Source organism: Vigna unguiculata, chromosome 2, assembly GCF_037176805.1.
Source record: "Vigna unguiculata cultivar grain cowpea cultivar isolate G323 ecotype 2 chromosome 2, ASM3717680v1, whole genome shotgun sequence".
Classification (NCBI taxonomy): domain Eukaryota; kingdom Viridiplantae; phylum Streptophyta; class Magnoliopsida; order Fabales; family Fabaceae; genus Vigna; species Vigna unguiculata.
In genome coordinates, this window is record NC_140793.1 from 31,320,991 (window position 1) to 31,391,863 (window position 70,873).

Sequence of the window (70,873 nt, forward strand, 5' to 3'; positions counted from 1 at the left end):
AAAATTGTATTAATGATCATTAGTTCATATCTCGATTAATATCACAATTTATTATAATTTTTTGTAAAATTCAATCTCCATTAACTATCCTTAATTATTGCCTTATCACATCGGTTAACAGGACAAAAATAAATAAATTGTTTTAAGTATTGAACAATAATTAATGTTTTCATGAAAGAAACAATAATTAGGAAGTGAGTGATGAGAGGAGAGAGAGAGAGAGAGAGAAGTAATGGCATGAGAGTAATATCCGTCTGAATTGAGGGAAGACAGAATAAACCAGCGTGGTGCATTAGGTGAACCCAGTATGGCCATCTCAATAAATGATTGTTTTTGAGCCCTAAATTTTCACTTTTCACTATCCTTCTCTCTTTCTTTTCTTCTCTTCTCTTCCCTTCTCAATCTCTCTCTCTCTCTTCACAAAACAAGTTTCTCCTTGACTCTAACATTTTTACCTTTCTTTCTCCCTCTTTTTCACCAACTGCAATAAAACATCTCTAGCTGAATCAGTGGTGAAGGGTGGTTTTTGGGATCATGGAATGGATGATAGAGGTGTGTGTTGTGATTGGCATGTTGTTGATGAGTTGGTGGATTCTACTATATGGCAAGAATGATGAGAAGACGGTGGGAAAAGGCAAAGTCCCAAAAGGAAACTCTGGTTGGCCTTTACTCGGAGAGACCCTTGATTTCATAGCTTCTGGTTACTCTTCAACCCCTCTCACCTTCTTCGAAAAACGCAAGTCTTTGTAAGCTTCTATCTCCACCTTTTCATTTTTTCCATTTCCATCCTTTTCATTCTCCACGACACCACTGACATGCATGTCTATCTAATATGCTCTCAAAATTCCAATGCTTTTTTCTTCTTCCGTGCATGTCTATCTAACATGCATCCTCATTCATTTCTCAATTTTCGAAACTCAATGTTCTTTCCGATGTTTGTTATTCTGTACACACACACACACCCCCACACCAAGTAACCAAGAAAATTAATCATGGTATCCACCGGAACCATATCATCTTCCTCTCTAGTAGTCTATTCCTTGTGAAGGCCCAATTTTTTAAGATGTCTAAGGTCCTTTACGATGTTCGCATGTGTTTGTTTGTGACAATTTTGTCCTCCTGGCCCACATGTTAGTTAAGAACTATTATAGTTCAAGTTGATGTTCGCTGATGGAGTATTCTTTGCCTTAATTAACATTTTCGATTTAAGTTGATTCACACAATTTTCTCCCCTAATCCATATGGATATACAGCGACCATAAAATGTTTACTTTTTTGGCCTTTTGTTTTAAAAGGTATCAAATAATTTCTTACTATTTTCTCTCAATTTCTCATTCGATATTCGAATCTATTTGGTTTTGAGAATATTTTCAAAATATTTGCTTTAAAAAAATATAAATAAGTGCGAGATTTTGGGGAGGTGTTTTTCTCATTTTAAAAAACAAATATACTCCCAAAAATTAGCGTTTTTTTAGGAGGGCAAATGATCTTTCTCTTTTTTACGATTTTTATTCCTCATTTTTCAGTTTCTTTTTAAATTGAACAACCTTTTTGTTACAGAAAATAAATACTTTCATCTTAATAATATAATAGATAAATGTCAAGTGTTAAATTATTATTTTTTAAATAATATAAAAATATTTAGTCATATTAAGGCTTTTGATAAATTTTATTTTTTTTTGTCTTAGTAAATTCGGTTATCAAAACATCCATTTATGTATGAATATATAGTTAAGTTTTGAGCAACTGTATCTCCTTTTTAAATTTGATTTAGTTTGCAGTTTTGAGTTTTAAAAAGATAACTTGTGATGTTTTTCATTGGCACCCTGTTGTAAATGAACAAACTAGCGATACCTGGACTAAGCTTTGAGTTTTTACTGATAAATGTATCTATATTTAGCTTTGTTCGTTACGACCCAGAGGCGAAGGAATAAGAGAGGATGGAAAACAGTGTATATTGAGACCACTATTTTCTTTGGAAAAATCACGAAACTAATTAAGGAACGAAATAGGATTTGGTTTCCTTTAAAATCAGAAAATGTGTCAGTAAAAAAGATAATATCTTTGTCGTGTTTGTATATTTTCTCTAGTATAACAAGTTTCCAGGAAGAGAAAAACACACTGCGTTCAAATTTTGACACGTTTTTTAGTCATTTTGTGTGTGTCTTTCTCGTACTATAGAAATTATCGCTAATAATGGAGAGGATACACACACTGATGTTTTTTTATGTAAATTTAACTGCTTCAAGTCACTGGAGAAAGTTTGACTTTTAGAAGAAGGAAATTGAAGATAGTGCTCCATGTTTATGCTACCTTGTAAAAATTCAACTGGATTAGTGTTATCAATGCACCCCCGTGATCTAATAATAAATGTGCACCATATTGTGGTCCTGCTTGCCCTCACATAGTCTCGTTCTTAAGAGAGAAGGGCACACATTTTGGAAGAAGAAAAGAGCAGAAAAAGCCTGTTTCTGCAGTAACTACAATAGCTATATAGTAGATTGCCTCTTGAACCGTGTGGAAGGGAATGTGATATATTTTGATCCTTGCCTCCCACTGTATCTATGAGCACCAACTATACATACACATTCTTAGCCTTCCCTTAATAAATACTGCTATAAAACTCAGAAAAAAAGCAACAAGGTGTTTGTGTTATATGCTCAATTTCTATTGTGTGTGTAGGTACGGGAATGTGTTCAAGACATGCATTTTGGGGAGCAATGTCATAATATCGACTGACCCGGACGTGAACAAGGTGGTTCTGCAGAACCACCAAGCCAACTTCGTCCCTGCTTATCCAAAATCAATTAGAGAATTGATGGGAGAACAATCCATACTCAAAATGAACGGGACCATGCATAAGAAAGTGCACACACTCATTGCAGGGTTCCTCCGATCCCCACAACTAAAAGCTCGAATCACCAGAGACATTGAACACACTGTCAAACAATGCTTGGCATCTTGGACTTCCCACCAACCAATATACGTTCAAGATCAAGTCAAAAAGGTTTCTTCTTTTTCATTATTTGCTCTAGCTCTTCTTTCTTTCCCTAACCCCTTAACACTTTCTCTAACCTGAACCTTTTCTTTTGTGCGTGTATGCCAGATTACATTTCCTGTTTTGGTCAAAGTTCTGATGAGCGTTGGTCCTGGTGAAGAATTGGACTTCCTGTATAGAGAGTTTGCAGAATTCATCAAAGGCTTGATTTGCTTACCCCTCAAATTTCCCGGAACAAGACTATATAAATCCTTGAAGGTCCCATAAACTTTGCCTAACTATATTATTTCTGTTATTGTTCTATGTTTATAGAATAAATAATATATATACATGACGGCTCAAAAGCTTTTTATACCGCGTTTTTAAACTATCATAACGTTGTAATATTTAAAGGAAATACGTCTTATCTGTAATGTATATAATAAAAAAATTATAATAAAGTTATAGTTTTGTTATTATGTAGTCATGTGTGTGAACTGTGCAGTCGAAAGATAGGATGGTGAAGATGGTGAGGAAGATAGTAGAGGAGAGGAAGAAGGTAATGATAGATAATGATGCAGATGACGAAGGTGATGCAGTGAATGATGTATTGGACGCACTATTACGAGATAAGGGTGATTCCAGCTCAAGTGCACGCTTGAGTCCAGAAATGATTAGTCAAAACATCATAGAGATGATGATACCGGGGGAAGAAACGCTTCCTACAGCTATGACCATGGCCCTCAAGTTCCTCAGTGACTCTCCTCTCGCTCTATCTAAACTTCAGGTTCGTTCAAAATCAATAACATGCTACGTAAATAAAATTTTACTATGATGTTGTAGTAAGACAAAGCTGCGGTACTATGATAAAATGAATAAAACGGAAACAGTTGGTAGTTGCGACTGAAGATTGGTGTGGACCAGGATTTTCTTACCAACTGGTTAAACCAAAAAATAAATTCCACAAAGGTAAAACAATTTGTTAAATTTCATCCAGATAGTATGTTACATTGAGTTTTTTTTTTTTTTTTTTTTTGGTTTTGTGAGGGTTGGAGAGAAAATAGCGTTATGCCCTAGAACGGTTTTTGACTTGTCTAAGGAGTCGCTTTCCGAATCAGCACTCTAAAAACTCACACGAGGGAGTGTGGGCCTCACGTCGTGTGTGAGAGTGGTTCCTGGCCGTACGATGTGTTGTTGATGTGATTTTAACTCAACGGCTGAAAAAATAGGTCCACGAATTGAATTTCTGCCGCCAAAGGACCCATCTACTTCTGTCACATTAACACAGAAACTGCTGCTGCTGCAGCAGCTTTTCTTAACGAAAAAACTTAAAAGTGATTGATACATTGTACTTAGTTTCTTAAATGAAATATGAAATATAGTTTCTAAAGTAATTATTCTGAAGTCAACAATCATATCATGCATTCAATGATGCTATACAAAATTTACACTGTTCATCCATTTTAATTAAATTCATTAATACGTATTCTCTCTTGACTTTTATGACGACATGTGTGATCCCTGTTGAGTACTCATGCCCCAGCGTTGGCAAATGCCACATAAACTATAGTACTTGTACTTCATTCATTTTTTTTATCTTTCTTTTTGTCAACTTATATTTCCCTTAAGTTTTTATACCTTTCTTTGTGAGTTCATAAGCCGGTATTTTTTGAATTTGGATTTTGTACTGAATTTATTTTATTGTTTTTATGTTGTATATTTAAAATATATTGATGGATATTGATTTTGATATTTTAAAATATATTAAATTTATTTTTAAAGTGTTAATATTAATGTGCAGCAGAAAACAATAATATAAAAGTTAAGTAGAAAATTTGAACTCGAAATTAAAATATTTTCATATTTCACGAGGTTTCAACAGTGAATTCTGAAGTTATTGGCTAATGTTCGAAAGGAAGTTTTATATTTTGGTTAAGCTGATTTTAACAGGAGGAGAACATGGAACTGAAGAGGCTAAAGACTAATTGCTCAGAAGATTATGCATGGACTGATTACATGTCACTGCCATTTACTCAGAATGTGAGTCTCTAACGTTTAGCTACCACATGCAAAAATCAGATGATAATAACACATAATAATTTTTCCTAGTATATGACATTTTCGTTCATTGTTTTGTCTTTCATTTCCTTTCTTAAAGGTTATCAGTGAAACTCTCAGAATGGCCAATATCGTCAATGGCATTTGGAGGAAATCGGTCAATGACATAGAAATTAAAGGTGGGTTATTTACAAGAGGAAAATAGTATTGTATATAGAGAAATTAAATTCTAATGCATGCAGTTTCGTCATTCTGCATATCCAGGGTACCTGATTCCGAAGCACTGGTGTGTCATGGCATCTCTTACCTCGGTTCACATGGACGAGAAGAACTATGAAAACCCTTTTAAATTCGATCCATGCAGATGGGAGGTGAACTTCTAAGTTCTAAAGCCATATCTCACCATGTTTATTAAGGAATATTTAGTTCATAATTACATCACTTTTTCTAATGCTCAATTTGGTTGCAGAAAATTGGAGCTGTGGCTGGTTGCAACAGCTTTGCCCCATTTGGCGGTGGAAATAGACTATGTCCTGGATTAGAACTCTCGAGGCTCGAACTCTCTATTTTCCTTCACCATCTTGTTACTACTTACAGGTCAGAAAAATATGACATATGTATAAATTGTTTAATTGATAATCGATTATTTTAGTGAGTTATTGATGAGTAAATTATTGGTTTAAATTACCATGCAGGTGGGTGGCTGAGAGGGATGAAATCATATACTTTCCAACTGTGAAGATGAAGAAGAAGCTCCCAATTAGCGTGCAAGCCATTAGCACTTGATCAAGAAAATGGAGAGAGACGTATAACTAGTTTACTGTGCTTGGTTATGTTAACCTATAGGGTAAAATATTGAGATTAAAGTGCTGTATCCATCACAGAAGGAGTAGAATGAATAAAATTAAGTGGCTTTCAAATAATACTTATCTTAAATGAGACTCAAATACTGTTTCCCAGAATGATAGATATGTAATTAACATAAACGAAAGTGAAGAGAAGAGACGAAGATGGTGGGCTTGAAGAAAATGGGATAATGCATTATTGTGTTAGCTGTTAGCTGTTAGCTGTTAGCTGTTATGTCACATCTGTTATGAGAGGAGAAAGGTACCTGAATTGATTTTGGAAAAGAGAAATTTATGTGAGAATGCAAGGGTTGTGTTGTGGTGGGTTTGTTCTCCATGTGGGTTTTTCGGTGCATTTGGTCCCATGCCATTGACACTACCTCGTGCTGCACCACCCCCTGTTACTATCTCATCAATTGGTGGAGTCCTAGTACAACTCTAGTACCAGCAACATCATTCTGCAATCACCATCCATCAACATCACACTATCAACATTACACTCTTCTTAACTACAATTATTGCACACATAATTAGGTTTAGACTTTACATTTTATCACGTCATGCATGCCAAATTAAGTTATAGTTCGCAGCCGTGAAAGGAATGTACGAGTCAACTCTTGCACAAGTGTGGAGGTGGGGTTCAAGGAGTTTACAGAAACCCACCTGAACATTTATTAATTCACTTGCCAAAATTTTTCATTGCTGATTCAATATGGTAGTATAGTGGCATCCATGCCACTTGCACTTCCTCCTCATTCCAATGGTTTTCACAAAATCCCGTTGTACCAATCAACCTTTTTTATTCTCATCATTGTTCCTGAATACTAAACTTAACGCTATATATAGTAAACCAAATTTAACAAAAGTTAGAGAATTCGAGTATAATCAGAAATCACAGAAATCAAAATATTTAAGAAGAAGTAAAGATTATAATTTCTGAAATACTGACATTATTTTAAAACTTAATGTTATTGTATCACCGTACCGACAATACTACTGATAAGTATCACTATTTAGATATTAAGCAGAATAAATTAACATATATACATAGTATTTGAAACTCCCAAAGTGGCTAAAAATAAAATATTTATTTACAAGTGATGTTCAAAACGAAATATTTACAAGAAAGAGAGTATATGAAAATCATATATATATATATATATATATATATATATATATATATTTTGGTGTAATTAATATCATCTGTTGATCTATAACATATAATCATAATATGTGGACAAATCACAGACAAAAAACAAAATAAGATAAGCTAATGTAATTATAACAATCAAAATCTATCATATTTTAATATAATTCATTCTATTAAAAAAATCCTCAAATATCAAATCTTTTCGTTAATGTCTACAAAACATTTTTCACATTGGACCAATACATATTCTTGACATTGGACTCTTCTTACGAAAGACACATATATCTAATTAGTAGATTGAGAAATTGTGCACATGTATTTTGAACACGATTATATTTTTGGCAATCCTACTAGGGTACCACTCACCCAAATCGGGACCTTTATCCTTAACACCATGATCAGGTGAATTAACTGTAACTCGTTATAATGTTACTCTTTCATACCAATTTTGTTATAAGAATTTCTATCAATTCTCACACCTAGATATCTTTTCTTTATAAGAGTATAGGATACTAAAAATCATAATAATCTCTTTAAAGAATCAACATTCATTACATCTAACTCAAGATCAGTATAATATTTTCTCCTTAAAAATTACTACACTGTCAACATTCATACAACCAAACATAGCATATCAAACTCATCAATTATTATCAATAAATTAACATGCAAGCTTAATTAAAATAATTTAAAAAATAAACAAGTATATATAGGGATGTAAATGAAATCCTTACTTCACTTTATAACTTAAGTGAAATCCTTACTTCAGTCAGACCTCAACCGAAAGTGTTCTAGAACACAAAGTAATCTTACATCACTTATAACTTAAGACCAAAAGTAAAAAGTTCATGTTACCTTTTTTTATGTCTCTTACAACAAAAATTACTTATTTCTTAAGATGTCACATCTCTCACTTTACTAGTTTGTCACAAAATTGAAAAGGTGACAAATTAAGAATAATAAATTATCAAAAAGTAAAAATAAATTATATAAAGGAACACACACAAAAATATACAAAACATTTATTAAAAACAAGAATATAATTTATTTTTTCAATTTTTATATTTCTTACTAAAATATTGTTTAATGTTCCTTGAATAACGCTCAACGCTCGGGTTGTTATTAAATTCTAAATTCAACTGATAAAACATATGTCTCAAATTATATGACATCGTGCTTTTATCATTCTTCATTTCGTTATGTGCTGCTTCTTCATTTTCCATTCCTATTATTACAAAGTTTTGAAATGTTTTTCAAACAGTTTGTAATAGTTTCCATCCATGCCACCCCCTAAGAATTCTTCACACTTCATCATCCTTCATTCGTCTTTGTAAGTTGTGCAATTATTGAAGATGGAAGTAAGTGCAGAGAGACGTGGCTATGCAGGGTGCAGGTTGGGGTTCTAAAAGAAGTCATTCAGGTCACAAAAACATTTCTCCTTTTTCTTGTGGACCAGTGCAGGAAGGAAGGGACAAGCATCTATTCCATGAAGGGAGGGAGGTGATCCAGGCTACGCACGAGGAAAGATAACATCATTACATTTATTAGATTTTATGGGTTGCAGGAAGAAATGTCTACGCTGTCAATAGATTATACTGGGTCCGATAGACTGACCTAAAATGTCTACCAAATCTTATGTCAAACAAAAAAAGGTAACCTAAATTGGAAAAACAATTTTATCTCATGAACTATATGAGTTTAGGTTGATCCAAACCCTACTTGTAGGCTTATGGATTAATTTGTTTAATAAATTTTTAATATCAAATAAAAGTATTACAAAAAACTATTTTATTAATATATATATATATATATATTATAATTTATATGTAAAATTATTATATATGACAATAATTATTATCAACCTAAACATGACTAGACCTAAAAATTGGGATGACTATAGGTTGAGTTTATACAAATTTGTTAAGTGATTTTAGTTTTGACAATGAATTATATTTTGCACATATTCTTCTAATCTCTTTCGGACAGAGAATATGTGCATTGGTTGAATACTAGAATGAATAATACTTGATTTTTTAAATTAAGTACAGGATGAGATGAGTATATAAGTGTTCCTTGCATTCTCATCCCAACACCTATCTCCATTTAGTTATGAAACGTTTAATTTATTATGGAATCTAAAAGATTTATGATATCTTTTCTTTTTATAATTATTTAATTTTTATCTAATTTTTATTTCATATCCTTATAAAAATGTGTATCTTTTTTATATTAAATATCTAAGAATATCATATTCTAGAGTGAAAACATGCAAGAAGCCAAGGAATCTTTGGCAAAGATTTGTTGATTGTGTATTGATGTGTGTGAAGAGCCCAAAGCTTGTTTTATTAATAGATATACAAACGTTGTAATCCAGTTTTTAATACATTAAGGTACACGTTCATAAGATTACCAGATCAAACGAAAAGTGCATTTTAGATTTAAAGCTAAGATTTCGACCGAGCCCCCAGCACCATACTAATCCAAATTTTCTTCATTAGCAACAAATAAACCAAACAGAAATATCTTAACCACATTAAATCAAATATTCTTGTCAAAGAAAGAAGACAGTAAAATAGATTATAAGATGCACTCAAAAAAAGTTTATTTGGAATCAAATATTTAAACCACAAACTACCATGCTCATTTTCTATCATGATGCTAAAGCTACAACAGCATTCTTAAACACCAGAAGTTAGTTTCAACTTGTGCTCTTTCAATTGAATTCCATTTAGAAACAAGCACTGCCCTTGCTCACTTCCAAGTACTGCACTATAAGTTTAATTTGCAGCTTCTGGCCTTCGCCAATGCACCCATGAGGATACATCTTTCGAATACATTTATATTGAGGAGTATCACCTGAAGGCATATAAAGAGCTGATTTCGGTCCTTCAATGTTATGATGCTGCTTTATTGTAAAACCAATCTTGACCAATCAAACCAGATTTAATGGTTAGAGTTAACGCTTCTACCTTCTCATATTCTTTCTGGCTCCCTCGTGCCTGATTTTTCTCTCAAAAATATTATCAAATGAAGAAGGCTTGCATTCTAGTAAAAAAAAAAAGAAACAATGATAATGTTATACACAGTCGTTGATAAACATAACGCCAGGGTGCACTACTATTCATCGGCATCATCAAACCTATCTTCCCTCTTCAGATGACCATGGTTTGAAAAATAAATGCCAGCTTGATTGAACAAAGAGAGCAAATGCAGAAGCTCCTCGATAGAAAGTTTTGCAGGCCTTTTATCTTCAAACTCTCCGGTTCTAAGCACCCCAATAATCTTTTCCTTGAACGAGGTAAAGCCTACTTCATCTTCAGCATCATCACCCTTGTGGGAAGAAGCTTTATCGTTTTCATTAGAGATTTTGAGCAACTCAAAGACTTTCCTTTTATTCTTAAAAGTTGCCCCCAGTGTCTTGTAACGGTTATTAAAACAGTTCGATGTGAAAGCCCTCCACTCACGGAGATCCACATTGGGAACCTGAGGCTTAGGGCGGATTATGACCACAGAAGAGTCAACTTTGGGGGAAGGGAGAAAGTCCCTCTTGCTTACATTCATCACAAGCTCCACATCAGCCAGAAGCTTCACATTCACCGACAGCCGGCTAAACTCAGAGTCACCAGGATTTGCCACCAACCTTTGAGCGAACTCTTTCTGAAGAAGAAGCGTGGCACTCCGAAACGGCGTCGCCCCATACACCAGTTTCATCACGAGAGGGGAAGATATCTGATAAGGAATGTTGGCCACAACAAGGTCAAACCGCGGAAACAGGGCTTTCACTGCATCTTTTTTTATAACCTGCAAAACCAAAACCCACGTGTGACGCTTTCTTCCTTAAGTTTCTACTTTTGGCTCAGGCATTTCATCAAACAGGTGAGGTGTGAGGTATGGTATGAGTAAGTCAACAATTACCCTGAGCTTATCATTGAGACCTTGTCGAAGAGCGCGCTTCACGAGAACCTGGACCATGCGGTGGTCAATTTCGAATGCTACTACCTTGTGAGCAGCTTCAAGAAGCTTGATGGTGAGGTTGCCGGTGCCAGGTCCGATTTCGAGGACAGTGTCGGTTGGATTTATGGCGGATTTGCGAACGATGGTATCAAGAATTCTAGGGTTGATGAGAATGTGTTGACCTTTGCTCTTGTGAAAATGTAAACGCCCTTCGCCATCACCATCTCCATCTCCATCTCCATGCACTTGCCGCACTGCTCGTAACCTCCTAGAAATGAACCTAGCTACGGGTACCACCCTCGTCAACATGCTTCGTTCATTCCCAAACATCGACGTAGAATACAAACCTACTTTGCTCCTTTCTTACATTGGCCCATCAAAACCCAAATCTTGCAGTTTCTGCCTGCAACTCCATAAATTCCCCGCTGCATTTCATATAATAAAATTCTTTTTTTTTTTTCGCCTTTCTGAATTGTATAGTGTAGAATTAATTTTCAGAAGTAAAAAATGATTTTAATATGTGTAATTCAGAAACTAAAAATATTTTAAAATGGTAAAATTCCACACTTTTTTTTTCTTAAAAAAATTGAATTATATAATTTGAAAGCTAAATTTAACATTTTGATTGTCTAATATGTAAATTAAATGACTTTCAAATTGTGCAATTCAATAATTTTTTTCTTAACCCTTTTCTATTTTTGGAAGTCATTTCTTACTCTCAAAAAGTCATGAGTGTTTTTTGGATTGTACAAATTATGAGTAAAATGACTTTTTGGATTACACACACAATCTCAAAAGAAAAAAAGGTGGATGTTTTTATATGAGGTGCAACTAGGAATCTAGGAGGCGCAGAAAAGAATTGTCCTAAAATCAATGGATCCAAAGCCCAAGTATATTTCCTTGTCTTTGGATTTAGGGTAGACGACTTCTTCCTTGTATTTCTTCCTATGTTCTCGTATAAAAAAATTTCAGACTGTTTTCTTTAGATCGTAAAATCTGAAAGTTAAAAATGACTTTTCAATCTAGAAACTAAAAATTCAGTAATTTTTGAACATTCTTCAACTTTTAGAAGTTATTTTTCACTAATTGTATAATTTAAAAATTATTTTTAATCCTCAAATGGTGTAATAAAAAAACCAAAAACAACTTTGAAATTCCAGAATCCAAAAAAGAAAGTATTTTTATTTGGTGTTTTAAATATGACTCTTATACTTTTAAACCTTATTTAATTTAATAAAATAAAATTGTAGGTCAAACTGAAATGTGGGACCTGATTTGATAGTAATTATGATTTCCCAGTCCTTTCTATGGTCAAAGGGCCATTCATGAAAAGCTTGGAAATGTGATTTCTGAATGTTTACCATACATCATTGCGTACGCGTATTGTGGGACATGGAACAACATTGGAGTCATCTTCTTGTCTTTGGCATCATACCAAGCTTTCTGCTTCTCTATTTATACGAATGATTGAAACAAACTCTGGCTAATGTGCTGTTCTGCTATCAAAAATGAAGAAACTAAACCAAGCATCATTGTTTCAAGCTCTCAGTCCCTTTTATGAATGGGTACTTCATTTTGGCATTTTGAGTCCAAAATGATTGGGTCTTACTTTGGTTCGGCTGAGAAAAACATTTGTATCGTCTCATACTTGTGTAATCCTTTTCTATGACACACAATAACAACGTGATTTTGGTGTTCTCTGTTTCACAGCTCGGTGGACTGCCAAAATGATGTGATTCAAAATTTTTATGTAATTTTTTTTAAGGAAAATGATATTTTAACCCACTTTTTTTGACCCACTTTTAACCCACCACTTCAATCACCATTAGATCATCTTTTTTTTTTATTCTTTTTGGTGATGTGATGTATGATCTAATGGTGATTGAAGTGGTGGGTTAAAAGTGGGTCAAAAAAAGTAGGTTAAAGTATCATTGTCTTTTTTTAATTATGATTTTCTATATCATTGATGATAAGCTTTTCTTTTTATTGTTTCTAAGGGTAAAGTATCTTGGAATTTCTATGTTGGCCGGTAATAAAATCAGTTTACAAGAGTATAAATGAGTAAACTTTTATTACAATTGAATTAGACTTAAAATTTATATTTCACTTTTAACTAATCATGTTTTGTTGGATGTCTTCTTCATGTTACTTTCCCTTCTTTCCTCTTTCCTCAGTATGTTAAAAGCCAAGTAACAAGTTACTAATACTAGTGCATTTAGAATTAAGTTTAAAACTTATTTGTGTTAAAACATGTTTTTTAATTCACATAAGCATGGTTAAACCAAGAAAGGGAGATGTTAGATAGAGAAAATAAAATACAAAAATTATAGTAATTAGTGAAAGAACACAACCAATATATATATATATATATATATATATATATATATATATATATATATATATATATTATTTTAGGAGTGAAGGGAATTTGGGACGGCTAAAAAAATAAATAAGACTTGAGAAAATAGAAAGAAAACATATTAAATGTAGCGTAATTACTAAAGATCATTCGCATTGCAAATTATTTTACAAGCTTTTTAATATTTTACAAGCAAGGTATTAAATTAAAAAGTAAATATAATTAACGTTTTGAAAACTCTAAAGTCATCAAACATTTTCTTTATCTAGTAAATCCAAGGATTGATAAAAGTTTGGTAAACTTAGAATTATTTTGTGTTGATAATTTAGTCATGGTACGTTTATTAATACGTACGATTTCTTACTTTACCCTTGAAAGCAAATAAGTTGTTTTAAAAGACATCATTTTTATTTCGTTTTATTTGGTTACAAAGAACAAAAAATAAGAATGAAAACAAAAGATCAATCCCTCTATAAAACATTTTTTCTTTACCAGTTAGCTTCCCTATAATAGCTCAAAAGACTTGAAAATAAAATTATTATTTAAAATTTAATTAGAATACACAATTAGCTTCCTTTTTTATTAACTTTGAAAACGTATTTAGTTTATCTTCTCTCTTACTTTGATTTACTTCCTCGCGCAATGAACTCGTAAGCCTATGTAAGCAGTGTATAATGAACTAAATGTTAAATTAATGTTGAAGTTTAATTGAATGAATTTGTGGAACCTTTTCACGTTTTTAATCGTAATTGGCAAGCAAAACAGCATAAGAAGGAGGGGATGTCTCACTTTATATGACTCAAATAGTGGTCACTACCTCATCTATTCTTTTTGTTTTATTCCATCACAAGATATATTTGGTGGTAACAACTTTGCCTACTCTCAAAATGTGACCATTTTATTCCGCATAATAATAATAACTTAGTAAATACATGTCAAAATCAGATAAAATTACTGAATTTTACCAAATATAATAAAATCTATAGAACCATATTTCGTATTCGAAAATCTGGCCACGACACAAATTAAATAATAAAATAAAATTTCTAAAATTTAGGATGCGGTAGAGGTTGAATCTATTAACATATTCATAACATTCACAAAGATAAACTGGTTTCTTACAAGATAATGAAAGATATTCACTTATAAATTTAAATTACATCCATAGACGTTAATGAGGAGCTACTTTAAGGTTAAAATTTAAAATATTTTAAAAAGGAAATTAAAAAACTATATAATAATTTTAGTTTAATACTCCCTTCATTTTTTTAATTATCTCTTTCTTGAAATATAAATAATTTAGTTTGAGACATGATTTGTAAGCTAGTTAGTTATTTTTTAAACTACATTTCCCTTGTTTACGCTGGAAACACTTTAGTAATTCTTTTCTACGATAAATGAAAAGTTAATTAAAGCAAACACTACCACGGATCACTAATTATTGTCTTATTGAAACTTTAAATTGGTGTTATCATTAAAAGTATATGGCTTACATAATTATGTCGAGAGATAATCTTTCTCTATGAAAGTATTAAAACATGAATATAAGAAATCTGAAAATATTCACCTAGGATAAGCAAGAGATGAAAGTGTATACGGATCCCAGACAATTTAAAATGTTGTTACTTTATGCTTTTAAAGAGCATCTTAATATGACCATTGAATATTTCACAGGAGTAAAGTGGGTGGAGCGAGATTTATGGACGAATAACACAAAAGCATGGTTTATTTTATAGCATCAACAAAAGAACATGTTTTTTTTTTATTCGTTGTCATTCACAATTCACATAAATGCTGATAAAAAAACACAATTTATATAAATGACTACTATTTATATACTAGTATGACTCATTGAGTCAATTAATTACGGTATATTGTTATTGTTATGGGATTGTGGTGTGAGAATATTTCAAAGTCCAAGATATAGGCTATGAAGTGGGTGAACTAAAAGTTCCAATCTCAATCCGCTTTTTTCGGCGTTAAACGTTGTCTATGAACACAAGCAAATATAAAAATCATACAAACATAAAAAGATAATACTTTAAATGATCCACTTTTAATCCACTGTTAGATCATCATATCACATCACTAAAAAGAATAAAAATAGACGATTTAATGATGATTGGAGAACTAATTGTATCAATTTTCTCTTATTATGTGAAATGATATCTTTTAAGTGGTATTAAAATATAAAAAATAGAAAAAATGAGAAGTCACTTAAATAATGCTATTTCATTAGAAAAATGAGACTATGACTCTCATTTTTTTACTCTCATCCTTTATTATTTGTTGTGACTTAGTGTGGACCATTTATTAATGTACTACTGTCTTTTTCTTTAGAATAATCAACGATTCACACTAAAACATCTCAAAAAATAAAAAATGTAAGTCAAAAAATGAAAATCATAATATTATTTTTCATCTCATTATAAGATAAAACTATCAAAAATCTCGGAGATCGTAAACGAGAGAGTGTGAAGCAGAATTATGGGAGGGTTGAGAACAAAACATGGCCACGTGGGTGCTTCAGCTACAGAGACATATATCATGAACAACCAACCATATTTATAAACCACATTTACTCAATTTTAAACCTGTCACTTTGGGTTCTTTGCAGCGCCTGAAACCTAATTTAAGGAGCACATGCATGGTAGAATAATTTTTCTGGTTTAACTGATAGGTTAAAACTAAGTATTTTAAGGAATCATATACACACACAAAGCAAGTGCACAAAGTACACTTTTGCTTTCTCTATCTTTATACTGTTTTTGCAACAAAAGAAAAGGTGAATATTCTGTCAACGAATAACGAACTTTAATTCTTTATCTGCAACCAAGATATTCACCGAAGCCAAGTGAGAGAATAACTCAACACCATCCCTGTTTGGCTTTGATTAGAATGAGAACATAAATCATTTTCTATTTTATTTATAATCAAATGTTGCACCCAATTTTTTCTTTTTATGATTTTCTTTAGTGATCTCGGACGATTTTGGATTTGGCATTATGTTATGAATTTTTCATGGTTAGTTATATTAACATTAGTTTTTATCAGCTACAGATTTAAACTCACAATTTAACACTTTCTCCCTTCCATTTTATGACCCAGTGAATCTTACATCTATTAAATATAAATAAACGTAAATTAATTTGTACAAGTGCTAGTAACTTATTTTTAAAACTGATTTTAAAACCTGTAAAAAATTTATTTTCAAACAATCGAAAAAGGTATAGCACAAGTGTGAATGAATATATGAGTGCTAAAACTTGTTTAATACCATAAAGTTGATTTTCTGTTGAATCAACTTGTATGCTTTCTCATATTTTATTAATAGAGACGCATATGATGTTTCTGACTCACTGCACAAACTCAGAACTTTGTAGTCAAATTTTGACTTCACACTTCTTTATTCACTTAGAACTACCACTTAGTAAAAATATATTAAGAAAGGAATTTTTATGCCTTTTTTTATATAGCTTAATTTTCCCTTTTGGCCATACGACCCCAATTTCACGTATAAAAAATGGACTAGTTTATTTCCTTAGTACATGCCATTTGCTTTTTGTTACGGTTGGTTTTGGTGAACTTGATGGACGGAATTATTTAATATATATGGTTGAACCTCTTTTACATTAAGTAGTGAACTAATTATCACTAGAAATTGAAAAGTCTTTGATTTGTTTTTTATACGAGTGTATTGTAGTGTGTGTCGGACAAATTACATAATACAAAAACATCTTTATACAAAATTATTTATCAAGTTTAATTAGTAAATTATTTTTATATTTAAGTTAATGATTTATATGTCCTTGTATTTTTTTTATTCAATTAAATATCTATTGCTATTAAATTAGATTAACGTAGTTTTTTCTATGTACGTAGGTGACCATCTTTCTGTCTAAATTCTCTTATCCTTTTTAACCCTTTTTATCTGACGACACCCACCACCTCTATGCATTCCGACAACATCCACCACGGTCACCATTGTGCAGATTTTCACCATTCCCTCTTCTTCCATCACTAACATTGTTTATCAATTCACTCTACAAAAATTTTAAATAACGTAGTGAATCGGATTCAATTTATAAACTAAAATTTATTGTTAATTAAAACAGTTTTTAAATTAATTATTATAGTGAATTTATTTCTAAATTGGTTACTAATATTAGTTATCAATATTTTGACTATCAAAAAATTTTACATAATGACCAAATTAGAGATCAATTTAAAAATTATTTTAGTTACTAATAAATTTTAGTTTATAAATTATTATCAAAATTGATTATTATAGTGACTAATTATTTTCTGTCAATAAAATAATCATAATTTAGAATAATAAGTAAAAATATGGATATATTGAAAGTGGATTTAAATTAAAATAAATTTGAACATGCTATCAGTTTGTGAAATCTTATATTTATAATATGTTGCATGATATTTCTTACATCATATCAAATTTATCGTAGCTAAATAATATATTGATAACATTGTTTTTTTACCTTTTATTGATGTTAAGTTTTGTGAATAAAATCAACTCCTACCTAACTTTTATCTTGTTTAATCCTTTAGTTTATGTTATTTTTGCATTGTTTCGTATTTTAGTTGTTTTATGTTTTTTTACTTCTAATCTCTATTATGAGTGTGTGAAATAAAACAATAGGAAGCAATTCTGGTGGAGGAAAACAAGTTCAAACTCAAGGAAGCATGATTGGACATGAAAGATTGACTTTTACACAAATAGTCATGTCGAGGGGCACCGAGATCAAGTCCAGCACTGCAAACATCGATAAAGGACTCACCTATACGTATATACTGCCTTGGATCAACCTTGGAAGGCCTAAAATGACCATTGGGCGCCAGGGTCACTCGCAGGGCGAGCTGGTAGCTCGCTGGGCGAAAATGACAGACCAGAACTATAGTATTTGAGTCGCTGGGCGAAAATATGGCTCACCCAGCGAGTTGCATGTCCGAGAACGTCGATTTTAGGCCTTGCTGGGCGAGTGTGAAGCCGCTGGGCGAGAATATTGACCCCAATACGTGAATATGGTTATTTAATCATGTTTTTACGAGAGTATTAAGAGATTCCTCATTTTTCATGAATAGAAACACATTGGGTGCTTGGGAGAGACTCTTGGAGGCTATTAGGGGTGTTCTCCCTTCTCCTTCTTGGGTTTCCTTCTTCATCCATGGAGGTTTTACCCCTTTTGGGTTTGAGAGGATGATGGGCTACAAAATTGGAGGCGGAGATGTGAATGGGAGGCGCAAGTAGAGCATTGAGCACTATTCAAGAACCTTGGGAGAGGGATTGTTTCTACTTCATGGTTCTAATTTCTTTCATATTCTTCAATTTTGTAAAACCCTAAGTTCTCCACCATAGAGAGCAATTTCTATTTGTTGAGATTAGATGTAAAACATTGAATTGTTGTGTAAAATTGTGTTGTTAATTTATATGCTTTTCCAATTCATGTTGGTATTTGATTTCCATGCTTAATGCTTGATGTGGATTGTTCCCATGCTTGATTTGTGATTCTTGAGGTGTTGAGAAACATCTTTAGAATCTAGATTTGAAATTAAATACCTAATGGATGCTTGTATCTATGAATAGAACTTGGTTCATTAGTAATCTTAGATTCTTGAAACTAATGCATGATTTCACTTGTTGAGGATTCAAGGAATTGAAACTTGATGAGTAATCATAGGCTCAAAGGCTCTAGGAATATGATTTGAGTATTCTTGTGAATTGATTTTAACATGAATATGGAATTGGGATAATTTAGAATGCATGAGAATGAAATGGTTGAAGTCTAATCTTGACAAATTGTAAATACACTATGTTAATTTCTTGTTGGACACCAACTGTATCATAAAATACAAAAAAGAGTTTCCATTGTGTTTGTGTGAACTTTGTGTCTAATTGAGTCGTGAATTGCGAGAGTTGTCATGTGTTGCACAAGTTCCTTGGGAGAGAATGATAAAATACTTATTACTTGCTATGTGCGACCGGTGCACTTGCCATGTTGGTTTTTCACTAACATATATTAAAAATAATAGTTAATATGTTAAAATTGATTATTATAATTAATAAATTATTTATGAAAAATAATTGACTTAAAAGATAATAAACTACTATTTGGAATGAAATTACTACAAAATATTAAATAATGTTAGGTTGTGATGTCGCTCACTTAATTTTTCCTTATGCTTGGGACATTATCGAAAGGATAATAATATTTTGATTATTAAATTTTGACAACTTTATTTTATAATCAAATGTGTCATTTTCTAAGTGGTTTTTGAATATTGAGAATGAGAAAAAGGAAAACTGAAAAATCACTTAGAAAATAACACCTAAAGTTGTAAGAAAAATATGTCAAAATTTAGTAGTCAAAAAATCATTTTTCTTAACGGAAATATTGAGACAAGAAAAATAAAGGTGGTAGGAAATTGGTATTACACGAAAGTCTAAAGAAATTGACAAAAAGGGCTAGGCTTGATTTTCCTTTTGTATGGTATCCAAAGCGAGGGTTTTGTGTGTTATGGTTATAGTAATTCTTTAATTTACTATTGCTTTGATTATGCTTTAAAAGAAAATGTCCAACACTGTGAAGTTGTGACAGTGGTAAATGGCTGTTCCGAAGACAATAGGGTAATGGGTTGGCTCAGAGCTGGTTCACATGAAATGACCAATTAAAACCACAAAGAAAGAAGGTAAAGAAAAAAGGGTTTCGTGTTCACATGAAATCAGCACTCATGTGTGGGCCATAAATATCGCATTCATCCACTCACCCATCAAACCAACCAATATATTGCTTAAACTGTTGCTAATTATATTACTAATTCTATGTTAAGCTCTATACAACAAACCACATAGTACGAGAAATAACTGTTTCACGTATTACGTATTGTACCACGTTTTTCATACAAGGTTATTAACGAAGGAGCACCGCTTTTTATGCGAGAAACGAACTTCAGTGTTTACTCGTTAACAACTGAAAATAACACTACTACAATCGGTCAACAAAAAAACTGTTGGAGAACATTTATTTATTTACTTGAGTGGTTTAATTTTAAATTTTAAATAAACTCGAAATGTTTAATATTTGGGGCATTTAATTATTATAGAGTTGTTGCCGTAGCGATATTTATTTAGATCACATTCTTTATGTTATGGTTGTTTGGCACAGAGAATAGACATACCATTATTATTACATAATTATTGTTACTTTGGAGCATTTGTTGGTCGCACAGAGCCACGCTCGAAGCGGTGTTCTCGACACCTGTGGCTACGAATGAGTGTGTGAAAAAAAGCTGTTTTGTGTTACGTCTTTTATAAATTGGTCTACTCAGTACTCAACACTGGGCGGAGTGAGTTTATTAACTTCGTCACTCTCTTCTCTTTCTCTATCTCCTTGGATACCAAAACCATAGCACTCAAACCAACACACTCTCTCTGCCTTTTCTTTCTTCTCTCTCCTAGCATTCCCCCATTGTCTTCTTCGTGAGTGTTGGGGAAAGCATGGAAACCACCTCAGTTTCCAAAATGCAGTTTGCATTGTTTTGTTTGGTGTTGTGGTTGGGTGTTCAGCTGGAGTGGGTTCACTGTGATGTTACCTACGACAGAAAGGCCATTCTCATCAATGGCCAAAGGAGACTCCTTTTTTCTGGCTCTATACATTACCCAAGAAGTACCCCAGATGTAATTTTCTTCTTCCATTTCTGGCAATTTTGTTTTCTTGTTTGGCCATAGAAACTTTACCTTGTTTACTGCTTTTTTTTTTCTGTGTAGATGTGGGAAGATCTGATTTACAAGGCCAAAGAAGGAGGCATAGACGTCATTGAAACCTACGTCTTTTGGAATGTTCACGAGCCTTCTCCTGGCAATGTATTTTACCGACACTATTTCAGTTCCTTAATTTTTTTTTTCTTGTTGAAATTGAGGTTTATTATCTCTGTTCTCTCTCCACGCAATTCGTTTCAGTTCAACTTTGAAGGAAGCTACGATCTTGTGAGGTTCGTGAAGACAATACAGAAAGCGGGGCTATATGCTCATCTTCGCATTGGACCTTATGTCTGTGCAGAATGGAATTTCGGGTACCTTAAAAAATCTCACACCCTTTTGTGTTGTTTGTTTCTAACTCGAGGTTTTGGTCTTGTGGGGTCGTGTTCGATTCTTCAATGATTTCTCTTGTAATGTGCAGAGGATTTCCTGTTTGGCTCAAGTATGTTCCGGGCATCAGTTTTAGAACAGACAATGAACCTTTCAAGGTCTCTCCCTCTAGCGCGTGCGCCCGCACACACATACACACACCTCGAAACCAATTTTCATTTACATTAACTAACTACAGGAAAGTTTGGGATTTCTTTCTACTGAAATGGTTTTGTTGATGACTCGTGAACGGTGTTGCAGAGGGCAATGCAAGGGTTCACTGAGAAGATTGTGGGAATGATGAAGAGTGAGCGACTCTATGAATCTCAGGGTGGCCCTATTATACTCTCTCAGGTGTTGTTTAGCCTCCATTTATTACTTGCTTTCTGTGTATCTATCTTCAACCACTAGTGGCTGTAGACTTTTCAGTTTAGATCTGACTAAATGGCTATAATAATAGTGATAAATGCACAATTGCTGTTTCAGATTGAGAATGAGTATGGGGCACAGAGTAAATTGCTTGGACCTGCTGGCCAACGTTACGTGAACTGGGCTGCAAAAATGGCTATTGAAACGGGAACGGGGGTCCCCTGGGTGATGTGCAAGGAAGATGATGCACCAGATCCAGTGGTGAGCATTCTCATTCATCCTTCCTCTAGAAAGTTATGTACTGTAGTATTACATGCTGTGCTCAGACGCACCATCAACATATTTTTATATTTTTGATTCTGTTGTTATTATTATTATTATTATTTTTGTTGTTGTTGTTGTTGTTATTATTATATAAAAATGGAGCATCTTACGAATTGTAGCCCCAACCTTTCCTTTTCAAGAACCTTGCATGTTCAGGAGTGTGGTTCATAAATCTATTTGTTTCCTTTTAATGGCAGATAAACACATGCAATGGGTTTTACTGTGATTATTTTACTCCGAATAAACCCTATAAGCCTTCAATGTGGACCGAGGCTTGGAGTGGCTGGTAATCATTTTTATTGTTACTCTCTAGGTTTGGGATTAAAGAAATGAGCTTGTATAATTTTTTCTCTCAAATATGTAGGTTTTCTGAATTTGGAGGTTCAATTCATGAAAGACCTGTTCAAGATTTGGCATTTGCAGTTGCCCGATTCATACAGAAAGGAGGGTCTTTTGTTAACTACTACATGGTTGGTTTCTTATCCACTAACTCAATTGATAAATTGACAATGAAGATGATGACAACAGCATTTACTCTAGTAATTTTCCTTTGCACATTGTAGTATCATGGGGGAACCAATTTTGGCCGTACAGCTGGAGGCCCTTTCATCACTACAAGTTATGATTATGATGCTCCACTGGATGAATATGGTGAGAACTGATAATTTTGTAATTTATGTAACTACTGGCTATTGCTGTTTTTTTATTTAATTGATTCAATCACATCTATATCAACAATTTTCCATCCGAAAACTTGTTCATTGGTCTGAAGTATCGCACTCTAAATGCTTTCGTTAGTCGTCCCAACATTACTCCCAGACTTTATTGCTGATTATTTAACTGACTACATAAGTTAAACAAAAATGATAGGTTTGATTAGGCAACCGAAGTATGGTCATCTGAAAGAGCTTCACAAGGCCATCAAGATGTGTGAGCGGGCTTTAGTTTCAACTGACCCTGCTGTTACTTCATTGGGGAACTTTCAACAGGTTTAACATCTTTTTCTCTGTCTCTCTCTTCACTGTGCCAAAACTTTCTTTACTGACCCTAGTGAGTATTTTCTTTTTTCTAGGCTCATGTATACTCTACAAAATCTGGAGACTGTGCTGCATTCCTCGCAAACTATGATACAAAATCTTCTGTTAGAGTGATGTTCAACAATATGCACTATAACTTACCTCCGTGGTCCATCAGCATCCTTCCTGATTGCAGAAATGCTGTTTTCAATACAGCAAAAGTATGTACTAAAAGTCTTAGATTTGAATCCATATTCCTTTGGTACTCTGGGATCACCATTATGCTTCCTCGCACACAATTTTATACACCTTCAGTATCGTCATCAATGGTATTCAACAATTTAAAATTGTATAAAGCCACTAAATTCATCTTCTCGTCTGTTAGGTTGGAGTGCAAACATCTCAGATGCAAATGCTGCCAACAAATACTCATATGTTCTCATGGGAGAGATTTGAGGAGGACGTTTCTTCTCTTGATGACAGCTCTGCAATTGCAATCACTACTTCTGGTCTCCTGGAACAGATAAATGTAACACGGGATACAAGTGATTATCTTTGGTATATAACCAGGTAAGCTTGATTTTCTAAATTTGTTTAGGCTTGCTTCTTAAGTAAGCGACTTTGCCAATCTCGTGTTGTTTTAGTTCCGCCTACCACACATTGACACTTTGATCAATATGTAGTCCTCATGCTTAACAATTCCCTGTGTTCATTTTTCAAATAGCAGATTACTTGCATTAACCATGAAAATAGTTGGCTAATTTATAGATGCTTAATATGGAATTGACAACATGAGATGGCTTTGACATTTAATGGAATCTCTCATAGGATCCTGCTACTGGACGTTTAGAGACCATTTTCTCCTCACTAATTATTTCATGTCTATTTTTCTAGTGTTGATATAGATTCATCCGAATCTTTTGTCCGAGGAGGCACACTACCCTCTCTCATTGTTCAATCCACGGGCCATGCCGTGCATGTTTTTATCAACGGTCAACTTTCAGGTGTGTAGTCTCTGCTTTCTTCTTTACTAGATCTCCCTTCCATGTTATTAGCCAAAGGAAACATGATAAATATGATTGAAAACAGGTTCTGCCTTTGGAACACGGGAGGATAGGAGATTCAGATATACTGGCCCAGTAAACCTCCGAGCTGGAACAAACAGAATAGCTCTGCTCAGTGTTGCTGTTGGGCTTCCTGTAAGTTCTTTTCCACCTTTAATTTCCAAAAAAATAAATCCTATTACATCCAAGTATCGATCAATGCAATCCATTGTCAAAATCCAATTTTTCAGAAAAGTCATTTAAGGTTTATTTCATATGGTTTCTCCTTGAGTTTTCCTACGAAACATCTCAACCTTTTTTTTAATTGAGCGAGTTGTCATTGTGTCCACTAATTCTCCTCATCGTTGTCTCTACTGTGCTTATAAAGGCTTTATTCTTGTCTATTAATGATTAATATCATTATTTTCGGATGTGTTGTCATAGAATGTGGGAGGACATTTTGAGACTTGGAGCACAGGAATCCTTGGTCCTGTTGTACTCCGGGGACTTGACCAAGGAAAGTTGGATTTATCATGGCAAAAGTGGACTTATCAGGTTGCTTAGTCTTACTTTAGCTTCTTGAGTAGTCTTGGTTTCAAAGGAATTTTTTAATCAAGACATGCCAACTTTTTAAACAGGTTGGGCTGAAAGGAGAGGCCATGAATCTTGCATCTCCAAATGGTATCACTTCTGTAGAGTGGATGCAGTCAGCATTAGTTTCAGACAAAAATCAACCACTGACATGGCACAAGGTAAAAATAAACAGAAATCTGCTTAAGCCTCATGGAAACCAATTAGTGGCCATAGAAAAATGATAAAATTTATTGGTATATTTGCAGACTTATTTTGATGCTCCAGATGGAGATGAGCCGTTGGCATTGGACATGGAGGGTATGGGTAAAGGTCAGATATGGATTAATGGACTGAGCATTGGAAGATACTGGACTGCTCCAGCTGTTGGTAATTGCAACGGTTGCAGCTATGCAGGCACCTTCAGACCTCCAAAGTGCCAGGTTGGTTGTGGCAAACCAACCCAGCGGTGGTAAGTATTATTTTTTGTCGACATTGTAGGTAATGGTTGGCACAGTCAGGCTCAGAGTCCCTTATATTTGGTACTAAACATTTCAGGTACCATGTACCTCGATCTTGGTTGAAGCCAAATCATAATCTGCTAGTTGTTTTTGAGGAACTTGGGGGAGAGCCTTCAAAGATTTCAATTGCAAAGAGATCAGTGAGCAGTGTCTGCGCTGATGTGTCTGAGTACCATCCAAATGTTAGGAATTGGCACCTTGAGAGCTATGGGAAATCAGAAGAGTTCCATCCTCCCAAGGTTCACTTGCATTGCAGTCCTGGCCAAAGCATCTCTTCCATTAAATTTGCAAGCTTTGGAACTCCTTTGGGGACCTGTGGAAATTATGAGCAGGGAGTTTGTCATTCTCCCTCTTCCTATTCCATCTTGGAGAAGGTACTCTTCAACTCCATTTCTTAATCCAACTTTGCAATAAGATTTTCTATAGATGATTCCATAACTAATGTTCTTTGTTACTTATCTCAGAAATGTATAGGGAAGGCCAGATGCACGGTCACTGTATCAAACAGTAACTTTGGGCATGACCCTTGTCCAAATGTGTTGAAGAGGTTATCAGTTGAAGCTGTTTGCACTCCAACCAAGTGGAGGGGATGAATGATTAAAAGCACCATTATACGTGCAGTATGCAGTGACTTAACAAGGAAAAGTCAAGAACAATAATAGTATAGGTAATGTTAGTGCCATAGTCGTTTTAGGGAGACTTAGTTACTAAATTCTGATATGTTGGTGCCGAAGGCACGAGGTTTATGATTTTTATTGAGTGATGTGTCAACGGGATTGTGTAAATTAGTGATTATTGAATAGGAGAGAGTTTTAAACCAAGAGTTCAAAATTTGGACCCTTGTGTGTGAATTTGGAGTGGTAGTTCCCTGCCTTCAAAGTTTTAACTATAGGCACGGGAAAGATAGGAACTTTGGTTGGTGTGATGTTTTTTTTTTTTTGGTTTTAGTTTGTGGGGTAAATTAAACTCCAAATCAGGTTTAAGTTAGGAGCGGATCCTACTGTAACCGTTCTCTCAACCAAGCTGATTTATAGTTTATTGTTCTCTGCACGTTACCTTCTTTTCTTCTTTCTTTTTGCTTTTATGTTGCAGCATTTACCAATGGCTGTGTAGGCATAGATTTGTAAGTGCGGTGCCTTAGGGCGTTGTAGATTTATAGTTTATTGTTCTCTAACTTTTTTTTTTTTATTTATTTATAAATTTGTCTTTAAAAATGGTTTGTTCTACATAGTGAAGTTTAGTGTTATTATATTTGATGACGAAATATAAAGTTAAGAAATAAAATCAAACAAAGAACTTTAAAAAGAGATGAAATAAAGGGTTAAGAATGTTTTAGTTATTAAATTGGAATTGTCCTGTTTAAAATTTTGATATAATTTTGATATATTTTAGTCTCTAAACTTTATAAATAAGTTAATATAGTTTTTTTAGCTTAATTATGTTAAAAAAAATTTACATTAAATTTGTTTATATTACACATTTGTACTTCAATATTTGTTGAAAAACATTTTTATATGTAAAAGAATTTAATAAATTGAAATAAAAGGAGTATATTAATTATTTTTTAAGTTTAAAACTTAAAATAAATTTTAAAGTTAGACAAATTTCAATTTTATGTCAAAAATTAGAAACTAAATAAATAATTAATCCAAAAATAAAACATTTAAGGATGTTAGAAAATTGAATTTAACTTAATTTTTATTAGATTAAATTGATTTACTAAATTATATTAGGAATTTATAATGAACTTAATCGTGCTTTTGTACTGTAGTTGTATAAAATAAAAAACAATTTACTAAGACTATAAATGTAAAAATATGTAAGTTGTTGAATCTAGGTTTATCGACGTGTAATATGTAGTGATATTAAGCATATTAGTATACGGTTATGATGTATCAATACTTTAACTTGGATCACATATCATATCCGATACTTTAATGATAATTATCAATGAAGTATCTATTCATAAAGTTGTAGTTAGAGATGGCAAATAAACCCGTGCCCGTGGGTATCACCCGAACCCGTCCCCGTTTTGACGGGGAATCCCCGCTTTGACTGGGTATGGGTACGGGTATGGGTAATACCCGAAATTTTCAACTGGGGATGGGATGGGGATGGGGATATATATATACCCGCCCAAATACCCGTCCCCGCTTAAATTACTAAACTATTTATAATTTATTAAATAATCTAAAAAATATATATAAATAAATAATATATTTACACATAAAATATAATATAATATAATATAATATAATATAGTATATATACATATAAATAAAATATACTTTTATATATATATATATATATATTTACACATATACATGTAATATAATATAATATACATATAATATATATACATAATAATATAATATAATATATATAATATATACGTATAAAACAAATTAATCATTTAACTAGTGAGATCTTTTATAAACAAATTTATAACATTACAAATTTATAAAAATTTAAAAGAAATATATATATATATATATATATATATATATATATATATATATATATAAACATAAAATATCTACGCATATACATATAATATATATACATAATAATATAATATATATTATTATATTTATATTATTATATAATATAATATAATATATACTTAAAATAAATATATATCTATAAATATATATATATATATATATATATATATATATATATATATATATATAAACATAAGATATCCACACATATAATATATATACATAATAATAATAATATAATATATAATATAATATAATATATATAAATAATTATATATATATATATATAAACATAAGATATCCACACATATAATATATATATACATAGTAATATAATATAATATAATATATATATATATATATATATATATATATATATAACATATTTCTCATTCTCTTTGTTTTTTGTTATATAACATATTGACAATTGCTTCAGTTTTAGATCCAAGGTACAAGATGGACATGTTAGAATATTATTTTTATAAATTGTATGGTAATGATTTTGATCTGAAACTTAGTAGGATTCGTCAAATGTGCTATGATTTGGTTTTGGAATATCAATCAAAAAAGAATGAAACTTCTTCTTATAGAGCTACATCATTGGAGTTGGGAAAGGATGTTGATAATGATGCGAATGAATTTTTAGAGTTTATGGCAAAAAAGAAAAAATCTAGAACTACAGTTATGAAAACAAAGTTGGATTATTACTTGGAAGAAGATAATTTGTCGGTTACACAAGAATTTGATATCCTATCATGGTGGAAAACAAATGGGTTAAAGTTTCCAACCCTTCAAGCAATTGCAAGGGATGTTTTAGCTATTCCAATAACAACTGTAGCTTTTGAATCTGCTTTTAGTACTGGTGGTCAGATATTAACTTCTCACCGTAGTCGACTTCATCATATTACTATAGAGGCTTTGATGTGTACAAGAAGTTGGATATGGAACTCAAACCATCTAGGTAAGTTACTCAAATTTATTAATATTTTTTGTTAGTATTTTTTGTGAATTCTCATCTAATATTCTACATTTGGTGTTTGTAGGTGTTAAAAAATTAAAAGGAAAAGATGTTCTCATGAGTGAAAATGAATCTGATGAAGAAGGTACATTATATTCTAGTAATTAAAATTTTCAATTTCAATTATTATATCATATCTAATTTTTCATTTTTTTTCTATGTGTAGGTGGATCGAATGCAAATGAAACCACTGATCATTTGTAAAATTAATAAATATTTTGGTTATTATAAAATTTTAGTAATGTGTAATTTTTTAGCTTTTATATAATTATTTGAATTTTATTTAGTTGTTATTTGATACTTTAATTTGAGATTTATACTATTATAATATTTTTCTTAATATTTGACATCATGAAAATCAAAAAGAGTATGTTATTTTAATATTGAATATTTTGATAGTATCATGATTCCGTTGGTGTGATTTTTAATTTTTTTTTATAAAAAATATTTAATTGATATATGGAACAATAAAAAAATGGGTATGGGTATGGGTATAAGAAAATACCCGTTACCCGGTGGGGATGGGGATGGGTAAAAAGTTGTATTCCCGTTGGGTTTGGGGATGGATGAATTTTTATTATGGGGATGGGGATGGGATCATGATACCCGTACCCGCGCCCCGTTGCCATCCCTAGTTGTAGTACATTACAATGAAATATTTGAATAATGATAAATTTGAGTGACAAAAAATAATTAGTCACTATATAGTGACCAATTTGACAACTAAAATAGTTCCAAAAATTTATAATTCGTCTCTAAATTGATAATTAAAATAGATTTAATTATGAATTGATTTTTAAATTAGTCACCAACATTAACTACTAGGTTTTGGCTACTATAATAATTAATTGGTCTTTAATTAGAAATTTGGATTCACACATTAACAATCATATATTTATTATGTTTGTAAGAATTATTGTAAAATTTTCAATATTCATATATCATGTATCTATCACGTATCGTATCAACATATAAGATATATGTCGTATTCGATAGATATATCATATATGTGCATCATATCTTTACGTGTTCTCTTTGGAAAAAAATACTTAAGAACTTGAACCTTTAAAATAATTTACATTTAATTTAACCAATAGACCAGAGTTTGTTATGAAATCAGTAAATATATATTAAATAATAAAATTATATTTTAGACAGGGTATGACTTATTCAAACATAACAACATATTCCATATCTTTTAAACATAGCAACATAATTTATATTTTGAAAATTTTAAAAAAATATATGAGATGAATTATACATAGAATTAATAATAATAATTTATAAATTGTAAACATTAATTATTTTAAATAAAAAAATTAAGTTAAAATAAAATGAGTTCAGTTGCTTATTTAATACCAACATCAGCTTCTCAAATTAATTCATTTTCTCATAAAATATTTTCTGAGTAAACAATTAATTGAGTCGTGCTAGCTTCATTACTCTACTATGTAATTTTTTCTTATTTTTATTTTGTTGTAATTGTTTAAGATTTATTAGCTTGATTACGTAACAAGCTACACGATGACTGTATTATAAAGAAATATAAATATAATTATCTATGTCTCTATATTTATATATTTCTTTTTTCGGTACACAATTTTTAACCACTATTTTAAAATATTTTGTACGTAACTGTCACAATTTTTTTTTTCTTTTTCATACTTTGTTATTATATTTGTAACTTCTACTTAATGCAATTATTAATTAATTATTTTAAAAATATAATTGTTAACCGATTTTTTAAAAGTATCCGTTATTTTGAAATTCCTTTCTAAAACTGTCACATGTTTTTCTTTTTTTTCTTTTTTCTCTATTATACTTTTATTATAGTTGTAGTTTCTACAGTTAAATTTTAGTACTCTTATTATTTTTCTCTTATATATTATCTTAATCAAAAAATATATATATATATATATATATATATATATATATATATATAATTGTATAATTATAATTATATATAAAGATATTTTTTGTGTTCACAATTATTTATTCTTAATTTATTTTTTATAATATAATTATTTATTTGTTTTTGAAAACTAATCTTTATTTTTACATGTTTTCTATAAAATTATTGTATCAATTCTTTTTATTGTTTAACAATTATTTCTTTTTCTTTTTCCTATTTATTTCACTTATTTTTAATAAATATAAATTTACTTTGTACATTAATTTAATAATATTACAATATAATTATTTACTAACATAATATTATATATATTTAAAAAATACAGACACAAATACACATGTTTACCCTAGTATATATAAAGAGATTATCTTTATTGTGTTTATAATTACTTATTTTAATTTACTCTTTACAATATAATTATTTTTTTTAAAGACTATAACCATTATTTTTACATATTTTCTATAAAACTATTCTAACAACTAGTGTATATGTGATATTATATTAATAGGTAATATTAATATAATATTATTAAGTTATAATATATAAAATAAAATTATATTTATTAAAAATAAAGTGAAATATATCAGAAAAGATAAGAGAATAACTATTGATAAATAAAGAAAAATAGAGAAGCATAAATAAAGGATTTTATAAAAAAAGTTTATAAAAGTGATGGTCAATTTTCAAAAATTTTATAAATAATTATATTTTAAAGAGTAAAATTGATATTTTGAAATGTGGACACAAAAGAGAAATCCTCTTTATATATTGTTAATATGTTTAATACCAATTTTGAAATGAGTTCAGTTGCTTATTTAATACCAACATATTTGAGAAAAAAATTAAATATTTCACTAATTTAAATAACCTATATCTATATAAGGAAGATACTTCTATTTTATTTTTTATAATATAATTATTAATTAATTTTAAAAAAAAATTGTTAACTTCTTTTTTAGAAATAACCATTATTTTAAAATATTTTGTATAAAACTTATTTTTTCTCTCTTATATATTGACTTAATTAATTTACATATATTATTAATATATAATACAATATATGTTTAAAATAAATTGAACACAAAAACATTTTGTTTACACTAATGATAATAATTAGACTAGTAACAGACTTATTTAAAACATGATATTATAAGAAAAATAATACTTTGACCCTGCTAAAAAATATATTCACTTGACAACTCTCTGATAATATAATAAAAATGTATATTAGATTTTAAAATAAAAAATAAAATAAATATGATTAAATATTATTATGAATTGTAATATTTTTTTTATGGTGTCAACTTACCGCCACTCATATTATAATAGTTTTTAAAAAAAACTATGATGATGAGTGTGTAAGAAAAATATATAATTTAGTATAATAATGAGAACTACATGTTTATTTCTTGAAATACATTTCATAATAAATCACCCATGGGACAAAATCATTTTGTAAAAATCCAATAAACTCAAGTTGGTTTGGGTCACTATGTGAGTTCTTGTTACGCGAGCGAATTTCATCTATTTATAGCACCACGACTCATTCTTTGATTGACTTAAAATTTCTCCACAGTTCATCAGCATGTAAAATCAAGAGAACTTGTGTAACTATGATTCATGATATATATAACACCATCCACTATTATTTAAGACTGAAACAAAGCACCAGTTGGTGTATCCAGAAACAGATGACAGAGTAAAAAACTACTTAGTGAAATAGCAAAAATAAGTGTAGTACAAGATTCTAAAACATAAATATACCAAAACATAAAATGTCTTTGAAGCTGAAAGTAAAGTGCTAAGATGAGGAAGATTATGCAGTAGATGCAGAGAGATGTTTCTCTATTGTCTGCTGCAATTCTTCCTTCTTTGCTCCCACCACTTTGCCCAGAAGACTTCCCTCTTTCACAAACACAAAAGTAGGCATTGCCTCAACAGCAAAATCTTGAGCAACACTCTGCAGTCAACAAATTGTTTATCATTATTCTCTAAACCAGTATATTCTTTTCTTCTTTTTATCTGCTGTTTTGCTTGACAAAATAATAAATATATAACTAAGTGATTATTTACTTTACCTTTAATTCGTCTACATCCACCTTCAGAAATATGGCATTTGTGTATTTCTTAGCCAGTTCAGCCAGGAATGGAGAAATGAAACGGCATGGTCCACACCAAGAAGCAGTAAAATCCACCACAATCTGACACAATTACCATTGAAATGTAACTACATATTATAATATCACACATTTTTATAAGATCAAACTTACATATTTTTCATAACTCTTACATAAATGGAATTACCCCACAAATATTATATCTCACAGATCTTGCAAAAGGACAAATGATGAGAGCAGGAAGGTTAAAAACTGACTATTTCAAAGCTTAATATTATCAAGCCACTGATAACAAATTAATCATCGTGTTTGATTAGTGTTTACGATGATTAACATATATGGCACACGATTCAATTTGATTACCACAATACTTTTTTGGTAAATCTGATGATATACACAGCACTCAAGATCAATTCAAGATCAATTTTGAAAATCAAACTCACGAGTTGTTCACAAAAAGTGCAATGAGTATAGCGTGCAAAAACAGTGAAAAGAAATCATTATGTATGATCCTCCACACACATGCGATCTACGAAAAGTGCAATTTCATTAACAGTTAATGAAAAACCCTAGATTAACAAGCTCGATGGATAATGAAAAATAAAATCAGTAGAGTCCTCCACAGTTTCTTTCGTCCTCATCGGATTCAGAGAAACATATATTCTCCAAAAAGCAATACAAATCATCACCACAAAAAAAAACATAATTTTTTTTTTTCAGAATCCTCTTTTAATCAAGTTTCAGAACCAGTGAAGGATGAATCAAAATATAACAAGAAACGGCAAAGTTAAGCACAGATCGAATCCAACGATGCACCCTTCAGACCATTTATTAATAAAACGATACATGATATATGAGACGTAACATGATGTGAAAATGACAACAAAAACGAAACAAAATTAAGAATCATAACATAAATTGAGATCGATCGATCCATGCAGATATAAAAATAAAAATAAAAACGAATAAAGATGGATACGTACGAGTTTCTTTGATTCATTGCCTTTTTGGAGTTGTTCCGTCCATGCCTCAATGGTGTGGCAGCCGATGACTTGTCCCTCTTCCGATGCGCCAGCCATTCTCTGAATCCTTATTTTCTCAGAAAGAAACCTTTGACAGTTACAAAATTTCAATTGAATATCAGAACATAGCCATAGCAGCTGCTGTGTCACAACTTTAAATAGGCAACGCGTAGCAGCGTATGGGTACCCACTCTCGCCAAAATGGGCTCTCCTTTCTCATTATTTACCACTCTGCCACCAACTATGATTTCTGCTAATCCATACGAAATTAAATTAAATTGCCCAATTAATTGAATTGATTCATTTTTTCGAATTAAAATAAAATCATCCTCACCGTGTGGATTTCAAATTAAAAACACAGCTTCTCAAATTAATTCATTTTTTCATAAAATATTTTCTGAGTAAAAAATTAATTGAGTCGTGCTCGCTCCATTACTCTACTATTTAATTTTTGCTTATTTTTATTTTGTTGTAATTGTTTAAGATTTAGTAGCTTAATTACGTAACAAGCTACACGATGAGTGTATTATAAAGAAATATAAATATAATTATCTATATCTCTGTATTTATATATTTCTTTTTTGTGTACACAATTTTTAACCACTATTTTAAACTATTTTGTACGTAACTGTCACAATTTCTTTTTTCTTTTTTATACTTTGTTATTATATTTGTAACTTCTACTTAATGCAATTATTAATTAATTATTTTAAAAATATAATTTTTAACCAATTTTTTAAAAGTATCCGTTATTTTGAAATTCCTTTATAAAACTGTCACATGTTTCTCTTTTTTTTTCTCTATTATACTTTTATTATAGTTGTAGTTTCTACCGTTAATTTTTAGTACTCTTATTATTTTTCTCTTATATATTATCTTAATCAAAATATATATATATATATATATATATATATATATATATATATATATATATATATATATATATATATATATATATATTTATAATGATATGTAAAGATATTTTTTCTGTGTTCACAATTATTTGTTTCCAATTTATTTTTCATAAATATAATTATTTATTTACTTTTTAAAACTAACATTTATTTTTACATGTTTTCTATAAAATTATTTCATCAATTTTTTTTATTCTTTAACAATTATTTCCTTTTCTTTTTCCCATTTATTTTACCTTTTTTAATAAATATAAATTTATTTTGTACATCAATTCAATAATATTACAACATAATCACTTACTAATATAATATTATATATATTTAAAAAATACGTATACAAAAACGCAGTAACATATGTGTTTACGTTAGTGTATATAAGAAGATTATGTTTCTTTTCTGTATAGTTACTTATTTTTAATTTATTCTTTACAATATAATTATTTATTTATTTTTTAAAGACTATAACCATTATTTTTACATGTTTTCTATAAAACTATTCTAACAATTTTTTGTTATTCATTAACAATTATCTTCTCTTCTTATCTTCATTTATTCTACTTTTCTTTTAATAAATATAAATTTGTTTTGTATATTAATTTAATGATATTATAATATCATCACTTAGTAATATAATATCATATGTATTTAAAAAATACTTACACACAATATTCTTTATAACATAATTAATTTTAAAAAAATATAATTGTTAACTAATTTTTTTAGAAGTAACCGTTATGAGAAACACATGCATTTTTTAGATTTATCCGAGTGAACGACAAAATTAAAGCGTTTTGTTTTCTCTCTATCATTCTGGCATTTTGTATGATTTAATAAAAGTTTAATTAGTCGCAACATACCCACTTTTGTGTGAATGTGTCTAAATGGTACTTGTTTTTAACTTTGTGTCTATTTAGTACCCAAATTCGTTAATTTGCATCAATGTAGTCCATTTTCTTTGACTCTATTAAATAAGATAATGTCTGACTTTGTGGACCTGGTAAGTGAGGAAAAATGTTGTGACATAGCACGTGAGTTGTGTGTGATGTAGAATAGTGCAGTGATAGAAAAAAAAATAAAAAAACTGAAGTGACACTTTTGTTCCTATTTCTCTGTAGTTGATGGTGAAGAGGGTTTGCTGAATTTGGGAGACTTCGCGCGATTTGGACAAAATTGAAGGTTCATTTGACATCAAATTGGCTTCGATTTCGGATCCTTGGTATGCAAACCAGTATTTGTGTGTGTTGATTGCATTCTTTGTTGTTGGGATGGTGGGGTTTAAGGTATTTGTTTGAATCTTGTGCATGGTTTAATTTATTGTTGTTATGCGGTGGTGTTATCGATTTTTTTACCCCTGCAACAAATGAGTTCCTCTGGCTCAACATGAAGATGACAATGGATAATTAGGGCTTTCAAATGAGGAAAATAATTTAAAAGAAACTTTAAAAGAGAGATATAACATGTTAAACCAAGATGACCATTGTACAATTATGTTGTTCATTGACACATATCTGTTCTACTATGTCATATCAGTGCATTGTTAACGATGTTTTTGAAAACTTAACGGATAGACTTTATTGATGTAAATTAACGAATTTGGATACTAAGTAGACTCAAAGTTAAAAGCGGGTACCATGTAGACACATTCAAATGAAAGTTGGTATGTTACGACTAATTATACCTTTAATAAATAGTAGTAGGCGTTTTTACTGTAAATAAGCATATCTTATTAATATAAGATTCAAATTTTATATAATTGCCTAACATAACATTTAGATTTTTTTTTTATTTAACTGATCAAAACGAAAAAAAAAATATAAGCGCATAGTTTCTACCTTAACAGCCCATATATTAATTTTTGTTCAGAAATTATTATTTAAGATAGTAAAAAAATAATTAATAAACATATAACATTGTGATATTGTACTAATACCTTAACAGCTCATATATTAATTTTTGTTCAGAAATTATTATTTAAAATAGTAAAAAAATAATTAATAAACATATAACATTGTGATATTGTACTAATTTTTAATCTTAGTTTGCTAAATAAATAAGTAGATAAATTAATTATAGTTAGTATGGACTAAAGAAATTTACCATTCGAGAGAGTATAAATCTCTGTGCTAAAGGAAACCTTTGAAAGTAATTAATTGAGACTTTAGAAAATAAACGGAATACATTTTTTCAATCCTGAAATTATGTATCTTTTTTCTTTATATGTTTTTGGGTTGAATGTATCAATTTCAAAGGAAATATCATATGATTTATCCCAATTAACTATGTATACTTGACTGGACTTTTTTATTATTCTTTTTTTCTAAGAAGGAATATATGCAGTAAACCGTGGAGGAAGGACAAATTGGAAAACAGACAGAATTTGGACAAAAAATTGAAGAGTATTGAATTAGACTCTTTATATATAAATTATTTTTTTAATTAAAAAAGTAATCTTTATTTCATTCACTCAAAATAAACTCATAATAAAATCCAAAAGAATATAATTAATTTTGATGGTCAAATCGTAAAATAATCATAAAAAACGACTATTAAATATAAAAATTACCTGATATGAAATAAATCATATTATAAAATTATCATAAAAAATTATCAGTAAATGCCAAAAATTATCTAATATAAAACAAATTGAAGTAGTTAAAATAATCTTCGAATTAAGTTATAAGTAATATATAAATATAATTTTAAATTTAATATAATAATATATATAATTTTAAAAAATATATAAAATGTAAAATGAGAAAAGGTTGGGGAGCTGTAACTCCTTTTTGTCATGTCCAAGATCTGTCCCTCCCTGCATGACAAAACACTCTGTGGGAAAGCAAACTGGAATAGTTTATATCCCTCAATTAATTTTTTTTTTTCACCAATACAATGTAATCTTAAACAAATACTACAAATATAAGTAAATTTTTAAATTTTTTGAATGTGAGTAAGTTGTGATTTTACGACACATCTTTAGTGTGAAGAAGTTGTGCATGTATAATACAACTTCAAACTTTTTAAAGTGAGTAATTTTGGTTCTATTCAATTTCTTTTATTTGGTTTTTTTTATTTGAATTGAAGTTATGTAAATTTGACGAGATTTCAATATAATATTTTTTTTTCTATTAAAATAAATATTATAATTAGTTTATAATAATATATAACATGATTTTGTTAAGAATTTAAACTGTATAAGATTAAGATAACTTTATTGTAATATGTTTTGAGTTACATTGTTTCGAATTGAAGTCATGTAAGATTGACATGATTTTAATGTAATATAATTTGAATTGAAATTATACATGTTAACATCTTTAGTGTAATTTGTTTTAAATCACACCATATTATGAAAAAAGCCCGGTTGAATTGAAATGATTATAGTATTTCTATCTTCATATGTATAATAAAATATGTTAAAGTATAAACTTAATAAATAAAATAGATGTAATATACATTGGTAAATAAAACACGTGTTTTATAGTTACGTATCAATGCTATTAAGCCAATTATAATTGAAGGCCAAGTTTAGTTGATACCCCACAACCAACATCTCTCTACTAAAGTTATTGTATTTTTTTTTTCTGAGAAATGACCATGCATAAGGCACAACTTGTACAAATAATGGAGGTGTTTACAAAGAGAATAATTTGGCACTTTTTATTTTCGGCCATCCTTTTCTGGATTCTTCACAATTTGATTTTGACGCACACATATTTCTCGTACCAGAACAATTATCTTTTTTCAAGAGTTGGGTCATACACCATTGTACGCAAAGATGCGCCACCCCTTTTTCATTATTAAAAGGATTTCTTTTAAAATAACTACAAGATAGCAATGTTTAATTTCGCACAACACAGACTATGTTCTCACTGACATTGTGATTCAAAAAATAGTGCAAATAAAAGCTATAAGAAAAAGCTTCGTAGGTGCTGCGAAATGTTGAAGTTTTTGTCTTTTTTATGTGGCAGACTTGTGCTCAGAGATTTTTCATGTTCGTGAAATTCACAATAGCTTGATTACTCAAAAAATCTATGTCCAATTCAAAACTCAATGAATAGGATGGCAGCACCCTTCATATTTCCAAACGTAAAATGCAATTTGTGAATGACCAATACCAATCAAAGTCCATTTATACCAACCTCAATCTGTTACAGAGACGTAGGAAAGAATGTCTTGGCATCGATAAGATGTGGGGCAGGATGCTGCAAGTCAATTAGTTAACAAAATCATACCGATAGAAGAACAAGTCCTACTAAAGCAACAAGCCTTTGACAAAAAAATTGATCTGAACACAAAGTATATGATTAATTAGCCATGTTTCACAAAAAATAGCACGTATCACACTTGTATACGAAGTAGAGTCAGAGAACCTGATACTACAACTGAATCAGGTTCTTGAAACAATAAGTACCAAGCAGGAACCAGCCAATAAGAAGGGAAGTGAAAAAGAACCAAAACTTCAAGAAAGTGAAGCCCCCGAATGCGACTCCAAGAAAAAATACAACCACAGATGGTAAGATGGATCGAAGCATAGATGCTCTGCTGACCCAACGTCCATTGAATAAAATGAAAATTGCAAGGTTCACCACATTCCATCCACCAGACAAGAAGTCCAACCTGTTTAAATTATTGACGACAAACGAATGGCAGTTGCAGGTAAAGAGATTGTAAGATCGATGCTGGAATTCTTCAATGCTTTTCCTCAGTGCACCATCCCAAGTCCTTAAATCTCCTCTATTTTCTCCCTCCGTGTAGTGTTCCTCACCATTATACGCAGACTGGTCCAAAGGTATGCAACACTGCCAACAATTTTTTTAAACAACACTTGAGAAGCAATACATGAACAGAAAACCAACGACCTAAAATCAAGTTCCGGCAAAATATAACTTTGTACAGCTTCCATTTAGTGTATATCACAGCGTGATGACGAAAAAAAACCCCAAAAGGAAGTTAGACTCAAAATTGTGTTAGACAATAAAACAAGAATCTCATGATATGGACCTACTTTCCGTTACTTGATTTGTCCCAGCTTTAGTTTAGGACAATTTGTTTGATAAGGGGAAGCATACCATTTCTATGTTCTCTTCACACAAAGAAAGATTTAAACAATAGAGTATACCTTTTCTTTGGGAATCTGAAAATAGCGAGTGGCAGCTCCAAATGTAAAATGGTCCACACACACAAAATTAGGCCCTGCAAAATCCAATATTACTCCATCCTCTCTGCAGATGCCAATGTGCCCGATGCAAGGAATGAACCACGAGATCACAGGAAGTGGTGACCACACAATAGAGCATGGAAATCGAGCCTTTTTCGGATCAATCTGCATAGTTTGCGAATAACTTCTTTCCATCATCTCCTCCTGTTGTTCAGTATCCAACTCTTCTCCCATTGCAAAAGTGGGTAGAGCTATATCACTGAAAAAATCGAAAGTCATGACATCAAACAAGTTTATAAACAAAAGCGTTTATTATATACATACATATACATATATTGTCTAACCTAAAGCCAAAAAAAATCAATAAAAAAAATCATTAAGAAGCAGGTGTGGTGTCTAACATATTTCCAAATTTGGGATTCAAGTGAAGCAAGGATGGAAATCAAATGTTGTATGTCTTTTTCACGTCCTCAGTTTATGGTTTCAAGAACAACCATGATGCAGAGCACTAAATCTAGTTTGACCAATACCTACCAGACTGCTACATCGTTTCCTAGACAGATTTCGGTTCCCAAATTCGAGATTTAGGTACGATTTCGCAAAATGAATTGACGGGAGAATGATTCCTAAACTCACATATAAACAATATGCGCGATTCATGATGAAATTACAAAGCAGAAGAAACCCTGGGATAGAATAAGCATGAATTATAGTCAACACATAACATATAAGAGAGATAAGAGAAAGGGATCCGATCCAATCACCTTGTATAGCAGACCCGGAAGAATCTGTACCTTGCCCCCACACTGTGCAATTGCGCACAATTTCAGGGACAATTTCAGGGTCTAGTAAACGCAGTGTGTATAAATTAATTATCTTCCTAACTCTTTACTGCTTCTTCGGCTTATTAGGAATATTTCACAAACTGTTAAAGCAAATACTTCTAATAATTTATAATTGAATTTAAAAAATAATTAGTAAAAAGAATATAACGACATAATTATGAGATTGACATTAGGGATGACAATGGATCGGGTCGGGTACGGATAGTGTTTCCCGCAACCCGATCCGTCAAAAAAAACTCGTCCATTACCTGTCTGTTCATTCGTCGGGTATCCGCTTAAAAAATACTTACGGATATTTTTAAAATCCGCTAGTACCCGATACCCTCAAATATTTAAAATATATATATATATATATATATATTATAAATTTTTTAATATAAAATTATAAAAATTAAATTAAATTATAATTAATTTTAACATAATAAAATATACTGTTAATTTTAATTTAATTAAATTTAACTTAATAAAATATAATTTTAATTTTAAGTGAGTATTAAAATACCCTTATCCGCTACCCGCGAATAATAAATACCTGCGGGTAGTAACTATCCATCATGGATTTTATCCGTGAATATTCGCGGATGCGGATATTTTTGCCGTCCCTAATTGACATTAATATGTCATACAAATGCTGATTTAACACGTACATAATTTTTTAAAATTAAAATAATTTTGAAAAATAAAAATTTAAATAAAAGTAGAAAAAAAACCACAAACTTTATTCATAACGTGCACTGTTCATAAATATTAATTATTTAAACTTTTTTATTTAGTAAAAAGATTAAATTGTTAAAAATTAAAATTTAATTGAACACTAAAATAAAGTGAGGATGAAATCGAACAAAATGAGAAAAGTAAGAATCAAAAAATATTTACAATTAATTTTTTTTTTTTTCAATGACCAAATTGTGTGAGTATATATGGGAGCAAAGTGAGAAGTTTAAGTGTCAAACTAATAGATAAAAATATGAAATAAATTCGGGATATGGAGACAAAATTAAAAACAAAATGTCACTTTAATGGCTTTGAAATGAGAGCATGTAGAGGAACATTTTGGGACGGTGTTTTGAACTAATATTATTGAAACTACTCATTATATGCTCTGTTAAATCTCTAAAAATGTGGTTTTTTATTTGAGTCTCAATCTCTAAATTACATTAATCTCTTCTTTTTTTTTCTCCTTCGTTTTTGCGAACCTAAAAATCTCTTTAAATTCATTTTAAAGGAATATTACAATAGGTTCGTATATTTCATCAACCTCTTACTTATTTGAAAAATAGTACCCATACATTTCTGTAAAGATAATTGGTGTACACCTAAAACATAGGTCTATTGTAAGCAATTCAGCAAAGTGATGACAGAATAAAATATAAGTGTAATTTTTTCCAGAATGAAATGGAATGTCACCTAAATGTTTAGGAATTCAAATTCCCGTAACTATGACTATCATCAATAGTAACAAAACAACTAATAACCCTCTACAAAGAAATCTGGTGACACTTGGTCATACCACAAGTGACGTTTACATTTTTATATCATATTAATTCCTTCTCCCATTGCTTCTAAGAGCTTTGTGCAGTAATCAATGGTTGGTTAAGAGAAAAAGCTTCACTTCTTTCTTCCCAGTGATTCTTGGAATCAATGGGGACTATGACCTCTTTCATAGTCTTGGTTTCTTGACTTCTTCCCCATACAACAAGATACAAACCGAATATGATTAAGAATGCTCCAATAATCCTGCACTTTCAAAACAGAAAATACTAAAAATTTATGTACTATAAACCATTGTTGTCACAATTTCATAATTTACATCAGAATCTTTTGATCCAACACATTGTAGTTATATACCAAGATGAAGAATCTCAAATGATTCTGTATCTTAAATCATTCTATGAAACTGGTATCCCCCACAATATACCTATTCACCAATTCTCATCAGAAAAACAAATTTTTAAATAGAAAGGAATTTGCTAGAGGTATTGTAACCTATCTTACTTATCATCATTCAACAGATCCACTTTATTTGACTCTTTAATTGTTGAGTTGAGTCCATGATAGTCCAACTCAAACTTCAGAGCCCTTAGCAGAAAATAAGTTTAATAAAACAATGAAATTAAAGTTACTTGGACTATCAAAACCTACCCTCCCAAGAAGAATTCTTCACCGAAAATAATAGATGCCATCACAGCAACTAGTAATGTTTGTAAAGGTAGATAAATTGAAGCAAGAACTGGTCCTCCTTTGCCAATAGTCCATATCTGTATTGCTGATGCCAGCCCTGAAGTCACCACTCCCTGATATATATAAACCAACCTATTTTGTCATCTCAGTTACATATTTCGCTTCCATTTAACATAAAAACAACTCACACCATAAACACCAATTTTGAACCGTGATTAAGTTCAAAGCAAATTCAAATTAAGCTTGCTACAGTGGTGCCTCAGAAAAAAAAAATTTCAGTTTTCTTGTAGATAGAAACATCAAGTGAACAGACATGCCGATGAAAATGTAAATAGAGTAGTGAGTTTAATTTACAAACCGAGAACAAAACACTGTATATCTCTCCACTAGAATTGAAGTGCCAGGCTTTGGAATCCTTCTCAAAAAAGGCTGCAAGTGTCAAAAACTGCACAACACCAAAGAAGCACGTAAATGCAGAAACTGTGAGCGGGGCTGAGTATTTTTTCAGAACAAATGCTTGCATCACAATCCAACCAGACCAACATAAGGAGTGACCGAAGAGATATATGCCACCCAAGTTCCAGTCCTTTCCTGGGGTATCCCCCATCATAGACAAGTATTGTTCCTGATGAAATGCTAAACGTGGAGAATATATAACAGGTCCCTTGTAAAGGGTAATGATTGTAGCTCCACCAACAGAAGCAAGGACACCAAGGACCTTAGCCACACCATCGATTCTATTGAAGTGAACGCTCTCATATCTGCACTTCCCTTGTGTACAATTGAACAAATAAGTTATACTCATGAGCTTAATTTATATACAATGTGTATGTAGCAAAACATTTTCAATAAAATTTGATCACTTGTTCATGTCATCATCCAATTTATTAGACTTTTGACAGAGGGTTAACAAAATTTTCAACAAAATTTGACCATTTAAAGATTGTAGCTTGCCTGAGTAGTGCAGCCATCAGAAAAGTGAGGGCAGGAACTGAATTCTGCATAGCAGCGGCAAAGGTAGGTGAAGTTTTCTCCAAACCCAAGAGATAGAATCCTTCTTTCATTGTTATTCTGCCAGAAACAGAAGTGGGGTTTTAGTAATTACACCTAACATATATGTGTTTTGGAAAAATGAATGGCTTCATAATGGGATCGTACCCAACAAGTCCAAGTAGGAAAAAGTGTACCACACAGTAAGTGGTTATTGATGGCCTATCTTTCCTTGAAGAGAAGAAATCAGATGCAAAAATTAAATAAAAGGTTAGATAGTTTAACTGGGGAGAGGTAAAGGGTTCCTATAAGAGCTAAACTGCATACTTCTCTGAAAAATATGCGAGTGGAGCCAGAAGAACCAAGGCAGTGATGTTTCTATATACAGGAAAGATAAGCTTGCTTACTCCTCCATCAAGTGCAATTCTCAGAAATATATGATTTCCTGCATAACAAAATTGCAAAAAGGTTAAGGCTATGTGCAGATTAGCTCGTTGGGGCATCATGTTTCTTGGTCTTTTCTGTATTGTTTTCTGATAGTGATAATTCTTATCCACTATAGAAGCAGAATAGGATGACGAGGAGTATGGAGTGTTCAAGTTTTTAGGAACTGTTTGACCTGGGAAACAGGGAAGAGAGGGGAGAGGGATCGGTGGAAAATAGATCGATCTAACTTGTGGACAATCAAAAGAAAAAAATATGCATATAAATCCCATTTTTTTAATATATAAACACATTAGAATCAGATCACTTGCTTGCATGCCATTGTTAATTAGTCTTTGCTGTGATTTGATTCTATCTCAAAATATTACTCAGCGAATTCAACCCGGTTTATTATCAAAGAGTCAAAATAATCTCAATCCAACCTGATCTATTGTGATCGACAAGTTAACTCACGGACTTACTTAATTAAAAAAATACAACTTTTTTATCTTTTTTAGTCAAAACTAGATTATAATTCTAATTAAATCTAAATAAATTTTAATACAATTCAAATACAAATCAAAATCATAAAAATAGAAATTATTTATATGTTGGCTAAAAAAAAACAAACCTGACATGACCCAAATTCAAATCTCAACTTAACAAAAAATACTTATGTGACCAATCTGACTTATCATGGATTCAACCCGGAAAAGCCGGGTCAAAAATTAACTTATATTAAAATTTAGTAAAAGAATTTCAACCTAACTCGACCGAATCCGTGATGACACGGGTTCCAACCAATTTTTTGACAACTCTACAAAATATCATCTCTAATAAAGACTATATATCCATTTTTGTCCATATATAAACATGTCTAATCTTACATACTATTTTTTTATATATATTTTGACTTGTAATAAGAATGAGACATAAACTAATAAAAGAAAATAAATTCTATGAAGTAGTATAATATTCACATTTTCATACACTTGAGATATTTATAACTTTTGAAATTCAACATCTTTTTGTTTTCCTATGAGATGGTATATGGATTTTGTTATTTTAACACCATAGCCTGCTGATGAATATAATTTTTTTGAGCTGGATTTTTTTGGCTATAAAAACATGATAAACAAAAGTTAATGACAACATTGCTAAAATGGTTTTGTAAACTAAATCACTGGAATAAGAATCACAAGCATTTGTGTAAGTGTGGTTGAGTATTCCTTTGTTTGAGCTCGATCCTCCACTCATTAGTTTTTGTGTAATATAATCAAGTCCTCCAATATTCAAAGTCAAAGTAATTAATTGCTGATAATGTTTCATGAATGATTTATAACTAAAATATGAGATATCAATGATTTTAAACTAGTTAATTGAACACACGAAAATGTTTTTTTTAAGAGAATGCTTTACCGTATAATTCATAATTTTTTCCTAATCAATCTCAAATATAATTGTTTTAAAATAAAAGGTTATATACTGATAGTGTAAATTGTAGAGATTTATATGTTCAGTAAGTTTGAAACTTTTATTTTTTATAACTTTTTTAGAATGAAAAAGATAGTATTACACACTCGTTAAACTAATATTATTTACTAAAAATTAAATAATAGCATTTAAAAAAAATGTTATACTTTTCTCGTCTTGCCCTTCTCTTTCCAAAATGAAAAAAAGGAGGATACCAAGATTAGTTATAAGATAGCTTAAAATTGAAAACTTAAACACGTGTGGTAAAATTAGTTGATGAAGTAGGTGGAAGTTGTAAAATAATAAATAAGAATATGATTAATTATTAAATTAAATTTAATACCGGATAATTTCTTATTTTTAATAACTCTAATCTATATTTTTACTTTATTAACAAAATTTATAGCACATTTCTTATACAAATTAAATTTTAAGTAATATTTTTGTAAACTATTGTTTTTTTATTATAATTTGAAATAGTTATAAATTCTTAATACAGAAATAAATACTTTATAAAATAAAATAGTCGAATAATTAAAATAGTAATAATAAAAAAAAAGGTGACATTAAATTAATAATTCAAAAATAGTATAAATGTCCAATAGCTAGAATTAAGGTTTGTAGATTGAAAATTTCAATTATTATTTAATATGGAATATGGTAAAATATAAATTTTATTTGAGTAAATTATTTTAAAAACTAATATAATAATTTATTAAAATTTATTGAAAATTTATATTATCATAAACAAATAAAATAGTTTTATCAAAATTTTACAAAATAGACAAAGATGAAAACTAACACATCAAATTCACCTCCTTTCTAAAAGAGAGAATGGAATAAAAATTATTTTCACTGGTTTTTCAGCCATAGAAGACCTAAACGGTGGAGTGTGCAAGTGAATAGGTGGGCGAACGTTGAATGTTTAGGCGAGGGAGAGGAAGAGGAAAAGGAAGAGGAGAGATCAGCTGAATTGCGCTCGCAAGCCATGAGGAAGCGGGATTTGGCAATTCTTATGCTCTCCGCTTTCGCTATTTTCTTCACTCTTCAGGTTCCATTTACTTTTCCCCTGTTATCCAACTTTCTTTCACTATAAAACCCTAATTTGGTCATTCATTATCGCTCGATCCAATTTCACGTTTGTATCTTAAATTGATCGCTGTTTAGCAAGATGGCGGTATTTCTTTCAAAGACGCGTGGATGCACCTAGCCGATGAGTATCCAATCAAATACGAGGCCGAACGTCTTCCGCCGCCTCTCGTCGCTGATCTCAACGGAGACGGTAAGAAAGAAGTTCTTGTAGCTACTAACGACGCCAAAATTCAGGTAGGTTTGATTTCGAACCTGTTTCCACTTCTTTATTGCTCTTAATTTTCGTTCACTTGTAATTTTTCATGCGTGTTTTTGGCATCCTTCTCATTTCTAGGTTCAATGTGCGAGTGTATAGCACAAAAAATTTATAGTCTTTACTTGATTGTTGGTTTTGCTTGGTAATAGCTTTGTTCTTCTGACTGGTACCACTACTGTTGGTAACTGGGTTGTCTCATTGTGGTGGGGGTCTCAGGTTTTGGAGCCCCATAGTAGACGTGTCGATGAAGGATTCAGTGAGGCGCGTGTGTTGGCCGAGGTGTCTCTGTTGCCCGACAAAGTACGTGTCATGTCTGGGAGACGGCCTGTTGCTATGGCCACCGGCAATATTGACCGGTATAAAATTGGGCAGCCGCAGAAACAGGTGTTGGTTGTAGTAACGTCAGGTTGGTCTGTAATGTGTTTTGATTCCAACCTCCAAAAGTTGTGGGAGAATAATTTACAGGTACGATGTTTTAGCTGTGCTGTGATATCTTTATTACACCATGTTGGGTTTTACTAATTCCTTTAGTGGTTGTTATAGGAGGATTTTCCACATAATGCTCACCATAGGGAAGTTGCTATCTCTATAAGCAATTATACTCTAAAGCATGGAGATACAGGATTGATAATTGTTGGTGGCAGGATGGAAATGCAGCCACATGTATGTGTCACTTTACTTGTTGTTTCCTGGTTCATTACTATATTTTCCTACTAGGCCCCTTTCTGTGTTCTAATAGCAAAACTTGCCATATATTGTGGATGATGTTTATCATCTTTTTTATAAAGTAAAGAGCGTTAGCTGCGTATGAATGACACTTGGTTGTGGCCATCTCGTTTTCTTTTAAACTCTGCAAGGGCAAATTTTGAAAGTTCTCTGCAATTATGTTTGATGACGTATGTTAATAATTATGTTTTGCATTACTTCTTGGGTTTCAGAATTTCTATTTGTTATTTGATTGTTTCAATTGTAACTTTTTTGGTTTATACATCTCTAATGTATGTTTAGAATTATTACTCTTTAGTATTATCTTCTAATCCAAACTTGTTTCTTTGCTAAAATTGGTAACTTGGTCCTTTTTGCTGGTAATTTTTGAATCAATTGTTTCAATCTAGCTATGTTGTCTGTTTTCTACTTTTTAGATTTTTATGGATCCTTTTGAAGAAATGGGAATGGGAGCCAGATTTTCTGAGCAACAACGAAGAAGTACTACTGAAAAGGAGGTAAAGTCAGGTTTCTAGTGGGTGCGAAATTTTTTGCTTGTTTTGTTTACCACCTTGTAGGTACCCAAAACACTGATGTAGTTGTAGTCCTTAAAATTTTACTAAGGCTTGGTATAATTAAGCCAATAAACTCCGCATTTTGCAGCTAGGTGCCTAAGAATCTTGACCTTCATAATCAGGCTGCTAAATAAATAGGAGACAGTTTTAAATGTATGTTTGTGTAAACTTCTTCACAAGTTCTTAGAGAAAAATAAATAAGGAAAGCTGAACAAACTTTTCCGTTTGTTAAAATTAGTTTATACATAACTTATAAAGTTTTTTGGATAAGCTAATTCGAAAGTGTTTCTACAAATATCATACCTTTTGTTGTTCATTTCAATTTCTATTCTTGTCTTCTCCTATAGGTACATACGGAGGAGGTTTTCCTTAAAATTTATTTTATTCTGAAAAATATATCAGGTAGATGTTAGTTCTCTTCTTATCCTTACGTAGTGGAAGATTTTGACTTTTTATTCTGATTCTTGCCTTGGGTAGGCTTCTGAAAACTCTGGAACTGTGGATTTACGCCATTTTGCATTTTATGCATTCGCTGGTCGATCTGGTGTTGAACGATGGAGCAGAAAAAATGAGGTGCAGTTCTCTATTCTTTGGTCTTCAGTATGTTCTATTGTTTGGGTGTTGAAATCATGCTAACTTTAAACTAAAATTTCATTATGTAAGAATGCATTTTTGTTTCTTTTAGTATCTTTGTTTGAAGGATAGACTTTTCTATCTTTAAATTCAGTAAGTGCACTTTCTCTATTCTATCGTCGTTTGTTTTATCTTTCGAAGTTTATTTAGGTGGTTGCAATTCAGGAGGAAACATGAAAACTGAAGAAAATGTTTGATTTAAGTAAAAGAAATACAGAATATATTGAGGTATATTTCGTTGTCAATAAACTATACCCTTGAAGAAGGATGCTAAAGGTGTTACCATATACACTAGCATTTTAATCCACTGGTGCCCGTTATATATTTTGCCAAAAAGTACCCATGAATAAATGGAACCACCACCCAACAAGCATCAAAGTTAGTCATGTCACGTCTGCTTTTGACACCAGATATTAGATGTTTTACAACCAAGTGAATCGATGTCATGGTCAAGTCTGATTGAATTGTGTGATTGATTCTAATCTGATATTTAACAATAACTACAACCAAACCTTGGCTACATGGATAAACCAACGTTAGTGTTCACTAATGTAGCATCTATTTTGTTGAAAGGTAGTGTAATGTTATCCTTTAGTCTAATTGTTGCTATTGTATTTTCGTTTAGAACATTGAAGTGCATTCTTCAGATGCTTCACAATTACTTCCACAGCATAACTACAAGCTTGATGTTCATGCTCTGAATGCCCGTCAACCTGGAGAGGTACTTACATTTTTAGCTATTCAACTAAACCATGCCTCTACGAGTAATGCTAGATTAGTGAAATGTAATAATGGTATACAAGATTATTGTTCTTTAGGGCCTTTCAACCTGACCAGATTTGGGGGAAAGCAATGAAACCGTTGTTTTTCTTTTTTAATTACATTGACTACAATCACTCTGTCCTTTTAGTTCAGTTTAAATGTTACCTGTAAGTGTTAAGAAGTAAACCAAAGTAATTACTTTTTCATTATTTTCCTTTTCTCATTAATCCCCTAAAAGTCAAAGTAAGTTCCAGGCAAAGGATATGTAATACCATGCTTTCTCACTCCATTCTATTCGATTGCAATAAGCTAAGCAATTCAAACATAAATGTTTTAAACGTGTCTCTATGTTTATTGTCAGCATATTCCTAGAACATAAAGTGTGCTTGTTGCCATATATTCATGTTATCCACCTTTTCTCGTACAGTGGTCAACCATTAAGATAAATATTTGCTTACTTGTATGAGCTTTTCCAGAAGAACTCCCGTCATCAATCCCTCCATTATGTGTGGAAACAATGACATATGCATATATTGAAGTATTTTTGTTTAAATTATGTAATTGAGAAATCTTTTGTGTTTTAATTCCCCTAAAATTTGCTTCCTGTGACGTGTGAGATTCTAGTTTGAATGCAGGGAATTCAGAGAATCAATCTTGGGAGTCATGCCTCATCGCTGGGTACCTTATATTTGACATTCTTTGTTAGCCCTATACCAACTCTTAATATCAAAGACTGACCATACTTTACATTTTATGAATGTGTTTATCAGGCTAGGAGAGAAGATACTTTGTTGAAGCTTGCCCACTTCAGACGGCATAAGAGAAAATCATTGAAGAGAACTCCTGGAAAGTCTATGAGTTATCCTTTTCACAAGCCTGAGGAAAACCATCCTCCAGGGAAGGACACAACCAAAAAAATTTCAAACATAATTGGAAAGGCAGCAAATTATGCTGGTTCAGCAAAATCTAAGAAGGTTATACACTAATCATGTTATGCAACCGCTAACAAATCTGGTTATAGTTGATAATTTGTATTGGAAATCATTCAATTATATTGACATAATCATAATTACTTTTTATATGACTATAATTTGACAACTCAAAATTCATCCAGTAATAGAAACGCCCTGTTTGCTTGGTAGCTGTTGCATATCCAATTTTTATTTTATGATTTAAACTGAAAAAGGTATTCATTTGCATCATCTATTGGTTATTTAGGTGCAAAGGCCCGAGTAGTATTAGATCACTTCTGTAGTGAGACATAGCATGTCTAAATTAGATATTCTTGAATAAGGGTTTGCTATGCTGAAGTAATCTCTTTGCATCATATTATTTTAGTTTTCATGTTATTGCCTAACATGAGATTGGTTTTCTAAGAAATAAAATTGACACACTGAGAAAATGAACTTTTTGATAGAAAAAGGGTAAAGAATTTGCAGTCATGATGTTTCTCTCTTGGAATGCAGCACCTTCCCTATGTTCCCACCATAACCAACTACACTCAGGTTTGGTGGGTTCCTAATGTTGTTGTGGCTCATCAGAAGGAGGGCATAGAAGCTCTTCATCTAGCATCTGGTCGAACGATATGCAAGGTAAACATAAATCCCTCAGTCCACTTGAATTTCTTGCTTTACCATGCATTTCTTGATTAGGTTACAACACGATTTTATCTAAATAATACAGAGGCCAAGGCCATTGAAGGCTGCAAGTATTTGTAAAGCTGAATATTCTGATACTATTTTCAGCTTCTGGAGCACATTGATTCTTTGGTCAAAATACATTATAATTCGTAAGCATTTTCATGTCTAATGTAATGATAAATTTGTTTATTTCAGCTTCATCTTCAGGAAGGTGGTCTACATGCTGATATTAATGGTGATGGAGTTCTAGATCATGTGCAGGTTCATGTTCTTAACCCATTCTAATTAAAAAATCGAGCTAGAGCATGTTAATCTAGCCTGATAGCAAATAGGGGATGTTCTTCTGCCTGACGTCTGAAATATTCACTTATCAGGCTGTTGGAGGAAATGGTGCTGAGCAGACTGTAGCCAGTGGGTCTATGGAAGTGCTACGTCCTTGTTGGGCTGTAGCAACATCTGGTGTACCAGTACGGGAACAACTCTTTAACGTATCCATTTGTCATTATACCCATTTTAACTTATTCCAACATGGTGAACTTTATAGAAGCTACGGTCAAGGTTCAGATAGTGCCTCTTTAGAGGTAGCAACACCTATTCTAATTCCTCGAAGTGACGGTCATAGGCATCGGAAGGGAAGCCATGGCGATGTTATCTTCTTGACAAATCGTGGAGAGGTACAGCATTTGTTCAATTGTTTGTTGAGCACCAATACTATTTCTTTCCATTCACTAATAATTTATATTGTTGATTTTTTGAGAGATATCATTATTGAGATTTACTTCTCTAAAAGAAACGATTATTGAATCTTTTGAAATACGAACTTTTTGGATTAAATTGCATGCGACCTTTTGAAATAAAGATATTTTGAAATGCGGGAGAAGCTTTGTCTAGCGCTTGGATAGTTTCTAATATAACTTGCAATTTTATTGACACGGATATTGGTGGTCTGAAAAAAAAATGTTTCTTGCAGATTACATCATACTCCCCTGGCTTGCATGGTCATGATGCTATTTGGCAGTGGCAACAATCAACTGGTGTTACATGGTCAAATCTACCTTCCCCATCAGGAATGATGGAAGGTGGTCTGGTGGTTCCCACACTCAAGCCTCTTCCCTTGCGGTTGCATGATAATCAGGAAATGATCCTTGCAGCTGGGGAACAGGAAGCCGTGATAATGTCACCGGGAGGAAGTATATTGGCTACAATTGAATTACCTGGCCCACCAACACACGTTTTGATCTGTGAGGACTTTTCAAATGATGGGCTCACTGACCTTATTCTTGTCACCTCTAATGGAGTGTACGGCTTTGTTCAGACCAGGCAACCGGGTGCTCTCTTCTTCAGCATGCTAGTTGGTTGTCTCATAGTCGTGATGGGGGTTATATTTGTCACCCAGCACTTGAACTCCACAAAGGGGAAGCCTCGTCCCTCATCCGTTCCTCGGTGAAAAGCTGGAACTGAAATTTAATACCACCCCAACTTGACGCTCAAAGAAACAGTGAAGTGTGTGCAACCAGTCAAGAGCATTCAAAACGCGTAGAGCTTGAGTAAAATCTCTATAACAGGTGCTGAACGGTTCTAGACTGTTGATTGTAAAATTTGGACAGAATGTAGGAAATTTGATGTTATAATATTATAAGGAAACTTATACTGTCTGCTTCCTGGAATTTTGACCTGTCGTTAAGGAAGCTATACTGTACACAGTGGTTACTTGTTCAGAGTTAGTTGATGGACTAGAGATACTCACCAGATGGTCTTTCTAATTCTTCCCAAGGATTTTGTTGCTTAAGGGAGGTATTTAACTCACCGTACCAAAATTGCTCTTCATTTTGAGCCAATTTCTTTATAAATAAATCTCCATGCGACTAAGATGCTATGCAATTCTTGAAAGTGAGTTAGGGATTGGTTTGTTGGGAAAATTACTGGTTGATATTTAATGTTAAGCAATTCTTTAAATTGTTTAGAATTTATCATGATTTTAACTAAGGATGGTAGTGATAGCTCTTGTTTAGTTATTGTGAGTGAACAAACATGGTTTACCCTGTGAAAAGCAAGAAAAGGGTTAATAGAAATAGAAATCAGTTTCTATTCTCCAACTCAATCATACATTTTTACTGTCCCTTTCGGGAAAGGGAGGCAGTGACGTGGGCAGCTATTTTCAAGGTATATTAATCTGTATCAGAAAATTTAATAATTTATTTGAAAGAAACCAGCTTTCTTTATTTTAAAAGATGAATTTCAGGGGAAAAGGTAAAGATAAATTTGACGGGATGTGAAAGTGAAAATATTTGAACTTTTTTTTATAAAAGTCTGTGGATAGATAATTTTTTTAGTAAAGTAAAATTTAAGATTATAATTTTATTCTTATGAATAAAATTAATATAAAATAAAATATAATTATTAAAAATTATTTTGAAATAAAATATGAGTGATTCGTATTTCAATAAAAAATTAATAGTTGTAATTTTAATTAAGTATTAAAATTAGAATAAGTTTAATTGATCTGCATGCATGCAGCCTATCCTCTGCCATTTGACATACAAACAGTGTAAAGAAAATTTTTAATAAAAGAAAGAGAAATGAATAATTTGTCACGTGAACAACTGACTTCTTCTCTCCTAAATAATAGCGAATGACTGAAAGCAAACATAGACGTCTCCTACTTATCCGTACTCATAAACAATTAATGTGTAGAAATAAACATAGTCTGATTTCTATTGAACTTATTAAGTCCTTTTGTTTCAAAATTCAATTTAGTTAGGAAATAACAGAGTTCATTCAACATTTTATCTTTTTATAAAAGTTCCTTCAACATATTTATTAAGGTCTGATTATATAAACATGCATTTCTAAAAGAAAAAATCCATTTAAATACTGTTTACTTTAGAATGCATGTTACCTAACTTAGAAGCTACGAATGAATAAAATGTTAGATGCAAGATATTTGAGTAATCTGCAACTAGTCATAGTTTCAAACTTACTTATCAGCTCTATACTAAAAAAAAATTAAAAACTATTCATCAATTAGCTAAACTCTGTATAGTGGCATAATGCTAATTGACAACCAAACATCAGGAAATAGAATGAAAAGTTTCAATATGAGTCAGTTTCCTACATACCTGTATTAATCATAAAGAAAAAACAACAAAAAAAAACAACATATTGCTACCTCTTCCTGTGGCGTAATTACCAATTGGAGTAAATATTAAAAATACTTATAAATATTTAAAATATTTAGTATATTTGATTTTGATAGAATACTTTATGAATTAAATATGCAAATAAATTTATAGAAAAGGTGTAGCATTGATCTCAAAAGAAATGATGTAGACTATAACTAATTACATTCCAACTGTTTCTCACACCAACCTTTATGTAGTGTTTGTAGGTGTACATGATGCATACTGAAAGACAAAGACAAGTATTGTAGTTATTTGTCTCCTTTCACTTTATGCGTTTATTGATGATTTTGATTTTACTTATGCCACACACCAATGACATTATTTACTGTCAGTTTTGTTGAGAGAAGGCTGACTACTGAACCAAACTTCAGTTGATCAGCCAAAAAGCAACAGCCAAAAGTAGACACACCTTCGTGCTTCCATTCTTCATCCACTCATGTCTTATTCGCATTTTAGAGGCAATATTGTAAGTTATTATATTTTAAGTAAAAAAATACTTTATTTTCTAAGTCTCCGATCATTTGTTTTTTAAGACTCAACAACAGTGTTAGAGTTGAAGTTTTGTCTTAGTGATTAATTTAAATGAATTTATGTAACGAAAGTCTTCTTAATGAATAAGCGTGTTTCGTTATGTGAACGACGGTACAAAAGATATTCGTACATGAAATACTTTTGTTTGAAGGAAAAGTATCAATATGAAGAGACTCACAATTAAGAGGAGATTGTGTATCAATATGAAGAGACTCACAGGGAGATTGTTAGAAATCTAAGTATGAGTTTAGGTCTCACATTAAGTAAAAATAAAAAAGTTAAACATCATATAAAAATAAAAACTTATAAATTCATTCAATCTTAAGCTTTTGAATTAGAGGTGTTTTGAGTCTCTCATTTACAAATTGAATTCATTTATCAATGATGTTGTAATTTTTTTGTGATTCTCTTTTAAAAGACCCAACAACTTTTAGGGTTAATATATTTTTAATTGTACTTGTAAAAGATCAACTTGTAAAAAAAATTATGCATGTGGAAAAAACTATTTTTCTATTATCCTCTTCCTAGTAATTTTCAAATGTTTGTGATTTTAATTATTTTCTTTACATGTCTATCGGGTGCTTAAATAGATGTAGATAACGACAGGTCATAATTTAGCTTTCTTATATATGTTTGTCTTTTGTTGTAAATAATCAACTTCAAATCAAATAAAATTATTATGAATGATAAAACTCTTCTTATGATTATAAAAAGTAGATAGAAAAAATGGATGAACAGGGAAAGATGATAAAAGAAATTTACCCTCTTTTAAATTAGTATGTAGAAATTTAATTGTAATCTAATTTATTATTAAAAATTCTCGGTTTTGAAAATAGTTATTTCAAACAAGTTAGGTTTAATTATAGGTTAAATATGTTTTTGGTCTCTTAATTTTCGGTAAATTTTAGAATTAGTCCATCTCGAAACTTTGGACCAATTTAGTCCTTATCTTTCGTTTACGTGGATTTAGTTAGTTTAATCAAATTTTGTTAAGTTTATTTGACATTTTAAGTACGTTTCATAATAGTATTTGACTTAACATTAAAGAAAAAATGTGTCAAACAATATACACAACCCAAATACAATTCTGAAATATGTACGAAACATCAAATAAACCTAACAAAATTTGATTAAAAGGACTAAATCCACGTATTTTGAAAGATGAAGGACTAAATTGATCCAAAGTTTCAAAATGGACTAATTTCAAAATTCACTAAAAGTCCAGGGACCAAAAACATATTTAACCCTTAAATTATTTATTGAAAACTAGGTTGTTGATAACTTTTATTAATTACTACATCCATTCCTTTTGTAAAGTTTAAAGGTTAAAACAGCAAATGTAATATATACTTTTACTTTAATAAAATATTTTTGTTTATAAGATTTTTCTATTTCAGCCTTCTGATTTTCGCATTACAACACATAAATTAATTAAAGATTAGGAGAAAGATAAATATACAAATGATAACAAAAAAAAGTGTTTAAAAATTGAAAATAATAATTAAGTAGAAAGATTTTTTTAAGAGGCTATACTTAAATGAACCCTTTGAATAATATAATATATTTTATCAGGTAAAATTTATTAAAAACGACATTTTTAAAAAAGAAAAAATTATTCACTAAATAAGTTGCATGACGTATTAAATCTTGTGATTTTTAATAAAAGTTGTCTTATGAGAGAGCATGTGGTAAAAAAAGTGTTAAAGAGTGTTATTAACAATTATTTTCATTGTAAATTTTATCTATTAATTAATTTTTTTTGTTACCATTACTAATATATACTAAAAAATACAAATTTATAAAAAGGCTAAAACATATAAAACTAATAAGTTTGATGATAAGTGTCAAGAATAAGTAAACTTTTCATTTGAAATTGACACTTATCATGTATCAAATGATGTTATTTGTGTATAAAACAATGCTCCTTAGCTTAATATACAGAATGAAGTATTGGAGTTTATGAATTATAATGATATTTTGTTGTTTTGCAATGAATATAAAAGAAAATATAACTATGCAACTAAGCCACAGTACTAGAGTTTAGCCATGGAAGTAGAAAAGACATGATAATATATTTTGACTTTCTGGCTGAGCACAACAAATGAAGCAAGCCTCGTGACGAAATTCTCTTTGCAAGGAAACTTGGAGCCCAAATCCATGAGGTTGAGCAGCTAAGAAAACCCTTCCAAGAAGGAAAGGTCACGTGCTAAGCAGCATGACAAGGGGCTAAGCTGAGAAGGAAACACACTTGTGAAGTAACCCTTGTGGCTGAACACCAAAAGTTGGACTGAGCACCACAACAAAATTTTTATAAATAAATACCTTGGGTCTTCATTATAGGCATTGTGTGGAGGTTGAAAAATGTAGCAGTAGTATAGAATAGGGTTTGTGATAATCTTATGTGTAGATGTTGTTGGAATTGCATTGGGTATTTATCTTTGCTTTCATTCAATTGTTTGTGATTTGATTTATGCTTAATGATGACTTGATCACTCATCTTATTTCACGGGTTTGGATTGAGTTGGGAAACTAATATCAAATTGTGATTCAATCAACTCATCATACCTGTATTGGTGCTTATTAAGTGGCCAGAAGGAATGTTGGAAGAGAGAGTCCTGCACATTAAAGAAGGATTAATTCTACCAAGAGTTGAGGAATCACACTAGATTTGAAGTTCTTAGGTTCTAATGTATCAGGGATGAACCTAGATCTACATAGAAAGAGTACTCCCAAGACATTAAATGATTTACATAGTAAGTAAACAAGATGGTAGGGGCTACATAGAAAGAGTACTCCTAGGACATTAAATTATTTACATAGTAAGTAAACAAGATGGTAGGGGTGTAGTAGAAGAAGATGAGATGAAATCAATTCATAATCCCTGCTCCACTCAATCTATCTAATTACTACTATCCATTTTTTACTCACACTCTCTTTATCACTAACCAAAAACCCAAAAATCAAATTACCAATATACTTGCTAAATCTTTGTAAATACGACACTTGTTGATATTTCTACATACCAGTACACTTGTTGGGAAATGGTTATTGTGAAACAATCATAATTTGATAATAAGTGTTTGAGTTTGAACATATTTATGATGAATGTAGGAAATGTTTTAAAAGAAATAAACTAATAAATGGCTAGGATTTTTAAAATTAAATAAGTAATATCTTTTGGAAGTTAATTATTATTTTTCAATTATAAACATATACCGTGCTTAGAAAATGAAAATGGGACAAAGTATATGGATTCTTCTAATGTACATATTAGGATGTGTAATCATTGACGATGAACTTGTCATAAAATGAATTTCTTATAAAAATGTTAGTATTTTAAACTTGATTTTCTCTCTATTGCCCTGTCCAAAGAGAATATGGATTAATTAATGTTTGATTTTGTGTAATAATGGATTAAAGTTAGATAAATGCGAATCAAAATAGTGATGTGTGTGATGATGGAGTTGAAGAGTTTCTACAATTTGCTCAATTGCATGAGACTGTCTTGAATGGAAAGTATTATTGTCCCTCTGTTAATTGTTTGAACAGGAGACAATAAGAAATTAAGTTGATACGAGAATATCTTGTATGTGATGGTATCCTAAAAAGTTATACAACATGGACTTGACATGGTGAAGTTGTACATCTTCTAACAATATTGGAGATATGATTCAAGATATTGGAGAAGACAATTTTCGATGAGCACACATGTATGATTCATTAAAAGATGATTCAAAAAAGGCTTTATATCCCGGTTGTACAAGTTTCACTCGTTTGTCAATGATATTAATATTATTTAACAATAAAGCCAGAAATGGTCGAACCAAAGTCCATAGTTGCATGTGATTTTTGTAACATCCCTATTTTTAATAAACTATATTATTTATTTTAAATAAAACATTTAGAAAATATTCTATTTTTACTAACGTTTTGTATTTTATTATGATGTAGTTTAAGCATTAAAAATATTATTAAATAGGTGTGTGTAAAAAAAAATATATATGAAGAATTTTCTAAAAGAGATAAAAATAATAATATAGAAAAGAAAAAAAAGAAGAAGAAGATAAGAAGAAAAGAAGAAAAGATAAGAAGAAAAGAAAAAAAAAAGAGAGAGGATAAGGTGAAGAGATAAACATTATCTCTTCATTAATTAAGTAATCATGATTTTGATAAGCACATGGTTTGCTTATATACATATGGAATGAAGGTTACGGGAGGTGAGAAAGTGAGAAAGAAAGAAAGAAAGGAAGGAAGGAAAGAAGAAAGAGAAAGAAAGGAGAGAGAGAAAGAGAAAGAGAAAGAAGAGAGGGAAAGAGAAAAATAGGAAAGAAAATTTAGAGCAAAGATTCAAAGAGATCCTAGTCTTCTACAACTATTATTAGTGTGCTCTTCAATCAATAAGGTTGTGCTCTTCAATCAATAAGTTAAAGGGGAGTGAGGTTAAGCTTTTATATATTAATCTTCATAGGTTCATGGGTTTTATATTAATCTTTTATTTATTTTGACTCATATATTATTCTATTTACTTTCATTTAACTTATTTTCATTTATTATCCTCTTATATTTATTTTATTTCATCTCCAATTATACACTGATCCTGTTTATTTATTTATTTTATTTAATCTCCAAATATGTATTGATCCTGTTTATTTATTTTATTTAATCTTTAGTTACGCACTGATCCTATTTATTTATTTATTTATTTTATTTATCTCCAATTACGCACTGGTCCTATTTATTTATTTTATTTATCTCTAGTTACGCACTGATCCTATTTATTTATTAATTTTATTTATCTTCAGTTACGCACTGGTCCTATTTATTTATTTGATTTGATTTATCTCTAGTTACGCACTGGTCTTATTTATTCATTTTATTTTATTTATCTCCAGTTACGCACTGATCCTATTTATTTATTTTATTTTATTTACCTCTAGTTATGCATTGGTCCTATTTATTTATTTTATTTTATTTATCTCCAGTTACGCACTGATTCTATTTATTTATTTTATTTTATCTCCAATTATGCACTGGTCCCATTTATTTATTTCAATTAATATATCTCCAGTTACGCACCGGTCCCGTTTAATTTATATTTTTGTTATTTTATAATGTTATAATCCTTATCTAATTATTTATTTAAAGTTCTTGCTTTGATTCTTATTTTATCATTATTTTATGATTAAAAAAATGTGAAGTGAAAGTAAATATTATTTTATTCAGTGAGCTTGAATATAAGAAAATTACATGTACATTTTATTTTATTTTATGTTCTTTGTGTATAGTTTATACAATGACATGATTTGATAGTCATCACATTTTATGACCCTTGAAAATATCCAAGAGTATGTCAGTTGAGTGAGAGTTATTCGGGATATTGTTGGTGGATCTTCTGAAGATTGACTCATGGATAATTTCTATTAATATCTTTAGGAGATGTTAAAAATATAGAAAATCTTCTATTCTGATGTAGGACTCTTAATATTTAACAAATATATATATATTTTTGTAATATTTCATGAACAATTACATAGATGCAAACTACATATATGAATATGAAGTTATGTTATTATTAATGTTCTCTCAAGGAAAATCTTATGGTAAAAATAAAAATAAAAATTGATTCCATATCTTTTTATCAAATAATAATTATTTAGTATAGTAGTCGGGGTGTCGCAATTTTAGCCTTGAGCCCCAATCCCAGACCCAACCTAAGCATATTGTTAGTTTGATTCATGAGTTGGCCAGGGTTTCAACAGATTTGTTTGAAGCACCTTGTGTCATTCCTCGGAAAGAAATAGTATTCGACATTGATAATGATAATATTCCATTAGATATCGAGATGAACAATGTGTACGAAATCAACCAGGGAAATTAGATGTTGAACACTACAATTATTCAACTATGGATGATGTGATTACAATGCAGGTATGTAAATGAACACATTTTCAAGAGAGGGAATGCTCATGTCTATGGTTTTCATGAGTCTCCCAATATACAAAAGTCTACATATAAAAATATGGAATATGAGAGATACATTCAATAGTGAATTGTAAATCCAAGAAAAGAATTTATATGACCCCTTATATTAATGTGTAAGTTGAACTCACTCACTTTAGCTATTAAGTAACTAATTCTAAATTACTAATTAAATTTCTTGTTTAATAGATCTCATTGGCAATTGATGATTGTTTCACTAATGGACGATACTGTCATTTGGTTATGCTCATTGCACAATAACATGCCCGCGGCCATGAAATATAGTACATAGGTATGTGGTAGTTACAAAAGTAATGTATTCTTTTTGCCATCAAATATGTTGTAAACGACTAATGACTTATCTTTTTAGTGCTATGAATATCTATAATATGTTTGGGGGGTATTAGTTTCCATTAAGCCTATTTTATAGTAACTTGTATTTTCTTTTATATATTAATTACTTAAATTTCATATAATATTGTAATAAACAACAAAAATTTTAAGTGTGTTTACTATGATATGTACTGGATGTGGATCATAGCTCATTCTAGTCTCAAAGATTTTTGGGATAAGGCAAAACATCAAAAATTAATTTTTGATATATGTTATTATGAAATAACTAATATACATCTCTTACATACAACAGTTTTTTGATAATATTAAATCATTGAAATCTAAAACAATTGAAGACATAAGGATTAAATTGGTCAAATACTTCTTACAATACAAAGATTAGTTCATATTTATCTTTTCAAAGATTAGTTCATATTTATCTTTCCTTTAGTTTTTGTTTAGTATTAGTATTTTTTTATCATTGAGAACAAAGTTTTTGTAAAATTCATTGTTGGATATGAATTACTGTTTAATTATCTTTGTTTGAGACCGTATTATGTTATTTTGAATGCAGCGGGTTTTGGATTTATTTCAATTATAAACAAAATTAAAAAAAAAAAAAAAACACATATTAGATCGGATACATACCATTAAAATAGTTGCAAATATTAGATGGTTAGTATCCACTGATTGCTTTCGAAAAATGCTATTTTGACCTTGTCAAGTAAAGGTATAAAATCGATTAATCCAAAACTGATTTAATACTTAGATATATTAAATCGGTTATACAACGGTTATACAGTTATACAACTGACTTAGTGGATCTAAGATCTAAGACATATTACAGTTATGTTAGAAGTCTAGGTTAATATAAGTTATTTTTCAATTTTATATTAATTTCATTCCCATTCAGAATCTTAATTCTTTTTAAAACTGTTTTAAAAATCATAATCTACTATCTTAATGCTATTTACTAGTATTTTATTGTTATAAATAAAATAATTAATTATTTTTAATAATAATACATTCTCTGGAATTAGGTTGAATTTGATGCATATATATATATATATATATATATATATATATATATATATATATATATATATATATATATATATATATATGCTTTTGTAATAATAAACTGGATTTTTCTTACTAATTGCTGAGATTGAATTGTGAACTATATAAGTAATTATCTTAAAAAAATAAAAAGAATAAAAATAAAAAAGTAATCAATTATAAAAAGAATATAGTCATTTTGTATAAAATCTGTTTTTTAATACCGAACTAATAAATTCTAATCATTTGTAATCAAGTAAGAATGGTTCTTCAAAAAATTTTATAAACGGATCTCAAGAATCATTCTTTAAGAGTGTTCAATCATCCGGCAAGGTCTTATAATTATTATTTTTTAAATAATTCTATAAGAGGTATTACCTTTTGATATCTTTTGTATGCACAAATTAATCAGTACCTATTACTAGTGTTTTTTTTTTTTTTTTTACATTTGTTAAGGTATTAATTTTTACCATCTATTATGAGAAGAGACATCAACTTATTATTCCATTTAAACTCAATATTTCATATTATAAAATCACCTTCATCGTCTTAACACTGATGAAGTGATATATAATAAATTATCAAATTACACCTTGTATAATTAGAATATTATGTATAAAATATAAAGAAAATGAAAAATTATTAAAATGTGAATTTTATTAGACTATATTACACTACAATAAAAATTAAAAAGATATCTTAATAATTATATGGCATGATGAGAGTTAAATAAGATGTCATCCTATATTATTATTATTATTATTATTATTATTATTATTATTATAATAATAATAATAATAATAATAATAATATCTTTCTGATTTGTAATAATTTTTAACTAACAGTAACCTATTGTTATATATTCGATTTTATCTTAATTAAGTTTTGATGGTGGAAGTTATGAATTAATTATGGTAATTGTAATTTCTTTATCAAAAAACTAAAAGTATAATCTAAAGAAAAAACTTATTGCATGGGAATGAATCCAGTCATTCAAAGAGAATACACTTCTTATATTTAATTTTAAAAAGAGAAAAAATTTACATATTTGTTTTTTTTAACTCTATATACATTAAAATACCTTTCTTTTTTTTTGTCTTTCTTATTAATTATTGAATAGCATTAGATATTTAATATGGGTTAAGTAATATAGAAAATATGTGAAAATAAAAATGAAAAAAAGTAATATTGGACAAAATGTATGCATGAATAACTCCAAATTCTACGAATGCCATGCCAATACCAGTGGTAAATGAATGGAAGACAGAGGAAGAAGAAGAGTTTTAGGTTGGTACTTGTGGTGTTGGATTGTATATGTAATTTTGTATCCTTCCCCACCCATGAAATGAACACACTTAAGAATTCTGCACAAAGATGACAACACATGCACATGACCCTCTACCATTGACCACTGTACCCATCATCATCAAACCTACTCCCCTTGCTTTGTAAGAAGAACACATGCTTCATTTCATTTGAGATTTTCTATAGGCACAAACATTTGAAGAAGAAGAGATATAGCTAGCTTGCATGAGTGATCCCTAACCACGCAGCACCAGCGTTGGTGGGACCACAGAAACTGCTATGCACAGTGCTGAGACCACCATTCCATTATGGTGCACACTAGGCTCCTATGCCTCTGCCTCACCCTATGCTACTGCCATGCTGCTGCCGCTGAAGCAGTACGAAAACATAACCCATCCATTATTCTGCAAGAAGCCCTAGTCTTCATTAGATTTGGGTGCTTTGGTCCTGCTCTACAAATATCAATTCACACTCCCAACTTCTTACACCTCCTCAGACGCCTTACTTCAATTATACTACAATTATTATGGACACGTGAACTGTGTAGTCCATTTCAAACTGCCAAATGCCAGTAGTCTGCCTTTTCACCATTTCACAAAATATATATACTTCTGGAAAACACCCATTTCACACCACCATTCCTACAACCAACTTCAGTTTTTCTTCTCGCAACCCTCAAGTGTTTTCGTAACAGTTTTCAAATTCTCCGACTATATCAAATACCAAATCAAGGTGTGTATATCCTACCATTCCCTCCAATGTCAGCTTTTAATAGCTTTTTTTTTTCTTTATATATATGTTTAAACAATTTGTATGACTGGTGTATGATAGAAAGAACATTTTATTTTTTTTATTTAGAATAGAGACCAATATAATAGGGCTAAATAAGAGCTACAAATTCAAATAATTTATTAATGAAAGTAATGGATACAGTTGAATGGTAATATCGACCCCAAGATTCATCGACCAACCCATTTGAGTTTATTCCTTTACTTTCAAGTTGGCACTGGCAAAGTCCACTATGCTGTTGTACTCTTTATTGCATGAAAAAGAATACGAATCCAAGAAAGAAGAAAAAAAAAAATGTAAAGCGGGAGATTATAGAGATCAGTTCCGCACTATCAACCACACTTCCGTCTCAATTGGTAAAGTGGTATGAGTATGTTACAAATGTCAACTAATAAAATCCACAAATTCTTATTTAGTTGGTCTTTATTTTTTGCATCTGCATTGCTGTAACTGATTTAATTTCTCTCATGTATATTTCCTCATAAAAATAAAAATAAAAACTGGTAACAACAAATACCATAAAAACCAATCCATGCACGCTTTTCTACTCTCAATACAGTTATGTCAAAATTTAATATCACAACAAGAGTCTGTACTTATTTATCTGGTTGCAGACAATAAATTAATTAATTAGTTATGCATTTTTTTAATTTATTAAACAATATTAACCGTGGTTAATCCTGTGTTGCACGGGATTCATTCAAATAAATAACATGAAAATTAGGAAATGACACCAATGTACACTGTTACTAGGAATGCCGCAGTTAATTGTATTGATTATGAATGTACAGTCTATTGGTTTGATTATATATTACCTATTAAAAACATTCCAAGGATAATCAAAAATATCTGAGACACTACTGTGGAAGTAAACAATGAGCTGCATGACAACCAAAACTGTAAAATAATTTTTTTGGAGAATTTCCTAAGAGGTAATTGTAAGTATTGCATCTTACTTTCATAGATGTGTTGTATATTATTTTGACAAAAAATTTAAATCCATATGGTAGCTTACATAACTTGTATTTATTTAGATCAAGGATAGGGCTCAAACACAAGTTCATACAAAATAAATAAATAAATAATTGGTACAAAGACAATATAAAACCCAGTGTACAAAGAAGAAGAAAGGTTCTACACTATTACTTATTTTACTACCATATAAGTTCTGTACCCCAATTACTAAATCAAATAGTAAAATTGTGTTGAGATTGTTTTAGTAAAAAAAAGAATAATCTTAATCGATAACATTAAGAAAGTCTACTGTATTTATCCAATGTATAGACTATTTATCGTATCACATGTATATTTTCTTAACACAGTCCTTCAAATAACACACTTGTGATAGTAAGGTACTTTTAATATTTTATTTTTTCCTTCTTAAACATTTAACAAACAATGACAAAAAAAAAAACAGATAGAACCTCGGTTTATTAGTTAACTTTTTTAGTACACAAACACAAAATACATATAAATAATTCCACAAGGTTAAGTTCATAGATAAAAACAAAAAGGTCTGACAAATCCCGTGAACCTTGACCAACCTATGAAATTAAAACTCAAAATCACAACAGCTTTAAGTACAAAAAAGAATATTAGCATTATGGCCTAGATTTTGAAAATTTAATATAAACTCCAAACTTCATATGGTAGGAAAGACTACCCATTAAGATCAATGAAGTGTCAAGTCCACCAGATATTAAACATATAAACCATAAGTAGTCAAATCCTAACAGAAAAGCTTTTCAGAAACCAGAGACAAACTAAAAGAATCAGGAAGATCAGAAGTATGTCAGATTGCAACACCTTCATGCATTATTCCTCATGGGTGACCTTTTTTTATAACAGATGTACTTATTATCATTGTCAACATTAATGATGCATTCATACAAAAACTAATTATATTTTCATGTCTCCTATCTTACAGATAGAACTTTATAGTAAGATGCTAATATTTGAAAATCTATGAAAAACTCCATTTTCAATGGTGAAAATGGGCAGCTGAATACTGCAGACGTAAAGAGTGTTGACATAGAGAAAATAAGATGAATTGCAACACCAGATCATTGCTTCATGTATGTTTCGAGGTGGGAAATGAAGCCTACGCACAAGTAAAAAATCATGCAATATTGAAGGTGAAATATTTTCATCAAATAGATGTAAAAAATTCTCCTGAAAAAGTATTAATCATTAGAATAAAATGTTGCTTCAATGAGTGTCCATGTATAACTATGTTGTTTAAAAATATTAAATAAAATGCACAGTAAAGAAATAGGGATGTTAGTATTTACTTGGTGTGGAAAAAATGTTGTATAAAAACATGAAATAAAATACAGAATAAATATATGGAATTTAGTATTTTCTCTATCAATCATTCTTTCTGTCATATCTGTCCTATGTCAACCATTAAAATAAAAATGATGTTAAATAAGATTAAACAATATATAAAATAAGAATAGCTTGCGTTACTGAAAACATGAGAAAAAGTTGAGTATCTATAATAGGGTAGTTATTATCTACGGGTTATTTTGTTGTAATAAGTAATTATAAGACATTAGCAGACATCTCATGGAGAACTGAATTACATGACACTGATCAGAGAGTACAGGGGTTGCCAGTAATGAGATGGAGAGAGTATGTAGCATCACAAGTTTTCCAACTATGCTGACATCTTAACCTTTCCCTTTGTTTTACATATTTTAGCGTTTTTGGATCAAGCAACAATTTGTTTTATACCATAAGCTATACTCATTAGACATAAAATGGAGTGTTAGCCTATATACGTATAGTTGCTGCATGTGCATTAAATATGAGCATATTGATTAGCAATATTTCCTCTTCTGTAATCAACGTCACATCTGTGCAAATTTAGATTGAGTAAGATGTTAGAATTACAGCATCGCATGGGAAAGAGGGGGAGAAATCTTTCACCTTTCAATGCTCATGCATGGTTGGAACGCCCATACCGAAAAATGGAAAATTAATTTTTATAAAAATAAAAATAAAAGAAATAACCATTGAGAATTAGTCCAAATGAAGATCAAAATTGTGTTTCCATTTCAGTTTCAAACTGGCAAGCATACGGATAAACAGGGAAAAGACAGCTTCGTAGTTGAAGACAAACCAGACAGCGTGATATAATTCAACAAACGAAGGCAAGAATCAACCCCTACAACCATCATGAAAAAAAACACGAAGAAGACGCGGAAGAACCTAATATTAGAACCCAAATCAAATATCATTAGCTTACTAATTGTATATCCTTAATTACCAAGAATGATACATTTTCAGACTAATTAAGCATTGATAATTTGAATTTGCATAACAAAGAAAACGCGACAGGTCTACATTTTCCTTTTTTTTCTCTTTCTTCTTTTTTTTTTTTCATTGTCGCCTACTCGAATGAGCATCAATTTCAGACTACAAGATGATGATAAATAGTTAAAAAAAAACGCCGAAATTGCGCAGTGAAGATGCAGTAAATTAAAACATAAAAACAACATAAAAATTCTGTTTGTTTGCTTTGTTTTGGCTTTTGTTTGTTCAAGATCGTGGGTGAGGGAAGAATTGCGTACCACTACCAGGCATGAAGGTGTTAAGAGGAGCTGGATACAAGGAAGAAGAAGGATCAAGGAGTGGCTCTGAGACAACGGCACCAGTAGTGAGGTTCAAACCTCCAACACCAGTGGAGGAGCTTTCCCCAGCAGCACCCATGTAGTTACTGTTACCTTCTGGACCATAGTCGTATAAAATCCCTTTGAACACATGTCCTCCTATGTTGACAGCCGTTGAGTATGCATACTCCTCCTCCGCCTCATCCATCGAGCTCACACGTACGCACCTGAACTCCGCAGAAGATCTCACCACCGCCGGGAAATTGACCTCCTCTAACCCTTTTTGATAGGGTAAAATGTGTAGAGAGAGAGAAAGTGAAAACAAAAGAAAACAAGACGTAGTTAGAAGTAGATGGATTATGTTTGTTGTGAGAGTTAAGAAAGGAAATAGAATCTAAGTAAAGATACTGAGACAAATACATATGATAGAAAGAGCGATGCTGAAAATGAATGTGTAGTGTTGTGTTGGTATGCGCCAGTGAGTGTTAGCAAAGAAAGAAGGAGTACAGTCAGAGAAAGAGAGTAAGAGAGAGAGTGAGAACAGGTTCTTCTTCACTGTCAATCTAATCGTCAGGTCAGGGCTACTAAAATAACAGTGTTTCGGTAAAGAAAAAGGCGAGAAAAAGAGAAATTTTGCTTCACACACGCAACCGATACCGTCCTTGTTTGGATGTATGCTTCCAAAACTTTCTCAGTCGCTCCATATATCTTTTCAGAGAATTTTCCTGGACGGGTGTCTCCATTATTCTTTTCTTTCGTAACACATACACGTTTCCTTTCTTTGCTTTCCTTTTCTTTACTCTCTCAGGAGTCAATCACCCAAACTGTGAGGTGCTTGTGGTAGCGCATGTAGCAGTGTGACAAGACGAGACCAAAGTAAAAGATGATGACGAACATGTATTTATTCAATAAGTAGTTAGTGTATATACCTGCTGAAGAGGAGGGATTGGAAGGCAAGCGAGTGCAAGCAAGCGGAGAAGAGGAGGTGGGGTTATTATGATCTCTTTCTCTCTGCCTCCTGGGAAGCTCTCCAGAAGTTTCCATGTTTTGTTGTTGCAACGAAGAGAGTTGTTGCTGTCGCTCACGGCGGCGTGAAGCGGGGACCCATGTGCTCTTGACATGGGTTTGACAATCGAAACCCCGGCTCTTGCAGCATGTCCTGCACCGCATGTGAGGGCAATCCTTCTTAGCTTGGTTCCCACAGTCCTGACAGCTAATCCCACCGCTTCCACTCCCGCTTCCTCCCACCATGAAGCTGGATCTCGACGATGACTGATCGTCCGATATGGGTCTGCTGGGTCCGACACCCAAGGCGGAGTATAGATCTTGGTGAAAGAGAGGTCGTGGTTGTGGAGGACCCTGACCCATAAAGTGTTGTTGTTGCTGTTGGTTCCATAGCTCGAACCCACCTCCTCGGTGATAAGAAGAAACATCGTCATTCTTGTTGTTATACCAGTATAGGGTATCAGGAGGGGGAGGAATCTCCTCTTCGTTGTTGTTGTTCCCTCTACCTCCTAGTGAGAATAAACCCGCCATTCTTCTGCCTCCTCTACTGCTTCTGTCCTTCGAAAATCCATATCAAGAACAGTACCTCGATCTCCAACCAAACAACCCGCTCTACACACAACTATAAATATAAATAATTAATAATAATTAATTACTAAAATACTCCAATCCGCGACAATGAGTTCTGCTTCAATTAATTGTGTTCTCAACTTGGGAGAGAGGTGAGAGAGAGAACTAACTACACAACCACTAGGATCTTTTGTTTTTTTTTTTGATTTTTTTTTTGTTCAGTTGAAAATTTTAGGTTTTTGTATGCTTGTGGTGTGTTTCTCTCTCTTGATTTTTCTGGGTATGGGTTAAGTCATAGAAGTAGTAGCAATAGGTGTTGTGGGGTGGGTGGTTAAAGAGAGAATTGATTTGAAGGGTTGTTGGTGGAGGACAGAGGAGGAACAGTGTCGGGGGCAGCGTTAATCGCGCCCTCAACTCATTCTCCCTCGGCGAGTGCCAAGGTGCATTAATAAATTAGAGCGATGCCACAATCACAAAAGCGCGATTTACAGCACTGCAAACGCCGCCATGCCTTCTCTGCTGTGCTGTTCTGTGTGCTGCACCTCTAATTTAAGTTTCCAATCCCATTCTCCTTTATTTGTTTTTTCTCTCTCTCTGATTCTTGGCCAGAGTTTATGAGACCTTTTTTTTTTGTTCTGACCACTTCTCCTTTTGTGTCTGTGGCCTGTGGTGTGGTTAAGTTAGCAACTGAGCACTATCACAAAAAAAACCCACTCCACAGTAAGTAAGTTAGCAGTCCTCTCATTCTTTTTTATCAAAAACAAAATTTCAAATTCTAATTCTAATGGAATGGATGTCATTCACCTAATCTCCACGGCTCGTATTACCTCCCATCCGCATCCTACGTTCCCTATAATTCCACGTGTCACCTCAAAATACCTTTCTGCGCCCTGTCCTTTCCTACCGGAAAACCCGCTCCTTTTTCGTGACATATTGTTCCTTTTATCTTCCTTA

The 70,873-nt window shown here is 31.1% G+C and overlaps 8 protein-coding genes across 10 annotated transcripts; 3 read left to right on the top strand and 5 right to left on the bottom strand.

The window, feature by feature from the left end:
• Positions 1 to 243: 243 nt before the first annotated feature.
• ROT3 (Cytochrome P450 superfamily protein) lies at positions 244 to 5,958 on the top strand. The gene is made up of 9 exons (XM_028059032.2): positions 244 to 746; positions 2,683 to 3,007; positions 3,107 to 3,256; positions 3,483 to 3,764; positions 4,928 to 5,017; positions 5,136 to 5,214; positions 5,300 to 5,406; positions 5,505 to 5,632; positions 5,731 to 5,958. The coding sequence occupies exons 1-9, from the start codon at positions 535 to 537 to the stop codon at positions 5,819 to 5,821; spliced, it is 1,464 nt and encodes a 487-aa protein (XP_027914833.1). The 5' UTR covers positions 244 to 534; the 3' UTR covers positions 5,822 to 5,958.
• Positions 5,959 to 9,615: 3,657 nt separating this feature from the next.
• On the bottom strand, positions 9,616 to 11,447 carry DIM1B (Ribosomal RNA adenine dimethylase family protein). The gene is made up of 2 exons (XM_028056957.2): positions 10,946 to 11,447; positions 9,616 to 10,831 (listed from the first exon to the last, which is right to left on the bottom strand). The coding sequence occupies exons 1-2, from the start codon at positions 11,312 to 11,314 to the stop codon at positions 10,148 to 10,150; spliced, it is 1,053 nt and encodes a 350-aa protein (XP_027912758.1). The 5' UTR covers positions 11,315 to 11,447; the 3' UTR covers positions 9,616 to 10,147.
• Positions 11,448 to 20,677: 9,230 nt separating this feature from the next.
• Positions 20,678 to 26,382, top strand: BGAL3 (beta-galactosidase 3). Its single transcript, XM_028058516.2, has 19 exons — positions 20,678 to 21,039; positions 21,130 to 21,225; positions 21,322 to 21,434; positions 21,542 to 21,608; positions 21,751 to 21,843; positions 21,976 to 22,119; positions 22,380 to 22,468; positions 22,547 to 22,652; positions 22,746 to 22,833; positions 23,053 to 23,171; positions 23,255 to 23,419; positions 23,584 to 23,768; positions 24,093 to 24,202; positions 24,288 to 24,397; positions 24,686 to 24,796; positions 24,880 to 24,993; positions 25,081 to 25,283; positions 25,370 to 25,706; positions 25,797 to 26,382. Exons 1-19 carry the CDS (start codon positions 20,860 to 20,862, stop codon positions 25,923 to 25,925), a joined length of 2,559 nt encoding a protein of 852 aa, XP_027914317.1. The 5' UTR covers positions 20,678 to 20,859; the 3' UTR covers positions 25,926 to 26,382.
• Positions 26,383 to 32,392: 6,010 nt separating this feature from the next.
• TRX1 (thioredoxin H-type 1) lies at positions 32,393 to 34,041 on the bottom strand. The gene is made up of 3 exons (XM_028058881.2): positions 33,867 to 34,041; positions 32,845 to 32,967; positions 32,393 to 32,726 (listed from the first exon to the last, which is right to left on the bottom strand). Exons 1-3 carry the CDS (start codon positions 33,960 to 33,962, stop codon positions 32,583 to 32,585), a joined length of 363 nt encoding a protein of 120 aa, XP_027914682.1. The 5' UTR covers positions 33,963 to 34,041; the 3' UTR covers positions 32,393 to 32,582.
• A 5,058-nt stretch (positions 34,042 to 39,099) lies between these two features.
• RTH (RTE1-homolog) lies at positions 39,100 to 40,883 on the bottom strand. 3 transcript variants are annotated; one of them, XM_028055520.2, is made up of 4 exons: positions 40,742 to 40,838; positions 40,614 to 40,663; positions 39,939 to 40,236; positions 39,100 to 39,618 (listed from the first exon to the last, which is right to left on the bottom strand). In XM_028055520.2, the coding sequence occupies exons 3-4, from the start codon at positions 40,209 to 40,211 to the stop codon at positions 39,196 to 39,198; spliced, it is 696 nt and encodes a 231-aa protein (XP_027911321.1). In that variant the 5' UTR covers positions 40,212 to 40,236; positions 40,614 to 40,663; positions 40,742 to 40,838; the 3' UTR covers positions 39,100 to 39,195. The 3 variants fall into 3 exon arrangements, with proteins under 3 accessions (XP_027911321.1, XP_027911312.1, XP_085525762.1); XM_028055511.2 differs by lacking the exon at positions 40,614 to 40,663 and having other exon boundaries at positions 40,742 to 40,883; XM_085669636.1 differs by lacking the exons at positions 40,614 to 40,663; positions 40,742 to 40,838 and adding an exon at positions 40,379 to 40,493.
• Positions 40,884 to 42,177: 1,294 nt separating this feature from the next.
• Positions 42,178 to 44,686, bottom strand: LOC114168972 (protein WALLS ARE THIN 1-like). Its single transcript, XM_028053980.2, has 6 exons — positions 44,321 to 44,686; positions 44,162 to 44,224; positions 43,958 to 44,074; positions 43,362 to 43,764; positions 42,965 to 43,116; positions 42,178 to 42,559 (listed from the first exon to the last, which is right to left on the bottom strand). The coding sequence occupies exons 1-6, from the start codon at positions 44,497 to 44,499 to the stop codon at positions 42,385 to 42,387; spliced, it is 1,089 nt and encodes a 362-aa protein (XP_027909781.1). The 5' UTR covers positions 44,500 to 44,686; the 3' UTR covers positions 42,178 to 42,384.
• Positions 44,687 to 46,702: 2,016 nt separating this feature from the next.
• On the top strand, positions 46,703 to 53,421 carry LOC114173442 (FG-GAP repeat-containing protein). The gene is made up of 13 exons (XM_028057850.2): positions 46,703 to 46,940; positions 47,057 to 47,215; positions 47,454 to 47,702; positions 47,781 to 47,900; positions 48,380 to 48,460; positions 48,995 to 49,090; positions 49,776 to 49,871; positions 50,537 to 50,590; positions 50,683 to 50,886; positions 51,379 to 51,504; positions 51,748 to 51,813; positions 51,927 to 52,226; positions 52,523 to 53,421. The coding sequence occupies exons 1-13, from the start codon at positions 46,878 to 46,880 to the stop codon at positions 52,997 to 52,999; spliced, it is 2,091 nt and encodes a 696-aa protein (XP_027913651.1). The 5' UTR covers positions 46,703 to 46,877; the 3' UTR covers positions 53,000 to 53,421.
• A 14,526-nt stretch (positions 53,422 to 67,947) lies between these two features.
• On the bottom strand, positions 67,948 to 70,622 carry STY1 (Lateral root primordium (LRP) protein-like protein). Its single transcript, XM_028054681.2, has 2 exons — positions 69,274 to 70,622; positions 67,948 to 68,623 (listed from the first exon to the last, which is right to left on the bottom strand). Exons 1-2 carry the CDS (start codon positions 69,878 to 69,880, stop codon positions 68,274 to 68,276), a joined length of 957 nt encoding a protein of 318 aa, XP_027910482.1. The 5' UTR covers positions 69,881 to 70,622; the 3' UTR covers positions 67,948 to 68,273.
• Positions 70,623 to 70,873: the final 251 nt, after the last annotated feature.

What these genes read in the sequence shown, in the direction of transcription:
- RTH (XM_028055511.2), bottom strand. Translation starts at nt 40,211, where the DNA reads ATGGGAGAAGAGTTGGATACTGAACAACAGGAGGAGATGATGGAAAGA. An exon ending in TTCAGATTCCCAAAGAAAAG is followed by an intron (nt 39,619 to 39,938) that starts GTATACTCTATT and finishes AATTGTTGGCAG; the next exon opens with TGTTGCATACCTTTGGACCA.
- ROT3 (XM_028059032.2), top strand. Translation starts at nt 535, where the DNA reads ATGGAATGGATGATAGAGGTGTGTGTTGTGATTGGCATGTTGTTGATG. An exon ending in GACTATATAAATCCTTGAAG is followed by an intron (nt 3,257 to 3,482) that starts GTCCCATAAACT and finishes TGAACTGTGCAG; the next exon opens with TCGAAAGATAGGATGGTGAA. An exon ending in TCGATCCATGCAGATGGGAG is followed by an intron (nt 5,407 to 5,504) that starts GTGAACTTCTAA and finishes ATTTGGTTGCAG; the next exon opens with AAAATTGGAGCTGTGGCTGG.
- STY1 (XM_028054681.2), bottom strand. Translation starts at nt 69,880, where the DNA reads ATGGCGGGTTTATTCTCACTAGGAGGTAGAGGGAACAACAACAACGAA. An exon ending in CAATCCCTCCTCTTCAGCAG is followed by an intron (nt 68,624 to 69,273) that starts GTATATACACTA and finishes CCTATCAAAAAG; the next exon opens with GGTTAGAGGAGGTCAATTTC.
- LOC114168972 (XM_028053980.2), bottom strand. Translation starts at nt 44,499, where the DNA reads ATGATGCCCCAACGAGCTAATCTGCACATAGCCTTAACCTTTTTGCAA. An exon ending in CTCGCATATTTTTCAGAGAA is followed by an intron (nt 44,225 to 44,320) that starts GTATGCAGTTTA and finishes CTTCTCTTCAAG; the next exon opens with GAAAGATAGGCCATCAATAA. An exon ending in TTCCTACTTGGACTTGTTGG is followed by an intron (nt 44,075 to 44,161) that starts GTACGATCCCAT and finishes TGTTTCTGGCAG; the next exon opens with AATAACAATGAAAGAAGGAT.
- TRX1 (XM_028058881.2), bottom strand. Translation starts at nt 33,962, where the DNA reads ATGGCTGGCGCATCGGAAGAGGGACAAGTCATCGGCTGCCACACCATT. An exon ending in GCAATGAATCAAAGAAACTC is followed by an intron (nt 32,968 to 33,866) that starts GTACGTATCCAT and finishes TAATTGTGTCAG; the next exon opens with ATTGTGGTGGATTTTACTGC. An exon ending in TGGATGTAGACGAATTAAAG is followed by an intron (nt 32,727 to 32,844) that starts GTAAAGTAAATA and finishes TGTTGACTGCAG; the next exon opens with AGTGTTGCTCAAGATTTTGC.
- DIM1B (XM_028056957.2), bottom strand. Translation starts at nt 11,314, where the DNA reads ATGTTTGGGAATGAACGAAGCATGTTGACGAGGGTGGTACCCGTAGCT. An exon ending in GTCTCAATGATAAGCTCAGG is followed by an intron (nt 10,832 to 10,945) that starts GTAATTGTTGAC and finishes TTGGTTTTGCAG; the next exon opens with GTTATAAAAAAAGATGCAGT.
- LOC114173442 (XM_028057850.2), top strand. Translation starts at nt 46,878, where the DNA reads ATGAGGAAGCGGGATTTGGCAATTCTTATGCTCTCCGCTTTCGCTATT. An exon ending in TGTGGGAGAATAATTTACAG is followed by an intron (nt 47,703 to 47,780) that starts GTACGATGTTTT and finishes TGGTTGTTATAG; the next exon opens with GAGGATTTTCCACATAATGC. An exon ending in CTGGTCGAACGATATGCAAG is followed by an intron (nt 51,505 to 51,747) that starts GTAAACATAAAT and finishes TGTTTATTTCAG; the next exon opens with CTTCATCTTCAGGAAGGTGG.
- BGAL3 (XM_028058516.2), top strand. Translation starts at nt 20,860, where the DNA reads ATGGAAACCACCTCAGTTTCCAAAATGCAGTTTGCATTGTTTTGTTTG. An exon ending in ACCGAGGCTTGGAGTGGCTG is followed by an intron (nt 22,469 to 22,546) that starts GTAATCATTTTT and finishes TCAAATATGTAG; the next exon opens with GTTTTCTGAATTTGGAGGTT. An exon ending in GGCAAACCAACCCAGCGGTG is followed by an intron (nt 25,284 to 25,369) that starts GTAAGTATTATT and finishes TAAACATTTCAG; the next exon opens with GTACCATGTACCTCGATCTT.